At 46.7% G+C, this 64,524-nt stretch overlaps 2 protein-coding genes across 2 annotated transcripts; both read right to left on the bottom strand.

Annotated features, from left to right (window-relative positions):
* Nucleotides 1–28,845: 28,845 nt before the first annotated feature.
* On the bottom strand, nucleotides 28,846–40,952 carry LOC136449965 (ABC transporter C family member 14-like). The gene is made up of 13 exons (XM_066450202.1): nucleotides 39,365–40,952; nucleotides 36,361–36,860; nucleotides 35,994–36,258; nucleotides 32,519–32,839; nucleotides 32,331–32,417; nucleotides 31,594–32,229; nucleotides 31,355–31,519; nucleotides 30,958–31,252; nucleotides 30,637–30,851; nucleotides 30,201–30,506; nucleotides 30,052–30,115; nucleotides 29,523–29,762; nucleotides 28,846–29,368 (listed from the first exon to the last, which is right to left on the bottom strand). Exons 1-13 carry the CDS (start codon nucleotides 40,736–40,738, stop codon nucleotides 29,268–29,270), a joined length of 4,569 nt encoding a protein of 1,522 aa, XP_066306299.1. The 5' UTR covers nucleotides 40,739–40,952; the 3' UTR covers nucleotides 28,846–29,267.
* An 18,655-nt stretch (nucleotides 40,953–59,607) lies between these two features.
* Nucleotides 59,608–59,997, bottom strand: LOC136454638 (uncharacterized). The gene has a single exon (XM_066454998.1). The coding sequence runs from the start codon at nucleotides 59,995–59,997 to the stop codon at nucleotides 59,608–59,610; it is 390 nt and encodes a 129-aa protein (XP_066311095.1).
* Nucleotides 59,998–64,524: the final 4,527 nt, after the last annotated feature.

The following is a 64,524-nucleotide window of genomic DNA, read 5'->3' on the forward strand; positions in this document are numbered from 1 at the left end:
GACGACATACCCTTCGGGCGGCACCGGCTCACCCTCGTCGCCAGGTAGCAGCCACTCCTGGATGGTGGACAGTGGGTGGAGAAGGACATGGCGGACGAGGCCCTCCAAACGTCGTGAGGTGATGCTAGATCTGCCCCACAACTCCATTAAAGCAATTGGGGAGAAGGGTAGGCACAAGCTTGATGGCGGCTGCAACACAAACGCAAGCCGGTCGACGGTGGCGATGCGGGCGCAGGAGGCTGGGGCGATTGGCGGCAAATGTTTTAGAACGCAAAGGCAGGGAAGCGAAATACAGAACCTTGGGGGTGAACCCCATGGTTTTATAGGGGCGACGGACGCGAGAAGGGCAACCCTTCGCCTTGATCTCCGGGCCTACCATGCGCACCACCACATCACGTCGCAGGACACGCGCCCACAGTCCCTATCCTCTCACCCCAAAAATCACGGTGGACAGTTCGCCTTCCCCAGGCGAATCCAGACTCTCTACCCACCTAGGAAATGCAAGCCACGAAGACCTTTTTTCTCTTTGGCCCACCTAGGGCCCAGAAGCTCGGCGGCTGGCCCAACTGAGGAAGGGTCCATGAATGAACCGAAATCAAGGGCGCAAGCACCAGTTAGGTTAGCCCTGAATGAGTTCCCCACGAACAAGATGCCATGATCCCCTCAGAAAAGCATCTAGTTGACAAAAAACTAAGTCATTCAGCCTTACCCGCGAAGGGACCAATACAACCCACGGGCGACTCTACTCGAATCACCCAGGGGCTTGGGGGCTACACCCATTGGGTGCGCTCGCGCGCACCCTTCGGCAAAGTAACTTCAACGAAATAAAAAACACCCTCCAGGTGGTTCTACTCGAATCACCTAGAGGCTCAGGGGCTACTATCGGGGACCTAATACCAGGGTACCCTAGAAGGTGGAACCAATAACCACCGAATGTTAAAAACTTCTAGACGCATAAGAGCGCCGTTTCATCCCTTGTTCAAATGACAGGAGTTTGGTTCCGCCTCGCCCGATGCCTTTTGAGATAGCTCTGCCTCGCCCGAGGGCTCAGGGTTAGTCTCTGTCTCGCCTGATGCCTTTGGGGCGGGCTCGGTCTCGCCCGAGGGCTGAGGGATAGACTCCGTCTCGCTCGACGCCTTTGAGGTGGCTCTGCCTTGCCCGAGGGCTCAGGGCTAGTCTCCGTCTTGCCCGATGCCTTTAGGGCAGGCTCAGTCTTGCCCGAAGGCTAAGGGATAGATTCCGCCTTGCCCGACCCCAGAGGGGCAGGGTCGGTCTCGCCCAAGAGATAGGGATTGGTCTCCGTTTTGCCCGACGGCAAGGAACGAGCCTCACCCTGCTCCATATCTAAAGACTGGATTCATCTTGCCTAACAACTTCTCCCCGTTCCCTCAAGATGATAGGTACAGGGCAAGACAGGACGGTCGGGTCAACCATGGCTCCAAGGACCATACCCTGCGCCCTGGCAAGAAAAGTACTACCAGGGAATGACGGGACGGGTGCTTTAGACCCTTCCGGGTGCCGCAGAGCCCGAAAGGTTTTACAGGTGCATGCTCCTCGCCTTGTAGAGTTGTAGGCGCCGCCTTTAGCCCTGCGACATGGAACCCAACGAAGATATACGACAACCGCTATGCTCTAGAAGAGGATTTGCTATCTCCACGAACGACGGATATTCCGTCACCACGCTATGGACCCGAGGGAGCAGCGCCCGCTTTCCGACTCCTTAGGTCTACCAAGTCAGAAGGCCTTGACCACGGCGTTACTTCGGACCCAACCCCTTGTCCCTCCAACGAAGACTCACAGGAACCAGAAGGCATGCGGATCAAGGCTAGGAGAGGCTAATAAGTCAAAACCACTATACTACAACCCATACCCTGCGCAGGGCAGCATTCTGTAATCAACCTGACATTCTATAGAGACATCGACAGTATTGTAGGCGCTTATCTTCCTTTGCACTCATCAGGGCGAAGAACCAGGCCAGGTAGACATGAGCAACAAGACTAAGTAGAGTACGCATCCTAAAGCCCTCACCCTTGTAAAGCCAGCTCCTTCATCTATAAAAGGGGATGCGCTTCTCCCATCAAAGGGATGAACTTTGGACCAAACAAGACAACCCACACACACACAGTCAAGCTTCTACGAAGCTCTTGACCTCCTTTCAACCCTTTCGTCAGAGACTTGGGACCAGTCCCTCTCTCGATCGTTTGTACCCCCTACTACAACTGTTCACAGTGCTAATAACATGAGCAGCAACAAACTGGACGTAGGGACATTTGGCCTTAACCAGTATAAATCTTGTGTCCTTTAGCGCACCATTCAAGCCTAACGCGCATTACTATAAATTTACTTGTCGGTGCTTGTATGAAACACCGACACTAGTAGACAGTTCTGAACCGACGCTGCCTCCCCAAGCATCTAGGCACTGCTCTAGGGTCAACCCATGTGTCCTAGGCTAGGGGTCTTGTGGCTCCCGCCATTGGCATCTTTTCCGCCTGCTGCTCGGGGACTCCTTCCCCTCCCTCCGATTGCACCTCCACGCGCATGTTGCACGACGATGCCTTAGTGCTTGGAGGGGGAGCTACTGGAGCCTTGTCGTCATCCGACCACTTGGACACCGCCGCACTCTATGTCCGAACAGTCTGACTGCCACCAAGTGAGATGCTGTCTGGCTTGTGGGGAGCTACGTCCATCGTTCTCCTCTTTTTTTGGGCTAGCTCATCTATCGCCGCCCTTTTCCCTCAAACTTTCTCTGATATGAAGGGGGGACTCTCCTTCCGACCAGCACCTTCGCCTTTAGATTTAGACGAGGCACTAATGGCACTTTCCTCTGGTTGAGTGGTCGATCTGGTGTCCACTACCTTCGGCCAATCGCTCCTCGGCATGCCTAAGAAGTATGCCACCCATTCCTACAAATGGATCTTTCCATAAGCAAATCAGTCCACTACTCGGCACCAGCATAGGATAAAAAGCACCAAGAATAACAGTTGAGAATTTTACCTAAGGAGGTAGGTTCATGCAGTTGAAGGCTTTTGGCTGCCTTGGCACGCTGTATAGAACATTTGGAGCAAAAAGATCAGCGGCCTGGTGTAGCACAGCCTCCCTCATTAGTCTCTCCATCCTCTCCCAGGTGTTGTCAGTGTCTCCCTTGAAGCTAAAGCCCAGATGAGCCCTCTCCTTGCAGGGCTAGACACGACGCACTATGAAGCTCACCACCACCACCACTCCGTTCATCTTCATGCCCCATATTAGCTCGAGGAGCTCCTTCACCTGCTCCATATTAGCACTAGTTGGTTTCTCCAACCAGCTCCTCGGTTCTCTAGAATCTAGTCGACATCACATCTGACGACAAGATGACTCTGCTTCATGTAGAACCACTTGGCATTCCACCCCTTCAGCGATGTATTTAGTGGCATAGTAATGTATTCACCCACCATGCCATTGTGGAGCTATAGATACACACCGCTGGCCACTTTGGAACCACCCCCTCCTTTCTTCTTCAGCCAGAAAATGTGTCAGAAGAGACTAAAGTGGGGAAGAATGCCAAGATAGGCCTCGCAGAAGTGGATGAACACAGAAATGTGCAAGATGGTGTTTGGATGCAGATTACACAAGCTGACTCTCCAATACTCTAGCAGATCCTACAAGAAAGGTTGTACCAGAAGTCCTAATCCATGCTAGAAATAATCTTTGAAGACAACCACCTCGTCAGTATGCGGCATCAGATAGGGCTCACCGTCGGTCGGACGCCATCCGACGGTGACACGGTTAGGAAGAACACTAGCCTCCACCATCTCATTGAGCTTTGTCTCCCCCATGAGTGACAGCACCCATTCCTTATCACAACTCGCCCCGGCGGTCACCTTCTTCGGGTTACCACCTCCCCTCTTTAGCGCCATCCTTTGGATTTGGATCAGAACTGGTTCCTTTACAAAAGCTTTCTAGCCCTAGTGGCAGAGCGCGTGTGAATGTGAATCGGGGAGCATGAGGACAAGGAGGAAGATGAAGTGGCGGAGTGGTAAAGGTGGGAGTGCGGATGCGATAGTGTGGTTATAAAGAAACTGTACCCACTTTTTGCATTCAAGGGTTTTTAGGAAACCACACCATTCTGATTTATGCCCTTCCAAATTCCCCAAAGCGGCATGGTGAGCCATTATCTGGGCCTCTGCACAATTGTGGCCCATGTCGCCCATTCTTTCGATGCAACTTGGTACTACACGCTGAATATTCGCCAACTTCTCCACAATACCATCAAGGCTCAGTAATTTCTACTATACAGCCATTACTCTAGCTTTTTATCCATGATTTGAGTAATCGACACTTCTTGGTTTATCCGAGATTTCCACTTATGGCTAGGGGACTATGTCATCATTATGACTCGGTTTCTCACCATACTAGGGACTTCTTCTGGTTACTATTGTTTCTGACCCTGGCACCACGTGACCACATCACCTACTGTCAGGCTCGAGGACTAAGTGGGCACACTTCACCTTATGGTGAATGTGCGCTTTTCATTTTAGGGCTCAGCCCAGGGACTGGTTGCCTGTTCGGCTGGTCTTTTGCCTTTCTTCTACTTTCTAACCCTGGCACCATGTGACCACGTCACCTACTGCTAGGCTTGGGGAATAAGTGGGCACACTTCACCTTGCGGTGACTGTGTTTTCTTTAATCTGGAAGACTCCGTGCCTCCTGAAGTTGAAGAAGATTATCTCCCTTTCTCGTGGTTGGACTCTAAGTGGGCACACTTGGTCCACTATGAGGAAATTTTTGATTTTGAACTTGAGCTCCTTACATCCTTCTGACAAGCCTTAAGCTCGTGCTCAGCTAGACAATTATGTTGGTCGGCTATGGTCCACAACTGCTCGGCTCATTAGGGTGGTTGGACTAAGAGTCTGAGTGCTTGGCTTTGTTCACACCTACTCAGACAAGCTCAATATGGCGTTGCACATCGAATACAAGGCGCTCGAGGACTAGCTATAGGGGGTATGACCCTAGATACCCATGGCAGACTACATGGGCTATGCTCCCAGGGGCGGTACAACCCATAAGATGAATACCTATGGTGCATGGCACTGCTCGGCGTGTACCACAAGACATCAAGGGCAATATCCTAAAGATACTATGAGATCTGTTAGGATACGTTCGATCCCATGATTTCTGTAATCTGCTATTTCTATCCGGTTATCTCCTAGATCTAACCAACTTGTAACCATGCTCCCCAGACTATATAAGGTGGGCAGGGAACCCCTCAAAACAAATGCAATATCATACGATAGCCAATACAAACCAACAGAACATAGGAGTAGGGTATTATGTCATGCTGATGGCCTAAACCTATCAAACTCTTGTGTCTCTGTTGCCTTCTTGTTCTTGATTATGCACACCTCTACTGATCAATCTACCTTTGTGGGATACCCCTCAAAGGACTGCTGAGCATCTTTTGTTGACAATCAATGTTTGACCGATCAACGGTCAATGTGGACCGGGCCTAACTAGGCTTGGTGGGCCAGGTCATGGCTAGCCCAAGCATGTGTCAGCCGCTCAGCTAGCCATGTGGCGGGCTTGGGTTCCCAATGGGCTTTGGCTCCTAGAGCCAGCGCATGGTGGACTCATAGCAGGTGCACCATGGACCATAGGCTGGTTCACGATGGACTACGTCTATGCGGCACCTACGCGCGTAGCTCACGGTGCACCAAGTGCATGCAGGGGCAAAAATGGGAGAGAGCGTCAAGATTCCCCCTTTGATAGGTGCTTGACATGAGTCCATAGAGGGCTCGCTGGTGATGAAGTCGCATGGCATAGCAGGGCTCCTACGTCCTCTCTGAAAACTCTAGTTTGGTTTTGGTGAATTGATGAAACCCTAAGTGCTAACCTAGTTTATCAAAGTGATCATGAGATAGGTAGCACATTCCAAGTAATGGAGCAAGTGGTGAAGATCATGATGATGGTGTGACCATGGTGATGATCAAGTGCTTGGACTTGGAAAAGAAGAGAAAAACAAAAAGCTCAAGGCAAAGGTGAAACTTGATAGGAGCTTTTTGGTTTGGTGATCGAGACACTTAGCAAGTGTGATCACATTTAGGATAGATAGCCGTACAACTAAGAGGGGTGAAACTCATATCGAAATACGGTTATCAAAGTGCCACTAGATGCTCTAACTCATTTCATATGCATTTAGATTCTAGTGAGTGCTAACACCCTTGAAAATGTTTGTGAAAATATGCTAACACACGTGCATAAGGTGATACACTTGGTGGTTGGCACATTTGAGCAAGGGTGGAGAAGTTGGTGAAATGGAGGAGTTGATTTTCACTAAAAATCAGTGACTGGACGCAGGTGGCGTTGTGACCAGACTTGGAGTGTCAGCGTCCGATCAAGTTTGGCGCGCTTGGGCTATGACTTGGGCAGTGACCAGACACTGGGTCAACCTATGACCTAACTCACTGAGGGTGCGTCCAGTCAGTGGTGACATATGGTGATGCAAGCGCTGAGCTGAGGCAGTGAGGACCTGACATGTTGGCACATCCGGTCGTGGTGCACCTGACATGTCCGGTCATAGTTTTGCCACTCAGGGAGCTCTCTGGAAGTGACTTGACGCCATGGAGCTGAAGGGATTGGCGTGTCTAGTTGCAGTTTGGTGGAGCGCGAGCTTGTGCTAATCTGACATAGGTCTGGCACATCTTATCTATTGATCGATGCATCTGGTCCCTCTTTAACTGCATGGGCGCTGGCTGCTAGCCATTGGCGATCAATGGCTTAGGTTTAAATGCATGACATGTGGCAGCGGATCAGCAACCGGACGATGAAGGTGGTGCATCCGATCACTTTGACCGGCGCATCCGGTCGCCCCAAGAAGGCTGCAGTGAGGACCCTAATGGCTCTATTCGTGGGACTCTCTATTTAAGCCCCATGGCCGGCTCAAGCTCGCTCTCTTGGCCATTTGCATTGACATAGCAACCATGTGAGCTTAGCCAAATCCCTCCCACTCATCTCCATCATTGATTCATCATCTTTGTGAGATTGAGAGTGAATCTAAGTGCATTGCTTGAGTGATTGCATCCAAAGGCACTTGGTGTTTGTGTTTCGCTGTGGGATTCGCTTGTTACTCTTGGTGGATGCTGCCACCTAGATGGCTTGGAGCAGTGAGGATCATTGAGCGGAGGTTGGTGACTGTCTTCGGCTTCGATCATGGTGATTGTGAGGGGTTCTTGACCTTTCCTCGGCAGAGATCCAAAAGGTACTCTATTGGATTTCTTGTGGCTTGTGTGATCCTTATCTTGTGTTGGTTGTGCGGCACCCTATTAAGGGTTTGGCGTGTGATGCCAATCCACACGTGAACCTTTAAGTGAGTGAATCACCATAATGAGGACTAGCTTGCCGGCAAGCAAGTGAACCTCGGTAAAAATCTTGTGTCATTTTGTCCCGAGGATTTCTTGATTGATTGTGATTGATTGGCTCTATCCTTGACACGATGGTATAATTATCACATCCTCTCTCTTGCATTTACATTTCTAGTGTTGCTTCGCTCTTTAGTGCAGTTAGTCTTGAGAGCAAGCATGTGTTGGGTCTAGTGGTTAGTGAGGCTCTTTAGTTAGTCTTTGAGAGCTCACTAACTTAGTATAGTGACATAGCCTTCATGTGCTTAGAGATCATAGTAACTAGAATAGTGGTAGGTGGCTTGCATTTTTAGTAGGCTAGCGCAACACTCGCTTCGCCATTTATTTGTCTAACATCTTTACTAAGTATTGTTGTAGAAATTTTCAATAGGCTATTCACCCCTCTCTAGCCATTAGGACCTTTCAAGTGGTATCGAAGCCGTGGTCACCGTGATTTTAGGCTTAACAACATTCGGTGTCAAAATGGCTCAAATCAACAACATCAAGAAGCCACCTCAATTTGATGGCTCAAATTATCCTTATTGGAAGGTTAAGATGATAACATACATTAAGTCAATCAATAGGATGGTGTGGAAGGTGGTGATGACCAAGATTGAGATTGCCAATGAGGAGGCTCCCACCACCACCGAACAAGTGCTACTCCAAAAACAATGATATTGCTCTTAGTGCCATTCATGATGTTTTGGATAAGAGAACATTTGAGCAAATCAAGAACATTGAGAGGGCTCATGAGGCATGGAAGAAGTTGGAGGAATCATTTGAGGGTACTCAAGACATGAAGGGTGCAAAGGCATATATTCTCAAGGAGAAGTTTGCAAGCTTCAAGATGGAGGATGAGAGTGTGCTGGAGATGTTCCATTGGCTTCAAGTACTTATCAATGATCTCAAAGCACTTGGAGAAGAGATGAAGGACAAGGACTTCTCCCACAAGTTCTTGAGATGTTTGCCATCAAGATTTGGCACATTGGTCACTATTTTAGTGAGGAGTGGTTTGGACACTATGACACCAAACCAAGTGTTCGGAGATGTGATGACCAATGACACCTATAGAGATGATGATGAAAAAGAAGAAAAGAAGGAGAAGAAACATGACAGGAAGGAGTGTGGTATTCAAGGCCATGTCATCCAAGGGCAAGGCAAAGCAAGAATCATCAAGTAAAGATGAAGACTTGAGCTTTGATGAGATAGATGATGAGAAGATGGCTCTCTTTGTCAAGAGATTTGGTAAGTTCATGGTGAAGAAGGGCTACCATGCTAGAAGGAAGAAGTCTTCATCCAAGAACAAGAAAGAGTCAAGAAGGTGCTTCAAGTGTGGAAGCAAGGGTCATCTTGTTGCTCAATGCCCATACAGTAGCGATAATGATGATGATGACAAGAAGAGCAAGAAGAAGGACAAGAAGGAGAAGAAGGAGAAGGACAAGATGACCTTCAAAAAGAAGAAGAAGGGTGGTTCATATGTGGTCACTTGGGATAGTGATGCTTCCTCAAGTGATGATGATGATAGTGATGATGACAAGACCACCAAGAAGAAGGCTCTTGCAAGCATTGCTATCAACAAGAATCCTTCTCTCTTCGACACTCTATCATACTTCATGGATAAGGCCACTAATGTACAAACTTGTGATGATGGATGTGATGAGGAACATGATAATGAAAATGAAAGTGAAAGTGATGATGATGAACCAACTAAAGATGAACTACTTGACATGTTAAATGATGCTAAGGAGCATTTTGACATTAAGAGAAGGGAATGCAAAGACTTGCGAAAGGAACTAAAAGCCCTTAAGCAAGCCTTTGATGAGCTCAATGCATCTCATGAGAGGCTAGAGGAAGCCCATAAGAAGCTTGGCAAGGCTCACAAGAAGCTTGAGAAAGCTCATTCCTCTTTACTTGATGAGCAAAGTGTGAAAGAGCATGTTGCAACATGACTTGGTATTGTAGCAACCGCCTCTATTGTCACCCATTGAAAGAGAAGACACCATATGAGCTCTTGAATGGTAGAGAGCCCAACATAGCATATTTTTGGGTCTTTGGTTGCAAATGCTATATCTTGAAGAAAGGCACTAGATTGAGCAAATTTAACAAGAAATGTGATGAAGGATTCTTGCTTGGATACTCTACTACATGCAAAGCATATAGAGTTTGTAATTTGGCAAGTGGTACTCTTGAGGAAGTTTATGATGTGGAATTTGATGAAACCAAGGGTTCCCAAGATGAGAATGAGAATCTTGAAGATGTTAGAGGCATTCAACTTTCAAATGCTATGAAGAACATGAATGTTGGTGAATTGAGGCCTAGGCAAGTGAATGATGATGAAGATGATCAAGTGCAAGTGCTCTCTAACTCAAATGTGCAAGTTGACACTAATCAAGCGAGTGCAAGTGGCTCTCATGACAATGTGCAAGATCAAGTGGCTAGTACATCATCTCAATCCAATGAGTAAGAAAGTGCAAGCAATCAAGTTCCAATACTCTAACTAATTCATATTGTAAGAGATCATCCATTGCACACTATAATTGAAGATATTTCTATAGGTGTGCAAACTAGATCAAGATTGGCTTCATTTTGTGAGCATTTCTTATTTGTGTCATCTACTGAACCAAAGAAGATAGATAAAGCATTGAAGGATGTTGATTGGGTGAATGTTATGCATGAAGAATTAAACAACTTCACAAGAAATCAAGTATGAGAGTTAGTGGAACGACCAAAGAACCATAATGTGATTATAACAAATGGGTCTTTAGAAACAAGCAAGATCAAGATGGGATAGTAGTAAGGAAAAAAGCAAGATTGGTAGTAGAAGGTTACACTCAAGTTGAAGGTCTTGACTTTGGAGAAACATATGCCCCGGTTGCTAGATTGGAAGCAATTAGAATCTTGCTAGCCTATGCTTGTGTAAACAACATCAAGCTCTATCTAATGGATGTCAAGAGTGCATTTCTCAATGGCTACATCAATGAAGAAGTATATGTTGAGCAACCTCCCAGTTTTGAAGATGACAAGAAGCCCGACCATGTGTACAAGTTGAAAAAAGCATTGTATGGTTTGATGCAAGCACCTAGAGCATGGTATGAGAGATTGAGGGACTTCCTACTCACTATGGGATTCATTATGGGCAAGTGAAGGGATCAAGATGCCCAAGAGGAGGTGAATTGGGATAATTCTAAATTTCTTTGCAATAATTAAGTCCTACGGTTAGCCCAATTAACCCCTTGTGCCTAGAAAGTGTTTCTATTGATCTACCGCACAAAAGTTTAGCAACCTATGTCCCAATCCTACTCTAGCATGGCAATTCTATGAATGTAAATGACAAGAATTGAATTGCTCAAAGTAAATGCTTAAAGTAAAGAGAGAAGGAGGAATGCGGTGATGTTTTGCCGAGGTATCGGAGAGTCGCCACTCTCCACTAGTCCTCGTTGGAGTACCTGCGCAAGGGTGTAGCTCCCCCTTGATCCATGCAAGGATCAAGTGCTTTCTATGGGTTGATTCTTTGACACTCCGTCGTGGTGAATCACCCACAACCCCTCACAACTTGAGTTGGGTCATCCACAAGCTCCGCCGGATGATCACCAAGCTCTCAATCACCACCAAGCGCTCTAGGTGATGGCAATCACCAAGAGTAACAAGCATGAACTCTCACTTGACCACGACAAGCATAATGAGAAGGGTGGATGCACACTTTGCTACTCTTGCTTTCACTAATGAGGGTTCTCTTTGGGATTCTCAAATCTCAATCACCTCACTAGGACCTTGCTCTTCTTGGCACTCTCAAAGGTGTTTCTCAGCTGTTGGAATGAGCAAAAGTACCCCCTCACACGAATGGAGGAAGTATTTATAACCTTGGTTGAAAAATGAACCGTTATGTGCCTCTGCGGGGTGACCGGACGCTTCGGTCATGTTGACCGGATGCTTCGGTCAGTTCTCCCTGAACTCTAGTGTTTTAGTTGTGACCGAACGCGTCCGCTCATGATTTTCCCTCTCTGGAACCTTACTAGAGTCGACCGGACGCTGGCACCCAGCGTCCGGTCACTCACCTCTCAGTGTCTAGTTGTGTCCAAACGATTTCACCTTGATCAAATGAACTGACTAAACTCTGCGCCAGCATCTGGTCACTCCAAAACCAACGTCCAGTCAGCATTTGACCCTCCATTCACTTCCAACTCTCGATCATACATGAATGAAGTTTGCTCCAATGGATCTAAGGGATTTTTAGGAGCTACCTAATGCTAGATTTAGCAAGTGTGCACCACACCTAACTCACTAGACTCACCTAGGTCAAGCTACCCATCCATACCCCTCTTAATAGTACGGCCAAAGGAAAAACAAAGTCCTAAACTACTCTAAGTGTCTCCTCAACACCAAACGACACTTCGAACTACTCTATCCTTAACCTTATGATCCATCCATAGAAAACCAAAATGATTTCCATCATAGGGGCATGACCACTATGATAGCCCAATCGATCTCAATTACTGTGACCTAGCTTAATTGCCTCTGCAAAACACACGTTAGTCACAGTAATTAGTATTGTCATTAATCACCGAAACCCAACTAGGGGCCTAGATGCTTTCAATCTCCCCCTTTTTGGTGATTGATGACAATACCACCTCAAGTATGTGAAAGAGATGAGGTTTTCAACATGCTTGGTTCATATAAGCTTTTGTCATTAAGAACAAAAGTGGTAGGCAAGCTTATATGACCCAGCCAACATGATGTACCCAAAAGATATGAAATAAGCATGAGTACAAGTAATAAAGCTCATTTGCATCGGAGTAAAACATGGAAGCAAAGCAAAAGAGCATAACACAAGTGATATGACATATAAATATTTCAATGTAGAGAGCACACATGTCACATATCACATAATTATCACGATCACATATATATCAATATCACATAAATATAGTTGGATGCATGAAAGTAATCACACATATAAAAAACCAAATGTAATAGATTAGCTATAAGTAAATAGATAGACTCCCCATAAATGTATTGCTCCCCCTAAGACTATCATACTCGATCCCTCTCCCCCTATGGCGTCAAACACCAAAACTTAAGGGTCGGTCGGCGGGCTACAGCAGACGAGTCGGGCGCTAAGGTGCTAGGAGCGAGCTAGAACTATGTGCCATCATCATCTAATCCTAAGCTCTAAGCAGTCTGACCCTCTATAGCTAGAAGTGATGCTAAAGCGGTCTAGGTCAGATCAGGGACAGGTGTGGCCTAAGACTCTACAGGTATGACTGTAGTAGGCGGCTCTGATGATGCAACTAAAGAAGGGAGCGTCTTTGTAGTCCCGGTAATAGGTGCAACTATGGAAGGACCTGGGACATGTAGCTCTGGCAGAGTAGGCTACCCTGTCAACTCACTAAATGAAGCACCAAGGCTCCTAGAAACTAGGGTGAGCACTGACGAACTCTGAGGTAGAGTAAAGCCCATATGAAGAGGAGTGAACTGTGGGGCTAGCACTAGCAAAGCAAACCACTGGGACACCTACTCTGTAGGTGAAGGAAACTATGGTGATGGCGGTCCCTAACTCTGAAGCCCACTGGGCTATAAAGCTAGAGTCATAGAAGTGGTGGCAGGCTGACTAAGCTGGGGTGAAGGCTATGGCGGTGGAGCCCCAATAGCTATCACAACATGCTGCATAAACCCAAGTAGCTGCTGCTACATGAGAAGCTATTGCTAATGCATGGCCTGCTGCTGCTGCTGCTGGATTGCCTGCTACTGTCACTAGAACTCATCCTGCCGAGTCTAAAACTGTGCAAATGTAGCAGCGGTCTCCTGAGCCTGGTGAGCCTGATCCTACCTCATCCGCTCAAGTATGGCAAGTAGAGCGGGGTCTGTCTGTAGTGCAGGTGGAGCTAAACTAGAGCTACCGACCTCATGGTCATGTCGTCATGGAGGCATCTGAGGGATATCACGATAGTCATCATCTGAGCTGTCACTGGGGTCGCTCTCGACCATCCCCTCCTGCTGAGCATCAAGTTGTTCCTCCTCTATAGCTACTATACCCCTGATGGTCTCATCCTACTAGGCTATAGTCTCTGGCACCTCTAGACGATGGCATGGCTAGCTAGGAGTCCTTACTGCACTATGGCAGATCATCCGAGTCATGTTGTATGCAGGGAACTCTATAGTAGCACCACTATACTCTATCAGCATCTTAGGTGGCCTCATAGTAACTGCCCTGTGGATCAAGAATGTAATCTAGTGAGCATATGACAGCTGCATGTGACCCCTAAACCCCTTTGCAATAGTATCCTCCATCTCTAATAGAAGGAGATCACAAATGTCAAACATAGTCTGCTGCATCAGAGAGTTTAGTAGGCATAGCTATATGCGAGTCAAGCCCTCGTGATACCCTATCCTTGGAAGTAGTGTCCTCCTCATAATAGCATCAAGCACTCTAGCAGTAAGAGTGAGATCGCTGGGTGTCCTGCTTGACCCCTCGCCAAAAGGCTCTGTGAAGCAATGGCGGACCAGATCTGTAGGGGGCACAAGATCACCGTGAGGGCATTTGGGAGGTGATGTCTGTCCATAGCAATCCTCATGTAGCTAGATGGGCTGCTCCTAAAGTCTGAGTATCTCTCTAACCCTAGAGCCATCAGCCTGTAATCTCTGCCTCTGAAAGCAAAGTGAATGAATCTATGCAACGGGTCAATCCAAAGTGTAGCATAGAACTCATGGACCCAAGATAGAACATATAAGCCTATCCGTCCAAGTAAATCTGTCAACCCTAGCAGGTAAGATAGGAAGGGGCGAATATGCTCTCTAGCTGCTGCTACAATGGACTCAATGTTGCACACCCTCTGAGATCTGAATACTGCCCCACTATTAAGATATGCATTATAAAAATCTTCCTACAGTGGTGTGTAGAAGCCCTCTGAAGCTTGGTCATCCCTCCTCGGTGGGAACCACTGCTCAGAGTCCACAAATCTAAGCTACTATACCTGCTTGGCCATGGCGGCCCTCAAATCTAGATGAGTCATCGGAGGCAGACCCTGTGGTCTAGGAGGCAGACGAGAACCCCTCTGCTATGTCTCTGGCCTTGGTGTGACTGGAGCACGGGTACGACTAGAGCGGTAAAGCTATGGCTAAGGTGCCTACTCTACCTCCTTGGCCTGCTCTCCCTCCTGAGTCTACTCTGCTAGCTACGGCTGCTGCTGTGACTCCCCCTGAGGTTGACTCTCATCAATAACCACATGTCGTCCTCCAACCATGACAGTCCTAGCTGGACCACCGTGACGGCGCTCAACCTGCTCAAGTGCAGCCCTCATAAATGGAGAAAGCTGATCTGCAATAACAACACCACTCCTAGCACATCCTCTCTCTATGCGCTAAGCGGCCTCTACAACTGTGGCTGCTCTTGCTGTATTTGCATCAGGATACTTGTGCTTCCTCATTGCCAGCTTCTTTGTCACCTTGCCTTTTGTATCTGTAGGCAAGCAAGGTGGGGGCCTCGGATCCTCATCATCAAGACCTCCTCCGACATTCTTGACATGAGCCATCTGATGGAGCTGAAAAGAACAACTACCGCTGACAAAGATCAACTGCCAACTATCACTTTCAAGGCTTGGCCTCGATCTGTACTCGCGAGCTTAGCCCCAAGTTGACTGTCAACTGTCACTGAGACCTTAGAAACACCGACTCGTTGCATGTTAGAATAGATCAGATTTATAAATAATTACAACATATCTAGAGATATGAAACCCTAAGAAGCAAGCAATAGATACAAAATTGGAAATGAGGGCTTGCTACCTAACGAACCGGTGAACCGAAGAAACAAGGAACAAATTGGGGAACCACCGGATTGGCACTGTGAAGCTAGGGTTCCCGTGAAGTGCTACAATAGCTGAGAAGATGTAGGGCAGTGGATTAGGGCATGGCGTGGAGCAATGTGGCACTGTTGCTTGGCTGTGGTGAGGACGGCGCAAGGGCACGAGCTAGATGGTGTTAGGGTAGGGGCTCGATGGTGCTAGGGCAGAGGCGCGAGCACTGCGGTGGCGTGCTGGAGTGGTTGTGCGAGGGCACGGCAACCAGGGCATGGGAGCAGGGCGGCGGGGCGAGCTGGGCGGTGCAGCGAGCTTGCTGCGCGGCGTGCGGTGGTGCACGGGTTCGAGAAGGCATGGCACAGCAGCGCGACTATGGGCAGGCGGTGGTGCAGCTCGACGGCGCGGGAGGCGACACAGCAGGAGGCGCTAGCGTGGATTCGGCGGCTTGGGCTTGGCGGCAATGTCGGCGCTGGTGAGGTGAGGGATAAGGGTCACGACATGGTGGATTGGGTTATAAGGGGTCCCTCGACGAGATAGAAAAGGAAACGGAGAAGAAGTCCTAAACCCACATGATTTCTACTGACCGGATGCTCTAGTGGCAACAACCGGACATTGCCACCCAGAGTCTGGTCGATTCCAGAGAGGTCCAAAACCCCTGGAATCGTGACCAAACGTGTTCGATCACAACTGACCGAACACAGCCAGAGTCCGGTCCAATCTGTCTCCATCGTCTTTGCTTGATCGGACGCTGAACCACCATCTGACTAGATGCTGAATAGTTGAGTTCGGTCACTCCATCGTAGTAGGTTCACCTCCTGTGAACTGACCGGACGCTGGACATCAGAGTCCGGTGCAGCGTCCGGTCACTCTTTTTCTAGCAAATCTTCAAAGTTCTTCATGCTGCCTGTTCCCAATCAAGTCTCAACTTCAATGAGATCCAAATAAACACCAATTGGGACTGATGTGAGTGACCTCTCTCAAACCCTCAAATTTTTCAAAATATTTTGCCTTAGGCTATAATTCTTTTTAAGAAAATAGGCAATAAGAGGGCAATTTGAAGATAAACGACAAAACAACATTCATGCATATGCATTGCAATACTTAAAAGTAAATCTAGTTGCTTGTCAAGTTTGATCCAAGGTTAAGCTTCTTCACTCTCTTTACGGCGGTTATCTTAACCATGTTAGACAAGCCCTATATGCTTTACCAAAAAGTAAACATGTTGTACATTACAATGCAATGCAAGGGACAACACAAGCTCATTTTTAGTGAAGTTACTAAAATCAAGAACATTGAGCTCATTCCGCAATTGACAAAAAGTCGCCTCATCTAGCGGTTTAGTAAAGATATCCGCCAATTGATCCTCGGTCCTTACACCTTCTAATGATATATCATTCTTTGCAACATGATCTCTAAGAAAGTGATGACGGATATCTATGTGCTTGGTACAAGAGTGTTGAACCAGATTATTTGCAAGTTTTACCGCTCTTTCATTATCGCATAAAAGAGGTACTTTTTCTAGAACTACACCATAGTGTAGCAAACTTTGTTTTATGTAAAGTATTTGTGCACAACAAGCACCCGCGGCAATTATTCCACTTTGGTAGTGGATAAAGCCACACTATTTTGTTTCTTGGAGGACCAAGACACAAGTGATCTACCAAGCAAATGGCACCCTCTGGATGTGCTTTTTCTATCAACTTTGCAACTGGCATAATCCGAATCGGAATAACCAACTAATTCAAATATAGCTCCTTTGGGATACCAAAGACCAATGCTTGGTGTGTGCTTAAGATACCTAAGGATTCTTTTAACGGCAATTAAATGAGTTTCCTTAGGATTAGCTTGAAATCTAGTACACATACACACACTAAACATGACATCGGGCCTAGATGCGGTTAAATATAACAATCTACCAATCATAGAGCGGTAGAGAGTTTGATCAACCGTGTTACCTCCCACATCTAGGTCGAGATGTCCATTAGTTGGCAGTGGTGTCTTGATTGGCTTACATTCATCCATCTTGAATCTCTTGAAAAGATCATTTGTATATTTCTCTTCAGAGATGAAAATCCCTTCTCTCATTTGCTTGACTTGAAAACCAAGAAAGAATGTAAGTTCTCCAATCATTGACTTCTCGAACTCCTTCGACATCAATTCACCAAACTCTTTGCAAGAATCTTCATTTGATGATCCAAAGATGATATCATCAACATACACTTGACAAATGAAGATATGTCCATCAAGATTCCTGGTGAATAGTGTGGTGTCGACCTTCCCAATGGTGAAGCCCTTCTTAATGAGGAAATTCTGAAGGCGCTCATACCAAGCTCTTGGGGCTTGCTTAAGCCCATATAACGCCTTAGACAACCTATAAACATGATTAGGATATCTAGGGTCTTCAAACCCAGGAGGTTGATCAACATAGACTAGTTCATTAATAAAGCCATTTAAAAATGCACTTTTCACATCCATTTGATATAGTTTCATGTCATGATGTGATGCATATGCAAGGAGGATACGAATGGCTTCTAGTCTTGCAACCGGTGCAAAGGTCTCTCCAAAATCCAAACCTTCAACTTGAAAGAACCCCTTTGCAACTAGTCTTGCCTTGTTCCTCACAACAACGCCTTGATCATCTTGCTTGTTGCGGAACACCCACTTTGTTCCAATGACTCTTGCACCTTTTGGTCGCTCTTCAAGAGTCCAAACTTCATTGCGGGTGAAGTTGTTCAACTCTTCATGCATGGCATTTATCCAATCTGGATCTTGAAAAGCTTCTTCTACCTTGGTAGGCTAAAACAAGAGACAAAAGAGTGATGTTTAATGAATGAAGCAAGCTTTTGAGAACGAGTCATTACTCCCTTTGATGGACTCCCTATGATGAGATCTTGTGGATGAGCTTGTAGTAGAGGTGAATTTCTTCTATCAACCACTTGAGGGGGGTTGTGGAGCATCAACATCATGTGCTTGTGTCACCATTTGCTCATGGGAGACATGAGTGTCTTCATTTTCTACTCTCCCATCTTTTTCACCATCTTGTGGCACACTTGATGAAGAAGGTGGATTGATCACTTGTACATCATCTTCATCATCATTAGGCTTGATGTCTCCAACCTGAAATATTCTTCATGGCCTCCCTCAATGGTTCATCACCTACATCATCAAGATTCTCATGTGCTCCTTAGGGAGCCGTTAGATTCATCAAATTCCACATCATATGTTTCTTCAACCAAGCCGGTGGCATGATTAAATACTCTATATGCTTTGGACTTTTGATGAGTAACCAACAAGAAAACCAATATCACAACGTCTTTGAAACTTCCCTAGGTGTTGCTGCTTCTTGTAGGTGTAGCATTTGCAACCAAACACCCTAAAGAAGGAGATGTTCAGCTTCTTCCCATTGAGCAACTCATAAGGTGTCTTGCTGAGAAACTTTTGAAGGAATAGGCGGTTGAATGCATAGCATGTAGTGTTGATAGCTTTCGCCCATAGAGCTTCGGAATTGTTGTACTCATCAAGCATTGTTCTTGCAAGAGTGATCAATGTCTGGTTCTTCCTCTCAACTACACCATTTTGTTGAGGAGTATATGTTGCAGAGACCTCATGCTTGATCCCAACTTCATCATAATAGGCTTCTATGTTTGTGTTGTCAAATTCTTTTCTATTGTCACTTCTAATCTTCTTGAGCTTCACTTCAAATTCATTTTGTGCTCTCTTGGCAAACTTCTTAAAGCATGATGCAACTTTGGATTTATCATAAGGAAGAATACCCATGTGTATCTTGAATAGTCATCAACAATCACAAGACAATAAAGATTTCCTCCCAAACTCTTGTATGTTGTTGGTCCAAATAAGTCCATGTGAAGGAGTTCTATCACTCTTGTGGTTGACATGAAAGCTTTTGTTGGATGAGTATTTGCAACTTGCTTGCTGGCTTGACATGCACTACAAAGCTTGTCCTTCTCAAACTTCACATCCTTCAACCCTCTCAACAAATCATTCTTCATTAGCTTCTTGAGTGAGCTCATCCCAACATGAGCAAGTCTTCTATGCCATAGCCACCCAATTATTGTTTTGGTGAATAGGCAAGTCTTCAAATTAGCATCTTTGGAGGTGAAGTCCACTAGATATAGGTTGTTGTATCTGAATCCTTTGAATATCACTTGACCATCATCCTTCTTAGATACAACAACTTCCTTCTCGGTAAACAAGCATTGGAAGCCAAGATCACACAATTGTCCAACGGATAGCAAGTTGAAGCTCAATGAAGCAACATATAGCACATTTGAGATAGAATGATCATTTGATATTGCCACTTTGCCCAATCCTTTAATCTTGCCCTTTGAATTATCTCCAAATGTGATTCTTTATTGTCCATCTACTTCTTCATCTAGTGAGGTGAACATACGAGGATCACCGGTCATATGTTGTGTGCAACCACTATCAATAACCCAATGACTTCCACCGGACTTGTAGTTCACCTACACACAAGAGATCAAGCTTTAGGAACCCAAACTTATTGAGGGCCCTTCACCTTCTCAACAAGTGACTTTGCTACTCCAAATTTTCTTAGGCCTATTCTTGTTTAGAGGTCCTAAGAACATGACTTTCATCTTTCCACTAGAATCCTTTCTAAGCATGTAATGAGCATTGAAGGCAAAAGGTCTAGCATGCTTGGGCAAGGGTTGTGGTGGTGGAGTTTGAGCACTCATGGGCAAAGTGGCCTTCTTGTCCACACTCAAAACATCTCTTTGGCTTTGGCTTTGACTTGTGTTGTTGTTGAGCTTGAGCCTTCTTCTCTTGGTTTGCCAAGTACCCAATGCCACTTCTATCCATCTTCATGACGGTGTTCATTAGTAGCTCACTTTGAAGATGCTTGCCTCTTGTGAACTTGCTCAATCCAATCTTAAGATGCTCTTTCTCCAACTTGAGCTTCTTGTTCTCTTCTTTGAGTGCATCATTGTTTTTCTCTTCCTTGAGCTTCTTGTTTTCTTCTTTGAGCTTCTCATTTTGAAGAATTAAATCACCATCATGATCATGAGTTTCTAGCACAATAGTGTTGTGGCTTTTGATCTCTTCAAGATATTTCTTGAGCTTTTCATTGTCATTCTTGAGGTTGACATACTCATCATAACTATCGGTCTCAACCACTTGCTTGCCCTTGCTACTAGAACTTTGCTCAATGCTCTCAATGATCAAATCATCACATGATGTAGCTATATCAATCTTAACAACATCGTTAGTAGCATCATGTGGCTCATTGGATAAATATTCTTGAGCAATGACAAGATTATCATGATTAATCTTGAGAGTTATATATTCATCTTTTAGCATATTGTGACTAGTGATGAGCTCATTATGTATCCTCTCAAGTTTATCATGTTTTCTTTAAGCTCTTTCTTAGAAGATTTGAGCTCCTTGAGTTTGGATGATATAGCATCATTTGCTTCTCTAAGCTCAACACTAGCCTTTTCGGCTATATCACATTTAGCTAAAAGAGAATCATTCTTAGCTTCTAACTTGTCATTCTTAGCTCTAGTCTTTCTAATGATCCTAGTATATTTGTTTAGCAATTTGACAAGTTCATCATATGAAGGTGATTCAAATTCATCATCATCACTATCACTATCACAATCATCATTGTTAGCATGATCATCACTACTACTATCATCATCATTTGATACCTTTTGTTCACCCTTGGCCATAAGGCATAGGTGTGTAGAGGATGATAGCTGTGGTGTTGGTGAAGATGATGAAGAGTCAATCCCAATGGCGACCACCTTCTCATTATCACTATCATCATCAGATGAGTAACTTGATGAATCAATGTCCGTGAGCCAATCACCAACGATGTAGGCCTTCCCATTCTTCTTCTTCTTGTGGAAGTCCTTCTTGCCATCTTTCTTCTTGTATGACTTGTTCTTTTTCTTCTCATCTTCTTCTTCATTACTTGAGTCATCTCTCTTATCCTTGTACTTGTTCTTGTACTTAGTCTTTCTTGGGCTTTGTGCATTGGTGTGCTAGATGACTAAGTTCTCCACAATTGTAGCAATCCATCTCTGAGATTGGCTTCCTTCTAGAGCTAGTGAAGAACTTCTTTTTCTTGCCATCAAACTTGATGCCACTCTTGTTAAGCTTCTTTAGCATCTTGGTGGTTCTTCTCACCATGAGAGCAAGACTAGCATCATCGACTTCATCATCACTTGAGCTCTCATACTCAAGCCTTGCTTTGCCCTTCTCTTGGCTAGCTTTGAATGCTAAGTCCTTGTCTTTCTTCTTGTTAGAGGATGAGCCATCTTGTGGTGTGATGTGCATGTACATCTCATGAGCATTGATCTTTCCCTAAGATTTGTGTTGGTGTAGCGGTGGAAAGATCACCTTGATGAAGCACGGTCATAATATGCCCATATTTGTCAATGGGGAGAACACTCAAGATTTTTCTTACAACTATCGAATGGTTGCATTTGAGTAAGTCCAAGCCCATTGACTTCCTCTACAAGAACATTCAAGCGTGTGTACATTTCATTAGCACTCTCTTTAGGAAGCATCTCAAATGAATTTAGCTTTTTCATGACAAGATGATAGCGTTCCTCACGCTCACTCTTAGTTCCCTCATGGAGCGCACAAATGTCCGACCATAGTGCATGGGCATCCTTGTGGTTCCTCACCCGGTTAAACACATCTTTGCAAAGGCCTCTAAAGATGGTGTTTTGAGTCTTTGCATTCCATTTCTCGTAATTCACCTCATCGCCTTGTAGGTGTGTAGCATCCCAAGGTTTTGAGAAGCCTTGTGAGGCGGCTCTAAGTATTCCAACATCTAGAGCTTCTAAATACACCTCCATGTAGATTTTCCAATATGGAAAATCATCCCCCTCAAAGATAGGAGGAGGACCATTCCCTGTGAGACATCTTTCTCTAGGCGGTTAAGGCCTAAATATGTGAGCACGAGGCTCCAATACCAATTGAAAGGATCAAGATGCTCAAGAGAGGGGGTGAATTGGGCTAATTCTAAATTTCTTTACAATAATTAAGTCCTATGGTTAGCCCAATTAACCCCTTGTGCCTAGAAAGTGTTTCTATTGATCTACCGCATAAAAGTTTAGCAACCTATGTTCCAATCCTACTCTAGCATGGCAATTCTATGAATGTAAATGACAAGAATTGAATTGCTCAAAGTAAATGCTTAAAGTAAGGGTGATGTTTTGTCGATGTATCGGAGAGTTGCCACTCCCCACTAGTCCTCGTTAGAGCACCTACGCAAGGGTGTAGCAACCCCTTGATCCGCGCAAGGAATCAAGTGCTCTCTACGGGTTGATTCTTCGACACTCCATCGCGGTGAATCACCCACAACCGCTCACAACTTGAGTTGGGTCATCCACAAGCTCTGCTGGATGATCACCAAGCTCCCAATCACCACCAAGCCATCTAGGTGATGATGATCACCAAGAGTAACAAGCACAAACTCTCACTTGACCACGACAAGCCTAATGAGAAGGGTGGATGCACACCTTGCTACTCTTGCTTTCACTAATGAGGGCTCTCTTTGAGATTCTCAAATCTCAATCACCTCACTAGGGACCTTGCTCTTCTTGACACTCTCAAAGGTGTTTCTTAGCTATTGGAATGAGCAAAAGTATCCCCTCACATGAATGGAGGAAGTATTTATAACCTTGGTTGAAAAACAAACCGTTATGTGCCTCTGCGGGGTGACCGGACGCTTCGGTCAGTTGACTGAACGCTCCGGTCAGTTCTCCCCAAACTCTAGTGTTTAAGTTGTGACCGGACGTGTCCGGTCATGATTTTTCCTCTTTGGAACCTTATTGGAGTCGACCGGACGCTGGCGGTCATGTCTAGATGATTTCACCTTGATCAAATGAACTGACCTGACTCTACGCCAGCGTCCGGTCACTCTAGAACCAGCGTCCGGTTAGCATTTGACCCTCCATTCACTTCCAACTCTCGATTATACATGAATGAAGTTTGCTCCAATAGATCTAAGGGCTTTTTAGGAGCAACCTAGTACTAGATTTAGCAAGTGTGCACCACACCTAACTCACTAGACTCACCTAGGTCAAGCTACCCATCCATACCCCCCTTAATAGTACAGGCCAAAGGAAAAACAAAGTCCTAAACTACTCTAAGTGTCTCCTCAACACCAAACGACACTTAGAACTAGTCCATCCTTAACCTTGTCGTCCATCCTTAGAAAACTGAAATGATTTCCATCGTAGGGGCATGACCACCATGATAGCCCAATCGATCTCAATTACCCTGATCTAACTTAATTGTCTCTGCAAAACACACGTTAAGTCACAGTAATCACGTATTGTCATTAATCACCGAAACCCAACTAGGGGCCTAGATGCTTCCAGCAAGGTTGACACCACTCTTTTCACCAAGAAGATTGGCAATGATTTGTTTATGTTGCAAATCTATGTTGATGGCATCATATTTGGATCAACCAATCAAGACTTTTGTGAAGAGTTTGGAAAGATAATGGCTAATGAGTTTGAGATGTCCATGATTGGAGAGTTGAGTTACTTACTTGGTCTTCAAATCAAGCAATTGAAGAATGGTATATTTATGAGTCAAGGCAAGTACATCAAAGACATGCTCAAAAAGTTTGGCATGAATGAAGCAAAGGTCATAAGTACACCAATGGGAACAAATGACAATTTGGATAGTGATGCAAGTGGCAACATGGTGGATCAAAAGTTGTATCGGTCTATGATTGAAAGACTACTCTATGTGACCACATCAAGGCTAGATGTCATGTTTAGTGTGTGCATATGTGCAAAATTTCAAGCCTCACCAAGAGAAAGTCATTTGAAGGGTACAAAGAGAATATTGAGGTACTTGAAGCATACATAAAATGTTGGTTTGTGGTATCCTAAAGGAGAAAAGTTTGAGCTAGTTGGTTACTCTGACTCGGATTATACGGGATGTAAGGTTGAAAGGAAGAGCACCTCAGGCACTTGTCAACTATTGGGAAGATCACTTATTTCATGGTCATCAAAGAAGCAAAATAGTGTTGCATTATCAACCGCCGAAGCCAAATATGTATCCGCCGGCAGTTGTTGTGCATAAATTCTTTGGATGAAGGCCACATTGAATGACTTTGGAATCAAATTCAAGAAAGTGCCATTGCTATGTGACAATGAGAGTACTATGAAGCTCACCAACAATCCGGTTCAACATGCAAGAACAAAGCACAATGATGTCCACCACTGTTTCATCAGAGATCATCAACAAAAAGAGGACATTTGTATTGAGAGTGTGGGCACCGAAGATCAACTAGCTGACATATTCACCAAATCATTGGATGAGAAGAGGTTTTGCAAGCTAAGGAATGAGTTGAACATATTGGATTTCTCAAATATGTGTTGATGCACCCCCCCCCTCCCCCCCACTTATATAGCATGCCTCTCTTTCGAGCAATCCAAGGTAAAAGTTGATTGGCATGCATACATCCTTTACTAAGGGCTTGTTTAGTGCATCTAGTCATTCCTCATGTCTTATAGGCTCATTCATGAAAATCAAATGAATTTGATGCTTGTATGGTACCACTATTGCTTCTATGCTTGACTTGATCTAGTGGTAGCATATGACATGTTTGTGTGCTTGTGAACCTAGTGTTTGATCTAGAAAATGAGCTATAAGTGTTTAACCCAACATGGTACGAGATAACCCTTGAAATGAGGTGTTAAGAAGCTTGTCCTTGGATCAAACCGAGTTAAATATCTTTGGCAAGTGTTCTAGATTGAACCAAATTTGTAAAAATGATCCTCACCCCATTGATTGACATTGATAATCTTAACCTATCTAAAATTGAACCTTTGTGGTCATTGATGACAAAGGGGGAGAAATTGCACAAAGATAAGGTTAAATATGACAAAAGGGGAGAACTTTGACAAAGGGGGAGTAATATGAAAGTATGGGGATCAATTAAAATTTGAGCACACAAGTAGGGGGAGCAAGCTCATAAACTTGATTGATGCATTTGAATGTGAATTTCATATGTTTGCTTGCATGGCACAAGTTTTAAATTAAAATTCCATGCTTGTGTGATGTATGCTAGTTGTAGGTTTGAATGATGAAATGAAAAACAAGCATGAATAGGTTGAGCAACTAGACTTGTGTTTATATTGTGAAAACTAGACCCTTGCTTCTAATGTTGATCTCACGGGATATTCTAGTTTTTGTGTATGTCTAGTTACTAATGGTGCTAAGGATGGTATATTTGGTGCACTCCAATTGGTATCACGCTTCAAAGGTCCATCTCTTATTCCTTAGCATCATTTGGTAGACATTGCCCTCCCAAATTCCAATCCATGCATATGTGCAAGCTTCAATCCAAACTCTTAGCACATATGTAGGAGGAGCTAATGCTACCAATTGGGGTTCATGAAACTTGTCCATATCCTTTTACACATGGTAAATATTCTTGGGCAAGCAACATGGATTCAAATGAATTTCAATTCATATCTTTGTAAAAGGATTATCATTAATTACCAAAAAGGGGAGATTGAAAGCTCTAGTTTGGTTTTGTTGAATTGATGAAACCCTAAGTGCTAACCTAGTTTATCAAAGTGATCATGAGATAGGTAGCGCGTTCCAAGTAATGGAGCAACTGGTGAAGATCATGATGATGGTGTGACCATGGTGATGATCAAGTGCTTGGACTTGGAAAAGAATAAAGAGAAAAATAAAAAGCTCAAGGCAAATGTGAAACTTGATATGAGCTTTTTGGTTTGGTGATTGAGACACTTAACGAGTGTGATCACATTTAGAATAGATAGCCATACTACTAAGAGGGGTGCAACTCATATCGAAATGTGGTTATTAAAGTGCCACTAGATTCTCTAACTCATTGCATATGTATTTAGATTCTAGTGAGTGCTAACACCCTTGAAAATGTTTGTGAAAATACGCTAACACACATGCACAAGGTGATACACTTGGTGGTTGGCACATTTGAGCAAGGGTGGAGAAGTTGGTGAAGTGGAGGAGTTGATTTTCACTGAAAATCAGTGACCGGACGCAGGTGGTGTTGTGACCAGACTCGGAGTGTCAGCGTCCGGTCAAGTTTGGTGCGCTTGGGCTGTGACTTGGGCAGTGACCGGCCCTGGGTCAACCTATGACCGGACTCGCTGAGGGTGCGTCTGGTCAGTGGTGACGTATGGTGACGCAAGCGCTGAGCTGAGGCAGTGAGGATCTGACGCATTGGCGCGTCCAGTCGTGGCGCACCTGACGCGTCCGGTCGTAGTTTTGTCGCTCGAGGAACTCTCTGGAAGTGACCTAACACCATGGAGCCGAAGGGATCGGCACGTCCGGTCGCAGTTTGTTGGAGCATGAGCTTTTGCTGATCTAACGCAGGGTTGGCACGTCCGATCTCTTGATCGGTGCGTCCGGTTCCTCTTTAACCGCGCAGGCGCTAGCAGCTAGCCGTTGGCGATCAATGGCTCAGGTTTAAATGTGTGACACGTGGCAGCGAATTAGCGACCGGACGCTGAAGGTGGTGCGTCCGATCACTTTTACCAGCGCGTCCGGCCGCCCCGAGAAGGCTGCAGTGAGGAGCCCAACAGCTCTATTCATGGGGCTCTCTATTTAAGCCCCACGGTCAGCTCAAGCTCACTCTCTTGTCCATTTGTATTGACATAGCAACCTTGTGAGCTTAGCTAAAGCCCTCCCACTCATCTCCATCATTGATTCATCATCTTTGTAAGATTAGGAGTGAATCCAAGTGCATTACTTGAGTGATTGCATCTAGAGACACTTGGTGTTCGTGTTTCACTGTAGGATTCGCTTGTTACTCTTGGTGGTTGCCACCACCTAGACAGCTTGGAGCAGCAAGGATCATCGAGCGGAGGTTGGTGAGTCTCTCCGGCTCCGATCGTGGTGATTGTGAGGGGTTCTTGACCTTTCCTCGGTGGAGAGCCAAAAGATACTCTAGTGGATTGCTCGTGGCTTGTGTGATCCTCATCTTTGTGTTGGTTGTGTGGTACCCTATTGAGGGTTTAGCGTGTGATGCCAATTAGCACGTGAACCTCTAAGTGAGTGAATCGTCACAACGAGGACTAACTTGTCGACAAGCAAGTGAACCTCGATAAAAATCTTGTGTCATCTTATCCTGAGAATTTCTTGATTGATTGTGATTGATTGGCTCCATCATATTGTGATTGGCTCTATCCTCGTCACGACGGTATAATTATCACATCCTCTTTCTTGAATTTACATTTCTAGTGTTGCTTCACTCTTTAGTGTAGTTAGTCTTGAGAGCAAGCTTGTGTTGGGTCTAGTGGTTAGTGAGGCTCTTTAGTTAGTCTTTGAGAGCTCACTAACTTAGTGCAGTGACATAGCCTTCGTGTGCTTAGAGATCATTGTCACTATAATAGTGGTAGGTGGCTTGCATTTTTAGTAGGCTAGCGCAACACTCGCTTCGCCGTTTATTTGTCTAACATCTTTGTTAAGTGTTGTTGTAGAAATTTTTAATAGGCTATTCACCCCTCTCTAGCCATTCGAACCTTTCACTCTCCTGCATCGCCGCACTATGCCAAGGCGGCAGAGAGGGTAAAGGCGGGGGCTTGGGCCTTGGCAAGGCCAGCCATGGTGCTAGTGGTGGACGGTGGCGCGACTGCTGTGTAGGCGAGGCCCCGGGGGTTCTCTCCATTCCGGGCAAGGGCTTAGGCGAGTCCAGGGGGGTTCAAGAGGAGCGGCGTCGGTGACCAATTCATGCGGCAGAGTCCGCTCGGCGATGAGGCTCACGGCGGAGGCAGGGCGAAGGCATGGCTCCGGTGAACGGCGACTAGGTGGGGGTCATGGGTCTTGACGAGGGCGCACATTGGTGCGACGGGTCACGGCAGAGGCGCTTGGCTCATCCCCGTCTCGTGAGGCGGGCGGCAACGGTGGGAACAACTTCCGGCACAGCGGTGCCCACGCTTGTGCACCGGTCATTGCAGCAGGTCTCGGGGTTCTAAGGGGCTCTGTGGCGGCCGTGTAGTGCCAGGGGTGCGTCGTGGCAAGGCGGAGCTCGTCGTGGGGAGCTAGAGATCTCTACTGTGCTGGTGCTACCGGAATAGTGGCTCGCCGCAGCGGTACCATGTCCATGCATGCGCGGTGGTGTTCCAGCGCCTCGGCAATGGACCGATACAACAAATATCTCTATCTCTTCTCTATATCTAAAAAGATTCTAAAGTCATCATCTACTCAGTGATACCAAATACCCTGCTCACACGTCCCCGTCTGATACGAATCATACTTAACTCAGCTCACACGTTCGCGTCCTACCCGGTACATCCGTGTCCGACTACTAGGGTTGAAAACGGTATGGATTTTTTTCCGACTGAGACCGAATTCGTTTAGAGGGGTTCAGATCTGTTCATATCCGAGTTCGGATATTCAACATTCGATACCGTATCCGTATCCGAATACTCAAATTGCATATTTATGATGTCGATATCCAATCGTATCCTATCCGGCCTGGTTGAAACTATCTGTAATTGAATCCAGACAAAAATATGAAAACAAATATAATATCATAGTATCAGTGTTATCCGGCGATCTGTTTTCATCCATACCGACTACTAAGCTTCAATTCAAAAATTAAGACTTCGGTGCAGGGCACGAGCATGTATCTAGTGAATAGAAAAAAATACCTATCAAATATGAATGGATTGATATAAACAAACAACCCGCCCGTCTTCTTGCTCTTCTTGATGCGCAAATGGTTCTTGCAATTTCCGTGATTTTCAGTTCCATACAGCAGATACAGTCGGCAGAAAATTTGCGTGCGCAATAATAATATCCTAGTTGAATAATACATATATTCATACATCATCTTTAGCTCAGTCTTAAAATTTCAGATTAAACAGCTGAAATACATGTTGAGATCTACTTATCTTAGTCATCTTGATGCCTTCATCACATCATGGCTTCTCCTTGTCTGGCCTTCCACATCAGCCAGTTAAACGTCTCGGGAAATTTTGAGGGCTCGCAGTTTTATTTGGAGCATGAATGCAGCTTCCTCGTTAACCACACCGAGAAATTTCCAATCATTGTTTCCTCCCAAGTCTTGAGTCAAAAATTATGCCATCCCGAAGTGCTAAACGTCAGACGAACGGTTCGCGTACTCTTGAACCAATGCTCCAAAGAGAGATGGCCTCTCGATCAGATTTGCAGGCCGGTCAAACTCCTTCGCTAGTCCTGGTACCAAAATGATTCAGATTTTAGATTGACAGTAGGATTTGGAAGCTTGAGCTCGAGTTTTAAAAATACCAATACTATTGCTAGGAAACTTGAAGTTCAGTGTCTGAATGTCGTAATAAGATGAACAAAGTGTCAAGTTCTATGTGGTTACCTGCATCTATAACCAGGACCCTGTCGCAGTCCATCACCGTTGGTATTCTGTGCGCAATGCTGATAATGGTACAAGCTGCAAAGTCTTCCCGGATGATCTTCTGAATCACAGCATCGGTCTGGGAATCAACGGATGCAGTGGCCTCGTCCATGAACAGTATTCTGCTGCGCTTTAGCATCACCCGGCCAAGGCATAGCAGTTGCCGTTGTCCAACACTCCAGTTCTCACCATTGTCGACAACTAGGTGGACAAAAGACAAATTATGTTCATTTTTAGTATATAGCTGCAACAAATGTTTTAAGAAATCTCTTGGCTCAATGGTATTACAAGGAAAAACTAAGCCTCTTCAATTATGTTCCTGCAAGTTACAGACATATAGTACTATTAAATCACTATTTTATACACGTTTAATGTGGAGAACCTGGATTCTTGAAGTCAGAACAATATGTAAAGTTGAAGGGTATAGGAAAAATGAAGTTTCATATTATTTCCACAGCATATTAAACAATTAAGTTAATAGTTAAAATACCTGAAGCATCAAGCTTTTCGGGTTTTGAAGCCACGGCTTCTTTCAACTGACAACGGTCCAAAGCCTAAAAGGGAAATACGTTTAGCTTCTAATGAGATGGCAGAGAAAAATAATCAGATAAAAAACAGGCTTACTGGTGAAATATATACCTGCCAGATTTCATCATCAGAATACTGTTCAAGTGGATCAATATTGCTCCTAATGGTCCCTTCAAACAGAACAGGTTCCTGAGGGATGATACCAAACCGTGACCTAAGGTCATGGAGTCCTAAAGTGCAGATGTCAACACCGTCGATGATTATTCTCCCCTCAGAAGGCTCCACTATTCTGAACAATGCCTGGATCAGTGTTGATTTCCCACTACCAGTTCTACCGACAACTCCAATCTTCTCTCCTCCATGTATGCTTATCGTGATGCCCTTCAACACTAGAGGAGTGTTGTGCCTATACCTAAACTGCAGAAGCACAGAGACAAACTCTTGTTACTTGATGCTTTCAGTTGTCAATGCTCAAATTTTTCACCACTGCACCATATTGAATAAACTAAAGAATATACTGTATCAGACTATCAGTTGGGAAATCTACCTTAAGATCAATGACATCGATGTCACCTTTTGTTGGCCAGTTAGAATCTGGTAGGCAGTCCTTAATCCTCCATGCGGCCTCTGAAGGAATATTTGTGAATTGCTTTATCCTCTCAACTGAGACCATCTTGTTTTCAATGAAGCAACTGATCCAGATGGCCCAGAACAACACCTGGTTGAGAGATAGACCATATGATAGTGATAGACCAACATATTCTGCACCATGAGAAGGGTTTTTAGAGTTTGAAAAATTAGAGAACATCCCAGTATTTCCATACAAAGTTCATGATGGCAAAAGGCAATCAGTTGTTAGAAGTCCCACCTGGCTTGACGATGCTGCTTGGCAATGTGACCATGAGAACAGCTGTGAAGCAGAGAACAAAGCTTCCAATGAGCTCGAGCCGGAAACCGAGCCACTCGTTGGCACCATTGTTGTGGAAGTCCATCCTCAGGCTTGAGTTCACCCGGTTCAGGTTCTCCTGCAAGAAGCTGTCCTCCTTCGTGAAACACCTGATGATCATGACACCTTGAACTGTCTCAGAGAAGTGGTGGATCACTGGAGCCTTGGTGATCGACTCGAGGCGAGTCAGCTCCCTCGATGTCGACAAGTAGTAGCCCTGGTGTAAATCATATCAGATTGTCAAAACACGGAGCAAGTGCACAAAGGACAAGCATCAGAGATAGTAATTGCCATTGCCATGGCGGCAGCACAAACTCACCCGGTACCAGATGTTCAGTATCACCAGAGGGATGATGGCGATGACGGACGGCCACGCCACCTGACACGTGACGATAAGCACACTGATCACGGTGATGTACATGGACACGCTCATCCAGACGAAGAACGGCAGGAAGAGATCAACGTTCGTCTGATCTGACGACGCCTGCGGAACAACATAAGCTGTGTCAGCACCGAGAGCTACATCAAACAAAGGATGATGCCTCAGCATCGTCGTACCCTGCTGAGGATCCTGCCCGATGGCGTGGTGTCGAAGAAAGACATGGGCGCGTGGAGGATGCTGTTGAGGATCTGCTTGAAGAACCGGTCCGCCGTCTGGAGGCCAATGATGGCCACGAGGAAGGAGCGAGCCGCGACGAGCACCACCGAGACGGCGGCGATGATGGCGTACACGTTGATGAACAGCGACGGCTGGAACGAGGTTGCGTTCTCCTCGGAGGTCTGGTCGGCGAGCCAGTAGTCGCTGGCCATCAGAGAGCCCTGCCACACCACGGAGACAGCCACCACCACAAGCGGCCCCCACCACCCCCAGGCCTCCGTCATGTACTGCTTGTACACGGTGAAGCTGACGTGCCCGCTAGCGCGCTCCTCGTCCTTGATCAGCCGCGCCGACGCCTTCTCGGCCTTGGACGCCACGATGGAGGACGAGGACGAGTCGCCGTTGGAGGCCCTGCCCGCAGCGGTCTTGTTCGACGGCTGCCGGGAGAGGGGCAGCTCGCGCTCGCTCGCCGGCGCCGCGCTCTCCACGAGCTCCATGGAGCTGTCGTGCGCTGCAACCAGTGCCGCGAAGTCGGTGCCGGCCTGGAGGAGCTCATCGTACTTGCCGGATTGTACGATCATTCCGTCCTTCATCACCTGGAAGCATTTGCGGTGGGTTCAGCACGAGTCGAGAACTTTAAAATCAATAGATCACAGCTACTACTGTAAATGCTACTAGTAAAACACAATGCACTTACATATATGATATCAGCATTGTGCAAGAAATCAACTTGGTGTGTCACGAGCACTATGGTCTTGTTCTTCAGAGCACCTCTAACACATTCCTGCACAAACAAACAAAAGGATCAGTCTGTTGCTGTTCGTTCCATTAGGAATCTGAATAGAAACTCGATCAAAAGTTCAGCTTCAGTGATGCATGGAGTACCTTGAAGATCTCAGTGCCCGTGTGCGCATCGACCGCACTGAATACATCGTCGAGGAGGTATATATCGCAGTCCTGGTAAACGGCACGTGCGAGCTGTATGCGCTGCTTCTGCCCGCCGCTAAGGTTGATGCCACGCTCCCCGATCTCCGTTTGGTCGCCGAATTCCATCATCTCGAGGTCCTTCTCCAGGCAGCACACCCTGATGACCTCCTTGTACCTCTCCCGGTGCATGGGCTTCCCAAACAGGATGTTTTCCTCAATGGTGCCGTTCTGGATCCATGCCGTCTGTGCCACATACGCCGTGCTGCCGCAAACCTTTACCTGCAATTATCATTGCATTTTCTCATAAGCAACATTCTGCAGTAGGTTCTAACTGAAACCTTTTACTGTAATCTTTCATATTATAGGACTCACGCATTTAGCCAGACACGAACATGATACTCAGTTAAAATTTTATTTATTCTTTTTCTCATAATAAAGACTCTACTGGGAAGCCAGCAGGGTGCTGCAGAAATGTAGCAATCTAGCAGATCCAAGTTCTACTATTCCCTTGTCCGTCAAATACTGAAATGAATGTACAAATCTTCAGTTGAGATTTATCTATGCAGAGCAATGATGCAGGGCACTAAAGCTTTGTACTGTTAGTAGGCACTCCAAGATCATATCCATTGATCTCATGGACATAAATGGCTGGCTAGCAATTCTACTTAGACACCCAAATCCAAAAGGAAGCTGGAGTTGATATCCAAGTCAGATTCTAATATCCGGAAACATGGGTGCATCTCATTCTCCAGCGAAAACAGTCTGAATGTTGGAAGCGATACAAACTCGTCAGTAAAACGTAGTTAGATCTAAGACTCTTTTAAGAAAATCAAACTCTGTAGAAATATAACACTACATCAGGTAATGTTCTACGTTCAGGCAAAGTTTTCAAGTTCAAACTCAATAATGTCCAGGTCATGAGTTACTAGTAAATTAATTTCCTTTTCGAAACGGGACACCCAAATTGGAACCACATATTGGCGCCCATATTGGTGTCCAGTGCTGGGTATCCAATCCAATAGACCAATACACGTACTCCTACACAAGACGATAACAATTGTTCACTATCAAACACACACCAGCGCATGCAGCACCACAGCATTCAGTTCTGATCTTGTGAGCAGACCTCTGAAAAGCACTAGGGCCATGTTTAGTTCACCCGAATCGGCGTCGCCGAAAATACAACCAAACTGTGCAATTAGTTTTTGATTTCGTCAATATTTAGTACTCCATGCATGTACCGCAAGTTTGATGTGACGGGGAATCTTCTTTTTGCATAGTGTCAAAGTTTGGATTTTTTGTGAACTAAACATGGCTAGAAGAAAAAGAATTATCGCTGCAAGGTAGTACTATCTGCTGACAGGACAGAGCAGCGATTCCCTAATAGGTCCTGTTCGCTTGTAGAAATTCTGGAGGAAGAAATTTGTAAAAGAAAAATACTGTTTCGGATGAAAAAAAAAACAGATCAAGCCGAATTTAAGGACACACGAACGGAACCACGGATCTCTCCCTCTTTTATTAAAAAAAAGATTTCAGGCACGGCTACTGCTGCAACCTCGTGGTGTCGCGAGAAAGTTGATGCCCCTGAAAAGCTTTACGCAGGCTGACTTTCATCTGCGTGCGCGGACAAACGCAGATAGCCTTTTTGTTTTGGACACCTAATAAAAGGTCGAATCCACACTAGTACAGGAGTAGTCTCCTGTACTAGAACGTGATAGCCTTTCTGTTTTGGGACATGCTAGTATACAAGTACAACACACCGGTTAACCTATATCTCTGTTTGTTTTGGACACCTAAGATTGATACGGATCGAGGGCTAAAGTTTAGTTATGTCACGTTAGATGTTCATCGGACATTCGGATGCTAGGAGGACTAAATATGAGCTAATTATAAAACTAATTGTATAGGAGTAGACTAGTTAGTAAGACGAATCTATTAATCCTAATTAATTCATAATCAGCAAATATTTACTGTAGCACCACATTGTCAAATTATAGAATAATTAGACTTCGTCTAGCAAATTAGCCTCAATCTGTGTAATTAATTTTGTAATTAGCCTATGTTTAATACTCCTAATTAGTATCCAAAGATTCGACATGGCAGGGCTAAACTTTTGCCGGAACGAACACAACCTAATATATGCAGCACCATACGGTCTCCGGCGCAAACACAAGAATCGAATTGCAGCCACAGACAGCCAATGATAAAGACAGAACGTTTGGTTTGGTTGGTGTTCTCCACCTGAGACTCAGAAATCTTGTATTGTGGTCCTTTCGTCTACAAAAGAATGCAATTCTCATATTTTTGCACATATTCTCATAGAGCGAGAGATATTTTTGCAATTCTCATAGAGCCAAGAATCGAATTACAAAAGAAAGCAATTCTCATAGAGCGAGAGATATTTTTGCAAAAAACTTAAATAATTTTAAATTTGATTAAATATTCTATAAAAACACTAACATATGAGTATCATTAAATTAATTAGGGAATATATTTTTTATAGCAAACTTTATATATTGATATTAGTATTTTTATAAATTTGGTTAAACATAAAAGATTTTTTGACTCGTTACAAACTTAATTGCATTCTTTTTTACTCCTAAAAAATTGCATTTTTTTACTCCTAAACCAGAGGGAGTATATATCTTACGAGTACTCATATGCTCACCGTACCATAGCACATATACTCCTTCCGTCCCAAATTATAAGTCATTTCAAAAATCTTGGAGAATCAAACTATCTCAAGTTTAACAAAATTTATATGATAAGGTAATAATATTTTTGGTGCCAACTAAGTATCATTAGATTCTTCATTAATTATATGAATTATATTTTCATAGTATACATATTTGATGTTAAAGATCTTTATAATTCTTTCTATAATTTTGGTTAAAGTTAAGATGCATGGACTCTTTAATATTCTTAGAATAACTTATAATTTAGAATAGAGACACTATCTATATGCACATGCGTCTATAAATATTGGAGCAAAAGATGAACCCATATCTTGTGATTATATTGTAGGAGTACGTGTACCGGTGTCCTTGGTCAGACAAAGTAAGACAAGGTATCGAATAAACAAAGTTATCGTCTGCTTTGCTTTTCTGGCAGGTCACGGGGATGGCCGGGACCCAGCTTCACTTTACGAGGGTGATCCAAGAAACTGGAACGCCTGACCCCCTGCCTGGCTAGACTGCTGTATCTTCAGTGAGTACGTACTGTAATGATCACTCACTGAAAAACAGGTTACCATTAATCAATGCCTACGTGGTGCATTGATTTATTTTCAAGTTGGTGGAGTATCGTTTTTCTGTCTTTATTACCCATTATTCTAGTAGCTGTATCTTCACTTCTTCAAGTACGTACACTAGTGAGTATCATTTGTTTTCATCATTCATGCACTAGAAATAAGGAGATGCAGATGCGTGCGTACCTTGCCGGAGAACTTGCGCATCTCGCCGAGGATGCAGCCGAGCAACGACGACTTGCCGGAGCCAACCATGCCCACCACTGCCGCCAGCGCGCCCGTCCGGATGTCCAGGTCGATGCCGCGCAGCACCTCCTGGCCGGCGTCCACCTCGTCGTCCCACGCGAACAGGCCGTCCTTCACCTGCACGGCCATGCCGCCGTCGCAGCCGGACGCCGCGGCGGGCTCCCTCTCCACGGCGCCCTCGTCAAGCTCCGCGCTAGTCATGTACCTGCGTTGTACACGTAGCAATTAAGGATTGGAAATAACGCATTCAATATTCACGCAATGACTGAACTAATAACTAATTAAAGCCGTGTGGATGATGGATTACGAGTCAAGTCGCTGCAGCGAGATCATCGCCTGCGACGCCTGGATCATCGCCTGCGGGAAGTTCCGCATGGGCTCCTGCAGGATCTTGAAGAAGGACGTTGCGGTGAAGACGAGGCCAGTGTCGAGGCGCACCCCGCCGGTGAGCACGCAGGTGGCGAAGACGAGCGCGGAGACGACGACGGGGGCGCTCCAGAGCGCGATGATGTTGCCCGAGATGGAGTACATGAAGCGGGAGAGCCAGCCGAACTCGCGGTGGCGGAAGCGGCCGATGCGCGCGTTGAAGTGCTCCTCCCACGCCTGGAACTTGATGACGCGCATGTAGTTGAGCATCTCGTTCGTCGCCTTCATCCGCTGGTCGCGCTCCTTCATCAGCGAGAACTGGTACCGGTTGTTGCGCCGGGTGCCCAGGAGCACGAACACCATCACGCCCGCGACGCCGATCAGAGCCGACGTCACCGGAGGCCCGAGGTACGTGTACAGCAGGCCCAGCGCAACGCCAACCTGCATGCACCGCCGACAAAAACACATCGATCACCATGCAAGCATCTTCAAAAAAAAAAAAAAAAACATCAACGACGAGTGCACGATCCACAAAAACATCAGGCGGTAAAACGTGCAGAATATAGAAATCCGTAATTAACGGGAAGTTCTAGAAGAGGGCCAAGGCATCAACAACGGTGGAGACGTGGCCACCAACTCCCATCTAGCTAGGTCGACGACGACTCGCAAGTTAACAATATAATGTCGTCTGCGATCAGAGCAAACCTATATATATGGCTCCTCGGTCAAAGTTCATAACGCGTGTACGTATATCATCAATATTTAACCTTCACACACAATCTTTAACACAATTATAATACAAATTTAGATTTATAATCAAATATAACTACCCAAGAACCACCAGAGATAATATAATACAAGATACATTTATGATTCAGTGTAAATTACGAGACTGTCATATCAAACAATATTTTATATAAAAACTAGACTAGAGAGAGAGAGAGGCCTTGTTTAGATGCCATCCAAATTCTAAGTTTTTTCACTCTCTCTCCATCACATCAATTTTTAGCCGCTTGCATGGAGTATTAAATGTAGGTAAAAAAAATAATTAATTGCACAGTTTAGTTCGAAATCACGAGATGAATCTTTTGAGCCTAGTTGGTCCACGATTGGATAATATTTGTCAAATAAGACGAAAGTGCTACTATTCATTAGGTTGAAATTTTTTCGCAATCTAAACGAGGCCAGAGAGAGAGAGTATAAACTACATACTCCTATACCAACTAATATGGACGCAGCAATAAAATAGACAAGGTCAAATTGACCGTGACCCTGGCTCTGCTCCTAACGATACAGTACTTGCGGGCTGGGGGCCGCGCGCCGCGACGTGGCACGAACGCCAGCCACATTTGAGTGACATCTACCATGACGATACCACACTTCTTTTCCCTCTTTCCTAGGACTAGGAGACACTCCCAGATTTCTTTTTTGTCTTCTCTATGAGAAAAACAAGAGGGGTTTATCCCCATGCTTGCACTACGACAAGACAATGCTTTGGAAAGACAGCTCGTTTGCTCAAATCAAATTAACATTTGGGGGGTGCTGTTTGATATTCGGGAGTATATATACTCGTATATCTCTTTCATTCCTTTGCATCCAGAGGTTTTCTTCGACGCAATCGTCACCTCACCTCACCTCCTCTCCAACTCCAATTCTGGCAATATTGGTTTCCCTCTCCTTCATCTCCACCAAGATTGGACTTCTCTGGTGGATTTGCAACTTGTGAGGGGAGCGTAAGAGGTGGTTGATGACTTGCATTAATGGGTAGACCAACGAAGGTTGACGAGTGGGGGAGAGAACAAGAGCAATTAAAACTCGGTTCGACTGGTTAGCGTAGCAGAATTTCACCTCTAGAAGAGAACAAAGAGCAAAATGCCGAAGCGTGCAGTGCAGCAAGACCCTAAACAAAAAGGAGAGAACCCATGCTGCCCCGATGCTCAAGCGTGCACTGAGGCAGAACGAGCAACTCCTATGCCGCAGCTGCTGCGCTGCATACAAGGTCTGATAAGGAAACTGTCATGCACTAGCACTAGCAGCTGCATGCACTACCCCCTTTGTTGCACTGCGCCGTCTGAACTCTGAAGGCATCATGCATGCACAGTTGCACACGTGACAAGTATTGATGCCTGCTAGCTGTACCTCGGTCCTTTGTCAGGAATCAGGAACAAACAAAAGCCGCACGGATTCCAGTACGTGCGGTGCAGGGTGCCACGGCACCCAATACGCCAACCACATGAGAAAGGGTGGTGTGGTGCACTCGTGACTGGTGTGGAGGAAGGAAACGTGGAATCACAGCAGCTGTACCATCTTTTAGTGTGGACGATTCTGCATCCCCGAAGTGTTGTACAATCATCGGTCATGCGTGGCGAGTGAGATGGCCCATCAGGAGGAAAAGCAAAACAGATAGATGAGCAACGGCTGTTGCGGATCCGCAGCGTCCAGGCTAGGATCGATCTTCGGCGCTGTCCCGTGTGCTGCAGCTGTGCCTACAGCTTATAAACCGATAAATAATAAAACTGTAGCTAAAACTATCAGAACTGGCAGCTGGCGTGTTCATGCTGCTTTGTTCCTTGGTACCCATAATTAGTAACGGAATTGGGCACCCGCACCGTGCCTTGTAGTATCCAATCCATCGGCACTTGGCATCAGATACACGAAACAAACAAGAAAGAGTACGTATTTGTGAGCGTCAGAGGCACAGCGGCAGTGGCCAAATGCCAACACGAGTTTTACAATGCACAGCTGGCGCAGGTCCCCATCTATAGGTAGCAGCGCACGGTCCTGACAAAAGAAACAAGAGAGAAACGAAGCGTTCCCTTCCCATAGGAGGCAATGGCCAATGGTGAGCTAGCACTGCTTCTAGTCTAGCCCATGCAGAATCGAAGAGGTAATGTATAATATAGCTACTAGGGATAAGGATCTAGCGTATGTAGGTATGTATGTACCTGTAGCGGCATGAGCCAGAGGTAGTGGATCTGCAGCATCATGTCGGACAGCTGCTGCGCGTCGACGGCCATGTAGTTGACGATCATGCCGAGGCCGTGCTTCTGGCGCGCGGAGCACGAGAGGCGGAGCCCCTTGCGGTAGAGCGCCACGATGAGGGCGCCCCGGATCTGCATCCCCAGCTTCTGGCAGTGGAAGTTGTACTGGTGGCTGCACAGCGCCTCCGCGCACTTGGCCGCCAGCAGCGTCGCCACCAGCCGCGCGCCCTCCCCGAGCGGCCGCTGCCCGGCGCCCGCCGACGTGAAGTCCACGAAGCTCTGGATCAGCGTCGGCCCCACGTACATGACGGTGAGGCGGAGCAGCGCCAGCGATGCGTTCAGCAGGAACTGCGCCCAGAAGGTGCGGAACAGCGTGTGCCGGACCGGGTTGTTGTCCTTGGACGCCCACGACGACGGCCAGTGCAGGCTGAAGAGCTCGTGCATGCGCTCGGGCCGGTGGGACGGCGCCAGCGTCGGCACGTCCGACAGCTCCAGCGCCGACCGGTACCCGCGCTGCACCAGCGGGTTCATCCACGCCCACGTCGCGCGCGACGCCCACGACGCCGTCGCGTACGGGGTCACGTTCGCCTTGCTGTTGCTGTCGGTGGTGGTCTCCTCGTCCGCCGCCGCGGCCCCGGTGGCATCGTCGCTGACCGCCGCCACGGCTACGACGCCCGTGGACCCGAGGATGGAGAGGAGCGGGAGGGGAAGGGACAGGACCAGCGCCGCGATGGCCAGCGCGTCGTCCGGGAGCCTAGCCGCGCCCGACGCGAGGCGCGCGACGGAGGTGCCGGCGAGGAGCGCCGTCAGCGCGGGCGCCGCCAGCCAGTAGAGGCGCAGGGTCAGCGGGTGCGCCGCCGCGCGGAACCGCTTCTCGTGCGCGACGACGGCCGCGGCGGCCAGGTGCGCCGCGCACTGCAGCGCCAGGAACACCGCCTCCAGGGCCTCGCCGCCCCTGTTGACCTGGGAAAGGACGAGCAGCACGGCGTAGAACGCGGCGAGGACACCGGACGCAGCCAGCGCGACGACGAACCCGGCGCCGACCCGAACAACCACGGCCCGCCCCCGGTCCCCGTGGACCCCGTCCCTGTCCAGCAGCGGCTGCTTGTCTTCGCCGTTGAGGGCATGGCGTCGTCGCCGTGTGGAGATGAGCTTGGAGGCGCCGAGGCAGAGCAGCGCGACGAGGAAGACCGCGGACGCGGCGGAGAGGAGCATCCGCTGCGAGCACGTGGAGAGGAAGAGGAAGGCGGCCCATTCCCCTAGCCCCGCCGCGGGTGCGGAGGGGAGGTCGCAGGCGTCCGTGGTGAGCCACCACGGCGGCGGAGACGCGAGGGCCATGCGGCGGCCGGCCGGGGTCTGGTGGTCAGGGTCGGCGGCGCATGCAGAGGCTGATGAGGATGGAGTGTGTGGCTCGGCTGCGTGCCAGACGAGACGAGAAGCAAGAGGAGGGGAGGAGATGCAGAGTCAGTCAGGTGATTGTTTGGCTGCGGACCAGCGGTGTGAGCGAGAGAGACGACGGGGGCAGGGCAGGGGCAGCCGAGCTGAATAGAAAGGGGTTATGGCCAATAGCGGCTGGCTCCACTTATGTGTGCTGTGGTGTGGTTCTGTGGCTGGTTCCACACCATCGGCTATTCCGTGATCCTTGCTGAGAACCATGCGCTTGTCTCGGCCGTGCCGTGCTAAGAAACATGACGTTTGCAGTCGTCTGCCTGCCGTGACGTCTTACGAAGCACCATATGGCACCCACCACATATTCCATCCTAATCTTCGCGTCGCCAGAATATGCATCACAACACAACCTCTGCCAAAAAAATTCACAAAGGTATTCGCTCCTCTCAAGACACTCTGCAAAGGGCATGCCCTTACCATTTAAAGTTAATCCATTCCTTACTTTCTTTCGATCACAAATACTCTCTTTGTTTCAAACTCTAAAGTATTTTGTTTTTTTTCTAGACTTATAACTTTTGCTAGACATCTATATATTATGTCTAGATTCACAGTAAAAGCTATGAATCTAAAAATACCAAAACGTCTTATAATTTAGAATAGATGGAGAAATACTCTAAGTGATGATTTAGGTAGCCATAAGCCGATCATTTTAATCTCATGTGTCACAGATTGATTTGAGTACAACTTGATTGCAGTTTACAACTCAGGATCCAACACTTAAATTGTAGTTGTTGGATAGTAAAGCACACAAATACATGAGATGGTTTATATGCAAGGTTATATTTGAGTTGTACTACTCAAATAATTGTATATGAATCGAAGCACTTTCCTACTAATAATCTTCTATCCTTTCCGATTGTTTACTTGTTTTCATAGTACTACTAGGATAGGACGATTGCCAAGCTACTCATCCCACAAAGAATATCATTCCCACTTTCTGACAAGTCAATTATTTTTAACTTTAACCAATAATATATAAAAAAATAGATAAATAATGAAATATATTTTTATAATAAATTTATATAGTGGTAAAAACATTGCTAATATTTTCTATAAAATAGTTAAATTTGAAAAAATTTGATCGGCACGCATCACATAGCTTTTTGGGACGGAGGAAGTATGCTATGAGATGAGGGCATACGGTGTGTCACCGGAAATTTCTCCTAAAATCTTCACGCCTTACCAAAATAGGCATACGAGTGCACACTTTCCACTATATATGAACGCACCCAAGCACACCCTACCTTACGAGCACCACAGACGCCTCGCTGTCAATAGACACGACGCCTAACAATAGAGCTAATAAGTTATTGAATAAATCCAGAAAATGCTAGCACTCGTGTCATCGAAGATAGAAATGGGGTAAAAAGGAGTTTGGCAAAAAGGACCCTGTTGCTTATAGGAGGAATAAGAAAGGGGTAAAAAGGATATTTCATCGCTATTCTCTCACCTCCGAAGTCAGAAACAAATATTTTAATGCGTTCGGTGTCCTCCAGTAAATTTGACAACAATAAAAGTATCTACCAGCAAATCACTTCATTTTCGATGTCCACCGGTATAGGGAGATCACTTTCAAGCAAATTTTGCCTAATTCAAAATAGAGTGGGTACTAGGGATGTAATCTATGAATAACATGCTGAAGGTGCAGTGATTCTGTGTCTTTTCTGGTCACACGAGGCTGACAGATCCCTTGAGACTTTTGTTGCGCGGGACATGGGATCTGATCTATCTAATGAACAACATTCCCGCTGTACTGAGGTTTAGCGCTCACCGCCTCAACCGCGAGAAACGACGTTTACGTACGACTCTGCTCTTTTTTTTTTGTTCTATTTTTTTTATTGAAAGGAGAGTGTTTTCCATTGATTGATTAATCAGCAGCATGAGTAGAATTATGAATGTATACTGCTCACGTCACGTGCAGATAACGGGGGCCCCGTACGTGCGTACGTCTAGCATGAGAACAATTAATGTATGTACTGCTCCTGGACGGATAATGGGCCTGCTGCACTCGCCACATTGCACACTGGCCCGTACGTACGTCTAGCAAGTAGTAGTACGTAGCCAGCTGATGTGCCCTACTGCACTGCATTACACACATGATCCGTACATGCCTCTGCTCTCTCCTAGCTTGACCCCGACCTCCTCGCATCGTTTGACCACACACTCCGACTCCTTATCGCCGACCCTTACCTTACGCAGAATATTCCACTAGTAATTCCCTGTGTGGGCCAACAATTACTACTGTCGAGAGCTACAGGCCGTCAGGCAGCTCTCGGTCAATTAATTACAGAGACCTCATCCACACAAAAATATCGCTCCGCTAGCTGCTGTATTTTCCAGGGTCAATCCACGTTGCATTGCATTGCCCAGCTCCGAGGTTGTAATGGAGATCTCCCACGGGCCATGGCCGCCTGCCTCTTTATTAACCTCGGACAGTCAAAAGATGCTGCTCGATCCATCTCCCGACGATACACACGTACCGAACAACATCTTAATAACATATAGCGCGACTATAGTACTTGTCACACGTAGGTGGAATGGCTACTGAATAAATAACATAATAACATCTTAATCAGCTATACAGTAAACCACGTATAGCGCGCGGACACGATGAATCGAATCGGCCGGGCCAGACAGTGGAGGCCAAGCAGAGCTGGATTGACTCGCACTCGCGACCTGCGGCGGCTAGTGAGCGCCAGCAAAATTGTCCGGCATGGACGAACAAGAGGCGCCGCAAGGAGTGGGCGGCCAATCATGTCCCCGCCGGCCTGCGTGTGCGTCCGACCGCCGTCGCCTATCTACGATTACACGTAGGTTATGCGCACGTGGCCGCGAGAGAAGGCGGTGCAAGTTTTTCTTCCCGAATCACACAGCCCACTTGCATGTACGCAGCCGTAGCTCCTCAACTCTATCCTGGGGGAACACGTCGTAGCTCGGACTCGGACGGTATTCGCTCCAGTGGAGGAGCAGCTGGTCGTCAGTTAAGCCTTGCCGACTCACGTTTCCTGTCCGGTTTTTCCCCCAATATTTTTCGACATATCAGATGCTTCGGATAGATGACCATAACTGTCATATCTCTTAGCCGTGTTCTTCAGAACCTAGATATAGGTTGTAAGTCTGTGTGTGCGTATGGTGTGAGTTCAAATACTATGACTTAAACTGAACTATCCTGTAGCTTTGAGCTCGGAGCCGATCGCTACTGCCGCCGCATCTGCCAGCCCTCCCTGCCCTGTACCTCCACTCTCGTGTAGATGGAAGTGTAGATGGAAACGGTGTTTTCTTTTACTGTTGGACACTGAACAGGAAAATTCAGTCAACATTTATTATATTTAGGAATGCTAAACAATAACCGAGTGTTTTAGCCGTCCCCAACAATCGATTTCGCTCACCTGCTCCCGCACGCGCTCGCCTACGCCCTTCTTCCCCAACTCTGGTGCCCAATGCTGGCCCCACCCCCTTCTTCTCCAACTCCGTCCAATTTGTCTCTGGTGGTGGTGGGTTCCGGCGGCGCCGGCGCCAACGAGCTAGGCGGCCTCCTCCTCCTCCTGGATTTGTGCCCACCGGAGATGAAGACGATGGCGGCGGTGGCTAGGGTTCTGGCGAGCCTCTCCTCCTCTTTCTTCTCCAACTCTGACGGCTATAGAAGGGGTCGCCCGAGGGAGGCAGGCAGGCTAGGCGGTTTAGGGGCCTGGCGGTGGTAGCGGCGACCGCAGTGGCGAAGCTAGAGCAAATTAGAGGGGTGTGCACTTAGCTTGCGGGTGTATAAACATTTTCCATGGAGGGTGCATATATGGTGAAATTTTAGACCTAATCACTGTTTTTACAATGGGCGACCGGGCTTGGTTGAGGCGGGGGACTGTGGCCATTTGCCGGAGTTGGAGAAGAAAGCAGTGGCGGGAGGCAAGGGGAGGGGAAGAGGGAGGCTGCTGCGGCGCGGTAGGGCTTGGCTGGAGCTTCGCAGCTATGAAGATGGAGCTCCGGCCAAGCCCTACCGCGCCGTAGCGGGACAGTGGGGAAGAGAAAGAAGATGAACAGTAGTATAGCCTTGGGATTCCATCAGAGCCGTTCAAGTCCGATCTGGCGTTTAAAAAGAATTCGAGTGTGGAGAGACCCTCATTATATTTTATTGAAACTCTAAGGATAAAGCCGTTGAAAAGCAGAAATCACTAAAAGTTAGTTGTGTCATGTATTATGCGAACTGATCGAGACAGAGTAAACTTTATCAAATACTGGACAGGTGAAAGGTCCTTGTTTGGTTTTGGTAATTGAGTGACAACTTAGGTGGACTAATTGTGTTTATGTGAGATACACAGGTGATTAGTCCACAAGTACATGTGTGTGAGCAACATATGCCATGAAGGTGAAAATGGTTTGAAGATGTTGCAAAGCTCACACATGTGATGATGAAGGAGCTTAAATGCACATGAGACATGACATTGAGTCATGTGATCAAGGTGGAGAAGATCAAGACAAGACTTGGCTTGATGGATCGGTTGCAAGCGTGAAGGGCAAGTCGAAGGCTTTGGAGTGATGGACCGCGTGGCGGTGAAGCTTGAGCAAGACTTGGCACCGATGGACGATGGCAACGGTGAAGAGCAAGTGAAGTCAAGATCGATGAACCAATATGATCATGTGATGATATGAAGTGGATCATATCATTGTTGATCGTGTTGGTGCATGTGTTGCATCGATATTGAAGGAGATGGAATGGAATGCGCAAGGCAAAGGTATAACCTAGGGCATTTCATTTCACCGGTCATAGGTGTGTAGAGAAGTTTATGACCGGGTTTAGGATAGATGGCCGTACTATCAAGAGGGGCAAACTTGTTTGCATATCGGTCATCTAGTGCCACTCGAGTGATCTAACTTTGCATTGTCGCTAGGATCGAGTGGCGTGGCAAGTTGAGTGGCTAACATCCTTTGGGAAATGATTGTGAAAATGCTAACACACATACACATGGTGGTGTACACTTGGTGGTGTTGGCACATTTACAAAGGAGGTGGTGTTTGCAGGGGTGAGATGGGTTTGGGTCCCTCTCTCCCTCCCGCCGAGCTTGCGAGGCGGGATTTGGCACTTTCGGGAAAATGGAATGCCTATTTTCTATTGCGCCAGATGCAAATTCTTGGTGGTTAGCTTATTGGAGCAAGGGTGAAGAAGTTAGAAGTGAAAACGAGTTGGTCGCGAAGATGCCGGCGTCGGTCAACTGACCGGACGCTGGATCTGCATGCACCGGACGCTAGCAGGCTGCGTCCGGTCAGGCTAACGTATGGTGACGCAGAAGCTGGAGTGTGACCGGACGCTGGCTGCGTCCGATCGCGTTCGACCGGACGCGTCCGGTCATGCTCGGGAGCTTACTGGAAACGACCGGACGCTGAGGGTCCAGCGTCCGGTCAGTTGAAGCTGGAGCGTCCGGTCAGGTCAAGTGACCGTTGGAATCGGGACACGTGGTCGTCTGTGGGCGACCGGACGCTGAGGTCCAGCGTCCGGTCAACACGACCGGAGCGTCCGGTCGGCCCGACCGTTGCCCAGTGAAGGGGTAACGGCTAGTTTAGCCCTTGGGGCTATAAATAGAAGTGGCCCTCGGCCATGGCTGGTGAGGAGCACCTCAAGGGACTTAGTGTCCATGCTTGTGAGTGCTTGGGAGCCCTCCATCACACATATACTTGATAGTGATCATTCGATTGTGTGAGTGAGCGATTCTAGTGCGATTGCATCGTGAGGTTGCATCGAGTGGCACTAGGTGATCGAGTTGCAAGCCGGTGGTGCTTGTTACTCTTGGAGGTTGCCACCTCCTAGACGGCTTGGTGGTGGTCTCCGTCGAAGCGCGCAAGAAGCTTGTGCGGCGCTCCGGAGAAGTGCTTGTGAGGGGCATTGTGCTCGCTCCGCGGGAGTCGCGAAGAGCAACTCTAGTAAAGCGTGTCATTGAGCTACCCTCACTCAAGGGGTAGGTTCTTGCGGCGCCCGACGTGCGGGCTTAGCGGGTGATGCTAATTAGCCGCCGAACCACCAAGTGAGCGGTCGACACAACGGAGACTAGCGTGTTGGCAAACACGTGAACCTTGGGAGAAAAATCATCGTGTCAACCTTATTCTTCCCGTTGGTTTGCATCCCCGTTACACAAGCTTGCAATTACTTTTAACATATTAAGCTTGTGTAGTTGCTCTTGTAATTAGATAGCTTGTGTAGCTTGCTAATTACCTTCTTGCTTGTATAGCATAGAAGTAGCTCCCTTGCGTGGCTAATTTGGTTTTAGTAACCTTGTTAGTCACATTGCTTAGTTTGTGTAGCTAAGTATTTGCGCTCTCTAATTAGGCATTGGTTGTCTTGTTATTGAGCATTGCTAGTGAGCATCGTTAGCTTTGTGCTTTTGCTTACTAGCATGTGTAGGAGCTCCCTTGTCGCTTAAAGTACTAGTGGCCTAGGTTTGTGTAACCTTGCTCCTAAAATTGTTTAGGAGAGCTCTAGCTAGCCCGGCACCTTTGTTGCATAATTGTTATCTTTGCAAGGTGCTAGTGAACATATATAGTGGGGTATAGTCTTGGCTAGACCGATAGTTTTAATTCCGCATTTGTATCGGTTAGCCGACGTAATTAAGTTTTAGAAAAAAACTATTCACCTCCCCTCTAGTCGCCATCTCGACCCTTCAACAGGGCATTAGACCTTCTCTGAAATAGAGGGCTGTATGTGTAGCAGGTTTTGGGGTTGAGTGTGGTATTTCCGCGGAGCGCTTGTAGGCACGTCCGATGGCTCAGTGGCTTGGATGCATGCCTACTGTAAAATTCGTGGCAAGCATTGAGCCTAATAAACACATTCCGTCCGTCCTAAAAAGCGAATGTACACTATTAAAAATTGATTTTGTGAGGCAGACCTTAATATTAACGATGGTTGAGAGGACGGACTAGGGGTGAATAGTTCTTTCTAAAATTAATTACGTCAGCTAACCGAAATAAATACGGAATTAAATCTATCGATCTAGCCAAGACTACACCCCTCTATCTAAGTTCACAAGCACCTTATAAAGATCATAATTAGACAACAAAAGTGTCGGACTACCTAGAATTCACCTAACCAATTATAGAAGTAAGGTCACACAAACCTATACAACTATTACTTTAAACACGGAGAAAGCTCCTACACTAACTAGTATGCAAAAGCACAGAGCCTAAACTCACTAGCAATGCTTAATACAAGGCTACTCAAACCAAATTAGAGAGTTTAAATTACTTAGCTACACAAACTAAGCAATGTGACTAATAAGGCTACTCAAACCAATTAGTCACGTAAGAGAGCTACTTCTATGCTACACAAGCAAGAAGGTAACTAGCAAGCTACACAAGCTAACTAATTACAAGAGCAACCACACAAGCACAATATATATATATATATATATATATATATATATATATATATATATATATATATATATATATATACACACACACACACACACACACACACACACACACAATCTTGTGTTGGGGAATTACAAACCAACAGGGTGAACAAGGTTAACACGATGATTTTTATTCCGAGGTTTACTTGGTTGCCACCAAGCTAGTCCCCGTTGAGACAAGCTCCAAGATTGTCGTCGGTCATCTAGCTAGTGGTGACCCGTAAGTCACACTCTCCCACATGAAGTGCTTATCACAAGCTCTAGCACTTGACCTAGACGTACCACTTGTCGTCCTTCACGTCTCGCTCTACTAGAGTTGTTCTTCGTGGCTCCCACGGGGCAAGCACAACACCCCTCACAATCTTCTCCGGAGCACCGCAGAAGCTTCCTTGCGTGCTTCGACAGAGATCATACCACTAAGCCGTATAGGAGGTGGTAACCTCCAAGAGTAACAAGCACCACTGACTTGCTACTCGAACACCTAGTGTCACTCGATACAATCTCATAATGCAATCGCACTAGAATCACTCACCTGTAATCGATTCGCACTCTTGCAAGCACAAGTGAATTAGAGGGCTCTCAAACCAAGCACACACAAGGGAAACACATCCCCAAGGTGCTCAACCTCTCAAATGGCCGGCCACCATCTCCTTTTATAGCCCCAAGGGCTAAAATAGCCGTTACCCCCTTCATCCTGATTTCTATGCACTGACTGGACTTGTTGCTGTAGTGACCGGACGTGTCTGGTCCAGAGTCCGGTCATGCTACGCACGCTACGTGTACTAGCCGTTTGAATGTTACCGTTGGGCGCCAAAGGCTCCCAACGTGCGCAAACAAAATCCATGTCCGGTCGATCAACCGGACTCGCCATCACCCAGCGTCCGGTCGTGAACAGAGAGGTACCAGAGAGGTTTTTCATCGACCGGGCACGTTCGGTCAACACTGAACGGACTCGCCACAGTGTCCGGTTGCTTTGCCTTTTGCATTTTTAGGCTCAAAACTATGGCACAAGCGTGTCCGGTTGCGCCCTAGAGCCAGCGTCCAGTCACAGCCACTAATCAACCCTCACAGGAATACTCACCAGACTCTGTGACCGGACTCGCAGGTACTGATCGGACTCGTGTGTGGTCGCAGCGTCCTGTCACTGAGGTTCATCGCTAGAACGACTATAACTCTTAACTCCAAAGTCCAATTTCGATGATCATGGATATTTTGCAAAGCTTATGCAGAGGGCTACACATCCCACATGCATATCTGATCCAAAGCACAATGGATAAACACATAATTCCAATTTAAGAACCATCGTTTCTCTTTTTTAACTCAAGTTTCTCCAAAACTTCTCCAACTTCTTCTCCTTTGCAAATGTGCTAACACCACCAAGTGTACACCACTATGTGCAAGTGTGTTAGCATTTCACAAATATTTTTCAAAGGATTAGTCGCTCAAATCACCACGCCATTTGATCCTAGTAACGATGCAAAGTTAGAGCACTCGAGTGGCACTAGATGACTGATATGCAAACAAGTTTGCCCCCCTGATAGTACGGCCATCTATCCTAAACCTGGTCATAAACTTCTCTAGACACCTATGACCAGTGAAATAAAATACCCTATAAGTTGTTGGGAAAATGGTTCCCAACAAAGTGTAGCGATAGGAGTCTTTGCCTGGACGGAGGCCCCGGGCGAAGGTTAGAGAGAAAGTGGACCTAGACTCAATTAGGGTTTCATAAATGTATTCACCTACCTCTCCCACATAGGATCTGGCTCCCCTTTTTATAAGGCACTGTTTGCTACCATCCTATTATACATCTTTGCCCTATGATAGCTAAGGTACATTCCTGGAATATCCCTAACCTAGTATTAGTCTCTAAGGGCATTTCAGGTCTTTTCCTCTAGCACCATCTTTGCTTCTTGGGCCTTAGCCGCATGCCCATGGGAGGCCCATCTCTAGCTCTAGGTTGTGGCTCTACGATAGTTCTCTTGTCTATGGTTGGGATCGCATGGCCTTCGCCCGAGTCACCTGAGCCTCTGCCTTCGCCCTGTGGCCTTCACCTTGAATCTCCTCCAGATATCTTCACAGCTGTGCTTGGGCCTTCGCTTTGCCATTGATCAGAGGCGAAGGCTCCTCTTGGTACCCCTATGCTTGGGCCTTCGCCTTGGCGTCGACCGAAGGTGAAGGCTCCGCTTGGCAGCCCTGCATGTCATCACACATGTGAATAACTAACGTTAATTTGTATAGGCCTCCGCTACTCTTGTGTCCATGCCCCAACAGTTCCCCCCTTGAGGGCGTGATTCGATGCGAGTGGGCCATGAACTTCAAAATTTTTGCTTAATGATGAGTTGCAGAGGCTTCCTCCCTTTCCCCCTGGGTCGCTCCTATTGGACCGTTGTGGGTGTGACATGTCAGTCTTTTATTCATTGCAGTGGCTCTGGAACCGATGTGTCCATGAACAATCATGACCTTTGGTGTTTGGAAGCTGAGACGTCCGCTCACGGCCTATATAAAAGGGGTTGGTGGAAGGATCGTCCCCTCCCCTCATAACCAGCTATTGCTTTCCTCTCTTTCCTGCTCTTCCTCACCGCATTGCTCTCTTACTTTGCAGTCCTGCCCTATGTTGTCCTTCGCCACTGTTGCTTCTTTGCTTTTCTCTAGCCTTCAGAGGTGGCTTTGCCTTCTAGTTCAGACCTCCACTAGCCTTTTTTAGCGGTCCTTATTCCTGCTTAGTTGGTGTGAGGGCCACCGGCTGGTCGAAGAGGTTTGAGGAGTGCATGTTTGCGTCTACAGAGGCTCAAGAAGATCTTGAGAATATTGAAGCTTCTATTGGGGATCTAGTTCCTATTTCTCAAAAGAAGAAGAAGATTTTTATGGCAAAGTCATGGGATTTTGGACCTTCGCTTATGATGGAGGGCGCTGTCGCGGGGTCAAAACCACGACAATCATGTTGTTCGAGTCGGTGTTAGAGTATGGGGTCTCTGGTGGCTCGGGTGGACTCAGGAATACAAGAATCATACAGAGAAGACACAACAGTTATCTTGGTTTGGACCAATTCGGTCCCTACGTCTAGCAGCTGATGATCCTTATACTCAAGAGCACCCAAAATCTGGGGGGTTACAACAGAGTGTAAAGGAAGAAGATTTGGTAGGGGAGTTAGCTCGGTGCTAATCCTAAGAATGCCTCACCACTGGTGGAGTCTCCCCCTTGTCGGAGAGGAAGAAGATGATGGGATGCGGTGGAGGAGGGGCTCTTGGTGCCCCTCTCTAGGTTACCTTGCTCTCAGAGCAGAGTAGAGGCAGATGGAATGGAATGGAGCATCTAGTGATCGAATAGGGATCCTCCCAACTCTAGGTCTGACCTTATCCCTTATATAATGTGATAGGTCAGGTACAAGGTGGTTTAGGGGTTCTAGTCTATGGTCTATGTGTGTTAGAGTCTAGGAGGGGCTTGCAGCGGTGCACCATGGACCACCGAGGTTTCTTGGAGCTGAAGAAGCTTAGGCGTCGCCTGGCTGCTCTGTTCTAACACTCTATGTGTCAGATGATGTCGGCTTGGACCAGCCTCCCTATGTGAAACCTTCTAGAGTCTTCTTGATGGTGAAAGAGGTCGGCTCTAGGGGCTGACGCGTGGGCCTAGAAGCCCTTGAGCCCCTGAAGGCCATGGGAAGCTTTGTCTTCTTGTGTCACACCCTGAACATGACCCTGTCAGAGGAGCTATTGGCAGGGGCAAGCCTAGGGAGCGATGCTAGGGAGTCCCCGAGCATTGGTAGTCTAGGGCTTGTCTTCTTGTGCTCGGGCCTTGGCTGGCATCGTTAGTCGGGCAGGAGCCATGGATCGAGCTCGACCGTGCCGTAGGTCAGGAGCCCCCAAGCCCTTTGTGGCCTCACCTAGTGTGATGGCGATGGAGGGCTAAATTCGATCTTCTAGTGACCAAACCCTCCTTGGCGGGGATGGCTTCCACTAGCGAGAGTGTTGTGCCCTACTTGGGGCCTTCTTCTACAGTGTGATGGATGGTGCTCAGTTGTTGAGGCTGATCGAAGATGATGCTGATCCCTTCATGAGTCCATGTTGCTTGGGTCTTTGACTTGAGTGAGAGCTTGGTGGACTCATCTAGGAGTCACCAACTATAGGCCTAGGGCGCCCTCCTTTCTGACTATAGCCTACTATGGGCCGAGTGATCAAGAGCGCTAGGCTCTGGCTTAAAGCCATCTGATCATCCAGAGCTCCACTCCCTTCTGAGGGCTATAATAATAGGTCCTGATCCTCTCAAGTTGGTCTTCTGGGGCCGACCCTCTACAGCCATAGATTGGGGTAGTCGGAGCGTGCTGAGGCTCGAACGAAGGCCCTCATTGGGCTCACTACTCAGCGGCTCCTGACCCAACTCCTAGGAGTTGGTTTTTGGGGGATGCGTCACCTGAGTGCCCATTGATCGAGGGGTCGGGCTGCTCCATCTGTGGAGCTGGTGTAGCCCCCGAGGCCATTATGGAGCCTTCTTACCAGCGAACAGGGCGGCTTCTAGCGCATCCCGTTTGCTGATGCCTTGTGTAGACATTTGATGGCGTCTGGACCGTCATGCCTAGTGGAGGAGTTATGATGTGAGCCTGCCCCTGCGCCATCCTGTCTCATCTAGGAGATGGGTCGTCGGGGCCATGTGGAGCAGATCTGGTGGAGGAGGAGGAGCCACGGCACTTGGTGCCTGTGGATCTGAGTCATCGATGATAGACGGTGGGCCTAGGGGGAGGTGGATCCCCCTAAGACCCATGAGGAGGCATGTGCGGAGTGGGCAACACACATGGGGAAAGTGGAGCGGGGACTTGACTCATTGCTAGTGGTTCCCTGACTCTACCTTTACAGCATGGCTATCATCATGTAACCGCCTGGAGGCATGCTGCAAGGATTAAAGGGATGCCTAGCCATTCCTTTGGGTCCTTTGTAGCCACTGATGGTTGATCGGAGGGCCCGAAGTCGCTCACAGTGCACCACCTTTGGCTATAAAGGGAGGCCCCCTAGGGACGCGGCATCTTCAATCCTTTCCTCTAGCCCCCTCTCTTTTTCTTCCTTAGATCCATCTTCTTCGATGGTGATGGTGGCGGTGATGAAGTGTGATGCTTCCTTCCGAGTGAGCTTGGTGTTGTCCATCGGGCAACTGCTTCTTCGAGGGTGGAAGGACTCTAGCGAACAATGGGGCACAGGCCAAGGTGGCCAGGCCCATGATTTGGTGGCTCACTGTTGGTGCAACGTTGAACCCATGTCAATGCGGGGTAGCAGGTTGCTAGGCCCATGGTCATACATCGCCTCCGTAGCTTTGTCACCAGAGCCGGTGTCATCGAGGGTGAGGTGGCGCCGCGCGGACACTTGTAGGTCCCTAGCCACCTATAGGGCTTGGGAATGCCTAGGCTTCTTGCTTTGGCGTTCTGGTCCTATGGTCAGGCCGGGCATGGTGCTCTCCAGAAGGCTTGGGCTACTGTGGATGGTGCCAATCTCCAAGCAATGGCTCAGAGATCTCTGTCTCTTCTCAGTGCACTCTACCCCTCTCACGAGCAACCAGCTGAGCTTCTAGGCTTAGGGCCCTGACCATCCCCTTTAGTCTCAATGAAGACCAACCTTTAGGGGAGGTAGGGTCACTTGCATGGCCAGTCACCGGTGGGCTTTCCCTGGTGCCCAGCCACGGCACTGGTACTCTACATCCTGTTGAGGTTTTTGCCGCCGTATATTATAATTGGGTCGTTCCCAATGAATGAAATGAAATTACTTTCATGTGTAATCCCATTTTGCTCTTGAGTCATGCTTAGAGACTTGATCCCTTGTTGGGCTGGGCTGTTACGACAATGGCCTCGTTGGCCAACATTGCCATGCCCATGCTACTTGTGGGTAAGTCCATGAGAACCCTGGGTTTACGGTCGTTCCATGCCCTGGTCTTGTCCTAGAGAGGAGATCCTTGGCTTTTGGACCGAGCCACTTGTATAGTTCCTGAGCCCGTTTGTTGGTACTCTGGGGCCCGCTACCTCTCTCGTTGGGTCACCATGAGCGGCTCAAGTCAGTACTCGGACATCATTTGTCAAAACGGGCGACCTTGAAGCCCAATGGGCTGGCCCTAAACCCTCGGCGATGCCCCTTCTGAGAGACCTATAACAATCTAGGTGTTAGTCATGAGTTAAACAGTGAATTTGGACTTAAGTAGGTTATGTCAAGAAGCAATCATGATCTCTAGTTCATAATCTTGAAAGTGGTGATGGAAGTGCTAAGGTCAAATATATGAAATTGAGTCCCAACTTAAACTTGGACAACACACCTTTGCTTACATGTGGACCCTTGTTAAGATTATGCATGAGTAATGTTAAACATGCTTATTTCTTGTACATTACATCAACATGCATCCATTGTGAACTTGGAAAAGTTTCATGAAGTTTGGAAGCAAGAAGTCACATAGAATGATGAATTATATCCTTGCTTGAATCATTTTGTTAAGTGAACGATAATATGTGAGGTCAACCAAACCTTGCAACCTTGCTCAAACAACTCCAAATTGGTTCTACAACAAAAGTCATGAAGGATTCATGTTGATCAAGTGCCAAGAAAATACCTCAATTGGTCTAAAACAATAATTTAGGATTTATCGTGATACTGCTTTGACCAAGGTAAAATAATAGTTTTTGTACCCGTGGTAAAGTTTGACCTTTAACAAAAGTTGAAGTTTAAGTTATGCGTAGCAAACTTTGTTTTTGGACCCAGACCTAAATCAACATGGAAGTAGGTAAAATAGAGGCTCCAATTTTGAATCTGCTGTTGTTTTGTCAGCCCAAAATATTTCTAAGTCCTCAATTGACAGTAGGATTGTGCCAAGTTTGCGACATTTTATCTTCCAAATTCATATGGCAGCTCAATTGGATTCCTTAATATGAGTTGAAGTACTATCTATGGAGATGACAACAAAATAAGTTTCATCAAGTTTGGACCTTCAGAATTAGCTCCCAAAATAGCTAGATGCACTAAACTTCCTTGTCGATACCGGAATGTTCTGTCTGGGATTCAGTTTCATGTACCCCTCTTTGGAGCGCTGGTTCTCTCAAACAAATCCGAGTTAGACCAAACTCTTTTAAGCAAACTTGTAGTAGTCATGTAGCCCTACAAAGTTTATCACATTGCCTTAAGCTAAGACTCCATGGTTTAGGAGTTAGAAGGGGAAGGAGAACGCATTTTCAGTCGGCTTGAAACTGGGACTCAGGATGCAGTTTTGGGTACCCTCCTTTGGAGCTCCATATCTTCCAATCTAGGCCGAGTTAGCTCAGGATCCTTAAAGAAATCTTGTTCACCTTGTGAAGATCTACATTTTTGTCTCTTGAGCCAAAATCAATGGAGAACCAGATAGGGAGATAGAGGATGGGAAAGTTGGTAGTTTCAGTCATTCACTTGGCTTTCTGGATCAGCAGGGAGCCGGTCATGGCCGACAGTGCATAGTTGCTGGATGTTGCGTGCCTCGCGTGCTCTCCTACATGCTTGCCACCTCACCAACGCTCGCGCCGCATGGAGATGGGAAAAACCCGAGCTCTCGCCTCCCTGCTCTCCATTCTGTTGTCCCTTCCTCCCTCTCGCTCTCTCTATTCGCCATGCCCGAGGAGTGGAGCACCATGGCCACCGACCTTGCTCATCCTCCGAGCGTCCTCCATCCCAGCCAGCCTCATCCTCAACCTCCCCGCTCCACGCTGCCTCCCCTACGTCGCCTTCTCGGTCGTGCAGCCGCCTACAACTTGGGATGTCGAAGCCGCTACCGCTACGGGCCATCTGCCTCCGTGGCCGACAACCTACAGACCACTGCTGGCCGGGCTGTGCCCCTTGGCAAGTGCGCCTAGTCATAGGGAAGCTACGCTGCCACTTACCCTCTACTGTCAGTGGTCACCTCGCCAGATTTAGGCCTCCCCGACCGGCTCTGCTCTGCTTTGTGTCGAGAGAAAGAAGAAGGGTGAAAATGGAAATAGAAACTCTTCTCTCCTCCTGATGACAAATGCCTAGAGACAAAGGGTTTACATTTGTGGGCTTAGATGATTTGTGAGATCTACAGGGTTCCTGATGCAAATGTGTTTTTCTTTTTCTCTTTTCCTTTATTGCATTTAATCGGCTAAAACTCTAGAAAATTATAGTAAATCAAAGAAAAATCATAAAATAGCAAATGAAGATGTTTTGGAATCCTTGTGAATAGATCTATGCAGCAGAGTCAAAATATGATATGCTTTAGTAGAAAGTTTTTGCTATAAGATTTCATCTATGTTAATTAGGGTTTTCTATGTCTAAATTGATATCTATAGTTGTGGTGCTCTAAATGATGTGAATTTTTTATGGTTGGTTAACTTGTGCTATGGTAAAAATTTTATGCTCATTGGATGCAATATGGTTGATGAGTGGAGGAGAAGTATATTGGTACCGATCTACAAGAATAAAGGGGATATTCAAAGTTGTACTAATTACCGGGGAATTAAGTTGATGAGTCATACTATGAAGCTATGGGAGAGAGTTATCGAGCATCGCTTGAGAGCAATAACGTGGGTCTCTATGAACCAATTTGGTTTCATGCCCGGAAGGTCAACCATGGAAGCCATTTTCTTAATAAGACAAGTTATGGAGCGGTATAGGGAGAAGAAGGACATACACATGGTTTTTATTGACTTGGAGAAGGCTTATGATAAAATACCAAGGAATGTTATGTGGTGGGCTTTGGACAAACATAAAGTCCCAACGAAGTATGTTGGGCTCATTAAGGACATGTACAACAATGTTGTGACTAGAGTTCAAACAAGTGATGGAGACACGGATGACTTCCCGATTAGGATAGGACTACATCAAGGGTCAGCTTTGAGCCCTTATTTGTTTGCCTTAGTAATGGATGAGGTCACAAGGGACATACAAGGGGACATCCCTTAGTGTATGCTTTTCGTGGATGATGTAGTGCTAGTTGATGAAAGTCGAACAGGAGTGAATCAGAAACTAGAGTTATGGTGGGAGACTTTGGAGTCCAAAGGTTTTAGACTCAGTAGAACTAAAACTGAGTATATGAGATGTGACTTTGGCACTACTATTCGGGAGGAGGAAGATATTAGTTTGGAAGGTCAAGTAGTGCCTAGGAAGGATACCTTTCAATATTTAGGATCAATGCTACAAGAGACGGGGATATTGATGAAGATGTTAGCCATATAATCAAAGCAGGATGGATGAAGTGGCGACATGCATCTGGTGTCCTATGTGACAAAAGGGTACCACAGAAGCTAAAAGGCAAGTTTTATAGGATGGCGATTAGACCTGCTATGTTGTATGGTGCAGAATGTTGGCCTACCAAAAGACGACATGTTCAACAGATAAGTGTCGCGGAAATGCGTATGTTGCGTTGGATTTGCGGTCATACGAGAAGGGATCGAGTTCGGAACGATGATATACGTGATAGATTAGGGGTAGCACCAATTGAAGAGAAGCTTGTCCAACACCGGTTGAGATGGTTTGGATATGTCCAACGGAGGCCTCCAGAGGCACCGGTGCATAGTGGAATCCTAGGCCAGGATAGTAACATGAAGAGAGGCAGAGGAAGACCGAAGTTGACTTGGGTAGAGGCAATAAAAGGAGACTTGAAAGGATGGAATATACCCAAAGACTTAGCCTTAGATAGGAGTGCTTAGAAGACAGCTATTCACGTGCCTAAACCTTGATTGCTTCTGCTGGGTTTCAACTCTAGCCTACCCCAACTTGATTAAGACTTAAAGGCTTTGTTGTTGTTGTTGTTGTGGATGCAGTATGGTTGAGTTATTGATTTAACTTGCTTAGTGCTTGATAAATGATTTTAAATGATCTATAATTATTATGAAGGTGTAAAAATGGAAAATATGGTACCACTAGCTTTTGTATGATGTTGTGCTACCATAATAACATATAATATGGCCATGCGTTTGCAGAAAATATTGAGTTTCATATTTATCTTGTTCTTACATGTCCATTGATAATTAAGATTAGTCTTTTTTAGAGTAATTAAATTATAAAACCTGAGCATATGAAATTTGTGTAGTAGCCATGTTTGGATAACATCTATCACTCATAAAAGTCTCAGCCCCAAACTAGTTGTTCTTGTATAGCACTAAAAATAATATATATGTTGCATTATATAAGTAGAGGATGAAAGTTTGTTAATAGATGCATGTGTTTATGCCACATAATACTTTTAATAATTGGTTCTAAGTAATGTGATTGCTTGGTTATGATTAGGTGCTGCATATATAGCAACAAAATATTAGTTGTTAACAACATAAATGATAAATGCATATAGTTGTATCTCTGTTGTTGTGGCTGCTAGAGTAGTTAGCAGTGTGGTGATGATTTCATGACCGAAATGATGTTTTATGTAGATATGTTGAATACCAAAGTTGTAGATAATGTCCTTATCTTTCTTGTCCTAAAAGTTTATGATTTGAGGCCTGATGGTTTAGGAGTTATAGATTTGAGAAGTTTGCTGTTAGGTTTTGTATGTCCTCTAAACAGATCTGAATGATTATGTTGTTTGGCTTATTTAAACATGGAATATTGTATTGGTGATAATAGAAGAGTTGTAGTTATTTTGTTAATATTTCCAAAATGTCTAAGAGAACCACTTTTGCTGGCCTAGAACTCTGGTTATAGCTGTTCAAAGTGGAATGGTAGGTTCTGTCCAAATCTGGAGAGAGATGTCTTCATTGGGTTGTTTAACCTTGTTAGCTATAGAATCATCTTAAAATGATAATAAGAAAGTTATAGATAACTTAATAATATTTCCATAAAGTTAAGAATGTTGTTTGCTGAATGTCTAGAACTACAGATATACATTTTTGAAGTTCATGTTAGTTTTCTATCCTAGTTTGTGTAGATCTACTTGTTAGTGTTTTTGAACCTTGTTAATCTTTGAATCTGCTCTAGGTGTAAATAACAAAGTTGTAGACAATTTCCTAAGATTTCTAGAAAGTCTAGGATCACCTTTGTTTGATGCCTATAACTCAAGTTATGGTTGAAACAATTGCCTTCTGTGTTGCTATCTAGGTCGGCGAGGGAGGTTGGCAGGCGGGCCTTGGCTTGGGAGGCGTTACTTCTGGGCGGATGGCTCGGTGATGGCCTTCCCTCATGGTGAAAGGTCAAAACTCACCTCGATCATGTCAGCCCCTTCTAGGGAGCCGAGCGCCTGGATGGAGGGGCCAATCTAGCCACCGCTGCCGCCAGAGGTCTTGACCGCCTTGCCGATGCTCGGTTGATCGAGCACCACCGCCATCTTGGTCGCTTCCTCCACCAGCGCCCTTCCTGTGTTGTGGCCAGGGCCATCGGGAGCACGGGGGGCAATGAGCGAGGTTGCTTGGACAACACAGTCTTGCTAGCAACAGTAGGCTTGCTCAAAGCTGCCCTCAACGGTGATGACCCCCTTCGGGCCAGGCATCTTGAGCTTGAGGTAGGTGTAATTGGGGACGATCATAAACTTGGTGAAGCATGGTTGATTGAGGAGGGCATGGTAGAAATCGGGGAAGTCAATGACCTTGAAGGTGAGTGGCTCCTCGAGGAAGTTGTTTGGCTGGCCAAAGGTGTCGTTGAGCCAGATGTGCCCAAGGGGCATGGCTTCCTTCCCCAGTACAATCCCATAGAATGGCACCTTGCTAGGGCACAGGCTGCTTTGAGGGATGCTCATCTTGTCGAGGGTGCTGGCGTAGAGTATGTTGAGGCCACTACCCCTATCCATTAGCACCTTGGTGAGGCATGTGGTGCCCATGATCGGGCTGACCACGAGCGGGTAGCGCCCCAGATGAGGGAGTCAATCGGGATGGTCTTGTTGGTCGAAGGTGATGGCCATCTAGGACCATCGGAGCCACGTCGAGGCGGTGATGGTGTGGACATCATTCACCTTGTACTCGGTGATGCGGTGCTATCGGTGGGATTCATATGCCTAGGAGCCCCCAAAGATCATGAGGTAGCACTCGGCCTCGGGGAACTCATTGTCTTCCTCCTAGGCGTCGTCCATCGGGTCGCTGGCCTTTAATGTAGGCTTCTAGGCCTTGCCCTATTGGCCGATGGTTCTATGGATGTAGCCCTTAATGGTGGCGTAGTCCTTGAGAAGATGATTCGCTTTCCCCCATTGAATAGGCAGGGGGACTCGAGTGCCTTCTCAAAGTGTTTCGAGCATGCAGCACACCCGTGGGGCTGAGGTATGGCGGCGTGGTCGGCCACGATGACCATCTCCTCCCTGAGGCGCTTCCAGTCATTGTTCCACCTGTCCTAGTGTCACTGGGATGAGGTGGGTGTCATCATTATTGAGAGGGTGTGGGGCTTGTTGCCATGCAAAGTCCTACCTTTGGTGCTCAAGCTCTGCCTCAGTGGATTCTAGGCCCACCTACCGAGCGCGCAAGCGGTCCCCCTTCTCCTGAAGGTAGGCCATGTGGCTATGGGGACTCTAGTCTGGCGGTGTGAGCCTAGGTGCTTCCTCAGCAAGATCATCGCCATTGAAGTGGTAGTACATGCGCTGCAGGGCATCGTAGTTGTTGTCATTGGAGTTGTACTCCTGTCCGTTCTCTGAGAGGAACTTGAGGAAGGCGTGGAGCAAGGAGACATCAGTCCCTACTATGCTAGAGAGGATGATGCATCATAGTGCCTTGCGACTGATGAGGTGCTCTAGTTCTAGCTAGAAGGACGCTGCCGCATTCTGTATACCAAAAGGAAGGTCTGGGATGTAGTACCAGAAGCGATCATGCGGTAGGAGTACCTCACCAGTGGTGATCTATTGGCCAGCATGTAGAACATCAAGCGGTGGTCTAACACAATGGGGTTCAGGCCTAGACCGTGCTGGATCTGACGCTCTAGAACCTCGAGATCTGGTCAAAAGAGCCCTAGCAGAGGGGGCGACACTGGGGGCTCGTTGCCCACTAGCATAGCCCCATAGAGTGGATGAAGCTCGCCGTAGTAGTTGGCGATGTAGGCCAGGCTCCCAAAGTTGAGGACCTGGCCTAGAGCGAAGGCGCTAGCTATGATGGAGAACTCACCAGGGAAGCAGACACCGCCGTCTGGGGTGGTGCCGCTTGCTTTAGCGATGGAGGTAGGTGGCTCTAGCCACCGTAGAGCCATAATCGGATAATGCCCCCTACCTAGTGCACCAATTGTCATGGGGTCAAAACCATGGCAAGCATGTTGTTCAAGTCGGTGTTAGAGTATGGGGTCTCTGGTGGCTCGGGTGGACTCAGGAACATAAGAATCATGCTGAGAAGACACAATGGTTTATCCTAGTTTTTGCCAATTTGGTCCCTACGTCCAACAGCTAATGATCCTTATACTCAAGAGCACCCAAAATCTATGGGGTTACAACAAAGTGTAATGGAAGAAGATTTGGTATAGGAGTTAGCTCAGTGCTAATCCTAAGGTTGCCTCGCACCAGTGGAGTCTCCCCCTCATTGGAGACAAAGGAGATGATGAGACACGATGGAGGAGGGGCTCTCGGTGCCCCTCTCTAGGTTGCCTTGCTCTCGGAGCAGAGTGGAGGTAGATGGAATGGAATGGAGTGTCTGGTGATCGAATCGGGATCCTCCCCATCTAGGTCCAACCTTATCCCTTATATAATGAGATAGGTTAGGTACAAGGCAGGTTGGGGGTTCTAGTCTATGGTCTACATGCGCCGGAGTCTAGGAGGAGCTTGCAGCGATGCGCCATGGACAGTCAGGTGTCTTAGAGCCGAAGAAGCCTGGGCGTCGTTTGACTGCTCTATTCTGACACTCTGCATGTTAGACGATGTCGGCTTGGACCGGCCTCCCCAAGGTGAGACCTTCTAGAGTCTTCTTGGTGGTGAAGGAGGTCGGCTCTAGGGGCTAACTTGCGGTCTTGGAAGCCCCCGAGCCCTCAAAGGCTGTGCGAATCTTTGTCTTCTTGTGTCATGCCCCGGACGTGACCTTATTGGTGGAGCAGTTGGCAGGGGCACGCCTAGGGAGCGACCTAGGAAGCCCCTGGGCTTTGATAGTCTAGGACTTGTCTTCTTGTGCCTGGGCCTTAACTGGCATCATTAGCCGGGCAGCAGCCAAGGAACGAGCTCGGTCGTGCTGTAGATCAGGAGCCCAAGGCTCGAGGAAGCCCCCGAGCCCTAGGTGGAAGCTACCATCGAGTTAGGCTTAGCCGAGCCTCTTTGCTATAGGGTGTGTGCGAGTGTGCCTAATGGGCATAGCCCCTAAGCCGCCAAGCGATCCTAAAGGGGTCAGTCAGGGCATCTTCTTCATTTAGGAACCATTGGACCCAAGGGTTAACATACCTATATGTTAGGATCTCGCCAAGCACCATCAAGCTTCTTGAGAAGGAGAAGTGCTTTCCAGTGGGGAAGGCTCAGGTTCCTCGTGGTGAGATAGTTCCGTAGTCGGAGCCTAATGAGGCTGTTGTTTTCATGGATTTCTTTTCTTGCGGCCTTTGCATTCCTCTAGTTTACTTCCTCTGCATTGTCCTTGAGACATTCAAGGTACAACTCCATCACCTTACCCCTAATGGAATTCTTACTTTGAGCAAGTTCTGCTATCCCTACGAGACCTATGCTGCTCCCCCCGATATGGACACTTTTTATGCTTATTATGAGATCCAGTGCCATCTATTGACACCTGTGGTGGCACATAGAGATAAAATCCATAAGCACATGGGTATCAAAGTAGTTTTCACGCAAAGTATTATCGAGTATCGTATCCATGGGGAAATGTGTGTGTGTTGTCTAACAACTAGTTTGTCTAGGGATAGCAATCAAGGTTTAAGGTATAAGTAGAGAGGATTCCTATAGTTATGACCCTATACAAATCAAGGCTTATGTTTCTAGTGTTTACTTTGGGATGCCGCTGAGACGGTAAAGCACCGCTAATAGATAACTCTATCAACACGACTATGGTCCTACTAATTTAAGAACCTGCTCAATTTGACATGGACTACAAAGGATAGATGGGGTTGTCACCTCCCGCTGCTACCACACAGCCAAGAAGCAGGGAGCAAACACAAGTAGCCGATAGCCTATGCATCACTCTTATGCTAATGATTACTACTCTAATCTAGAGGCCTAACAAGGATTAGAGCACTCAAAAGAACACAAAACTTAGTTGAAATAGAAATCAATTACCAGAAGTATCTCAGATCTAGACTTGGAGAAGTCTAGATTCACCAAAGTACAAGCCATAGAGGTAGCACCAATAGGCCGGTACTTCCTCCAAACTCTTTCGTCACTCTCTAACTTAATATTTTAATTTATAAGACTAGATCCTATAGAGGACTAATCTTCTCTTGATGCCTTGATCCTGAGATGCGGATATGAATTAGGGTTTCAGGATGGCTCTAGGGAGGGGGTAGGGGCTGCTATATATGGGTGCACCTAGCACCCTCCCTCTCTTAGTTAGCCTTATTGGTACTAAACTTTCCACCATATCTCATTAAAATGCACATGGCCTTTATGGGCCAAATTCTAAATTGGGCCCAATTAATCCCGCAGCTCATGATGTGGAGTTTTTTTTATTTGCAAAATTTATAGTTTTTCATTCTGGGCTCCAAATATAGCAAATAATATATCCATTTCGATTAGCTCGACGAGCTCTTCGCAATGGTGCACTCCAATTCACCATTTGAGATAATTTTTTTTTGAAAAAATAAATATCCTGTGAGACAAGTGAGAGCACCAAAACTCGTGGAACTTGTTAGAATGAAACCCTATAACTATGTTTGGTGATGGAATTAAGTATATATGCAAGTTATTTTGATGGTTTATAATTGGTGTTAATGACCATCAACACCAGCCAAAGAAGGCGAAGGTTGATGGGGTGAAGGTTGAGTACCAGTTTGCGAGTTGCGCCTTTATGGCAAAGAGGGCGCAAAAGGATGGTGGCTTGGGAATATCTTTCGCCTAGAAAAATAAGTGGGAGAAGGATTGGGCTTGATATTGGTTTTATGTTCAAACCCCTGGTGTTACACCCAAGATTGAGCCGATGATCAAGAAATATCCTTTTGCTTCCACCATGGGGAGATGAGGCCTGCTACTCGAGTCAGGCCTTCGGCTGAAATTGATGCTAACCAGGCAGCTTGTGATGGTGCCTTCGCGAAGGCTTGCCTTTTCTTTGGGGGCAATGATCTTGTAGAGGAAATGGTGGTCTCCAACTTTTGGCCCCTAGGGAAGTATTGTCTGGAAATGAAGTTGTTGAAGATGAAGCTTCTAGTCTTCGGCAGCGAGGAGGGCGAGTTCGTTCCCTACTTTAATCTCGAACATGCCAAAGATGAAACGGATGAAGAGTTTGTGAGTACCATG

Source organism: Miscanthus floridulus, chromosome 5 (genome assembly GCF_019320115.1).
Source record: "Miscanthus floridulus cultivar M001 chromosome 5, ASM1932011v1, whole genome shotgun sequence".
NCBI lineage: Eukaryota > Viridiplantae > Streptophyta > Magnoliopsida > Poales > Poaceae > Miscanthus > Miscanthus floridulus.

Coding starts and splice junctions, on each gene's coding strand:
- LOC136454638 (XM_066454998.1), bottom strand. CDS start 59,997: ATGGGCACCACATGCCTCACCAAGGTGCTAATGGATAGGGGTAGTGGC.
- LOC136449965 (XM_066450202.1), bottom strand. CDS start 40,738: ATGGCCCTCGCGTCTCCGCCGCCGTGGTGGCTCACCACGGACGCCTGC. Junction 30,507..30,636: donor TCGATGTCATTGATCTTAAG/GTAGATTTCCCA, acceptor GTGCTTCTGCAG/TTTAGGTATAGGCACAACAC. Junction 30,116..30,200: donor CTGATGATGAAATCTGGCAG/GTATATATTTCA, acceptor TTTCCCTTTTAG/GCTTTGGACCGTTGTCAGTT.